At 43.1% G+C, this 70,067-nt stretch overlaps 7 protein-coding genes across 17 annotated transcripts in view; 4 read left to right on the plus strand and 3 right to left on the minus strand.

Moving 5' to 3' along the window:
* Positions 1–9,836: 9,836 nt before the first annotated feature.
* crybgx (crystallin beta gamma X) lies at positions 9,837–13,229 on the minus strand. 2 transcript variants are annotated; one of them, XM_042061133.1, is made up of 6 exons: positions 12,939–13,229; positions 12,372–12,420; positions 12,011–12,132; positions 11,472–11,607; positions 10,678–10,817; positions 9,837–10,098 (listed from the first exon to the last, which is right to left on the minus strand). In XM_042061133.1, exons 1-6 carry the CDS (start codon positions 12,980–12,982, stop codon positions 9,966–9,968), a joined length of 624 nt encoding a protein of 207 aa, XP_041917067.1. In that variant the 5' UTR covers positions 12,983–13,229; the 3' UTR covers positions 9,837–9,965. The 2 variants fall into 2 exon arrangements, with proteins under 2 accessions (XP_041917067.1, XP_041917066.1); XM_042061132.1 differs by having other exon boundaries at positions 12,372–13,229.
* A 1,981-nt stretch (positions 13,230–15,210) lies between these two features.
* On the plus strand, positions 15,211–19,962 carry lctla (lactase-like a). The gene is made up of 13 exons (XM_042062639.1): positions 15,211–15,340; positions 15,520–15,680; positions 15,788–15,875; positions 15,991–16,100; positions 16,276–16,404; positions 16,731–16,826; positions 17,052–17,106; positions 17,253–17,414; positions 17,859–18,133; positions 18,546–18,672; positions 18,786–18,985; positions 19,148–19,211; positions 19,386–19,962. The coding sequence occupies exons 1-13, from the start codon at positions 15,211–15,213 to the stop codon at positions 19,499–19,501; spliced, it is 1,713 nt and encodes a 570-aa protein (XP_041918573.1). The 3' UTR covers positions 19,502–19,962.
* A 337-nt stretch (positions 19,963–20,299) lies between these two features.
* On the plus strand, positions 20,300–27,086 carry tipin (timeless interacting protein). Of its 4 annotated transcripts, XM_042061130.1 has the most exons (9): positions 20,335–20,411; positions 21,401–21,547; positions 21,976–22,063; positions 22,165–22,240; positions 22,524–22,646; positions 25,337–25,400; positions 25,735–25,947; positions 26,178–26,502; positions 26,549–27,086. In XM_042061130.1, the coding sequence occupies exons 2-8, from the start codon at positions 21,415–21,417 to the stop codon at positions 26,495–26,497; spliced, it is 1,017 nt and encodes a 338-aa protein (XP_041917064.1). In that variant the 5' UTR covers positions 20,335–20,411; positions 21,401–21,414; the 3' UTR covers positions 26,498–26,502; positions 26,549–27,086. The 4 variants fall into 4 exon arrangements, with proteins under 4 accessions (XP_041917063.1, XP_041917064.1, XP_041917061.1 ...); XM_042061129.1 differs by having other exon boundaries at positions 20,300–20,434; positions 26,178–27,086; XM_042061127.1 differs by having other exon boundaries at positions 26,178–27,086.
* Positions 27,087–28,789: 1,703 nt separating this feature from the next.
* dis3l (DIS3 like exosome 3'-5' exoribonuclease) lies at positions 28,790–37,907 on the minus strand. 2 transcript variants are annotated; one of them, XM_042061124.1, is made up of 17 exons: positions 37,704–37,907; positions 37,093–37,243; positions 36,609–36,737; positions 36,277–36,412; positions 35,811–35,978; positions 35,327–35,405; positions 35,052–35,231; positions 34,362–34,531; positions 33,890–34,051; positions 33,365–33,615; positions 32,988–33,080; positions 32,292–32,819; positions 31,691–31,845; positions 31,290–31,468; positions 30,859–31,004; positions 30,166–30,337; positions 28,790–29,502 (listed from the first exon to the last, which is right to left on the minus strand). In XM_042061124.1, the coding sequence occupies exons 1-17, from the start codon at positions 37,834–37,836 to the stop codon at positions 29,146–29,148; spliced, it is 3,189 nt and encodes a 1,062-aa protein (XP_041917058.1). In that variant the 5' UTR covers positions 37,837–37,907; the 3' UTR covers positions 28,790–29,145. The 2 variants fall into 2 exon arrangements, with proteins under 2 accessions (XP_041917058.1, XP_041917059.1); XM_042061125.1 differs by lacking the exon at positions 37,704–37,907 and adding an exon at positions 37,335–37,637.
* Positions 37,908–40,266: 2,359 nt separating this feature from the next.
* muc15 (mucin 15, cell surface associated) lies at positions 40,267–45,522 on the minus strand. 4 transcript variants are annotated; one of them, XM_042061470.1, is made up of 5 exons: positions 45,116–45,522; positions 44,657–44,824; positions 43,334–44,299; positions 40,951–41,121; positions 40,267–40,555 (listed from the first exon to the last, which is right to left on the minus strand). In XM_042061470.1, exons 2-5 carry the CDS (start codon positions 44,679–44,681, stop codon positions 40,434–40,436), a joined length of 1,284 nt encoding a protein of 427 aa, XP_041917404.1. In that variant the 5' UTR covers positions 44,682–44,824; positions 45,116–45,522; the 3' UTR covers positions 40,267–40,433. The 4 variants fall into 4 exon arrangements, with proteins under 4 accessions (XP_041917404.1, XP_041917405.1, XP_041917407.1 ...); XM_042061471.1 differs by having other exon boundaries at positions 43,334–44,296; positions 45,116–45,497; XM_042061473.1 differs by lacking the exon at positions 44,657–44,824 and having other exon boundaries at positions 43,334–44,296; positions 45,116–45,496.
* Positions 45,523–63,340: 17,818 nt separating this feature from the next.
* Positions 63,341–65,549, plus strand: fibinb (fin bud initiation factor b). The gene is made up of 2 exons (XM_042061474.1): positions 63,341–64,557; positions 64,882–65,549. Exon 1 carries the CDS (start codon positions 63,886–63,888, stop codon positions 64,507–64,509), a length of 624 nt encoding a protein of 207 aa, XP_041917408.1. The 5' UTR covers positions 63,341–63,885; the 3' UTR covers positions 64,510–64,557; positions 64,882–65,549.
* Positions 65,550–66,434: 885 nt separating this feature from the next.
* Positions 66,435–70,067, plus strand: part of bbox1 (butyrobetaine (gamma), 2-oxoglutarate dioxygenase (gamma-butyrobetaine hydroxylase) 1) — an 18,311-nt gene continuing 14,678 nt past the window's right edge. For 2 of the 3 annotated variants that reach the window (XM_042061469.1, XM_042061467.1), the window contains exons 1-3: positions 66,446–66,522; positions 68,224–68,685; positions 69,213–69,327. In XM_042061469.1, the coding sequence (XP_041917403.1) occupies positions 68,290–68,685; positions 69,213–69,327 (511 nt within the window). In that variant the 5' untranslated portion in view covers positions 66,446–66,522; positions 68,224–68,289. Of the gene's footprint in view, positions 66,523–68,223; positions 68,686–69,212; positions 69,328–70,067 lie in introns of all 3 variants that reach the window. The other variant, XM_042061468.1, reaches the window with a different exon arrangement.

The raw sequence follows: 70,067 nt of genomic DNA on the forward strand, positions 1-70,067 counted from the left end.
CCACTATATGAAATCTGGGGGTAAGGAAGAATGCAATTCCAAGTTACTCCCTCCAAGAAAAAAAAGGAACTTTCCAAGGTCACTGATTCTTTGTGACACACGCCATGTGTTTTTTCCACCCAGGAGATGGTATTCCTTGCGGTGTAAATGCAAATGGCCAGAAGTCGGGGCACACAGTGCCGTGCTCTGGCCTGCGTTTCTGGAGGAAAGGTGAGCATGCATCATGTGTACAGCGTCGCGTCAGAGCCTCTGGCAGCCTGTAATTATGCTGGGATCCACTCTGGAGATGGGCCAGCCCACACTATGCTGTGCTCTTCCACCAAAACCCCACCTCGCTCAGTCACTCAGCCCTGCTCGGCCCCACTCTACCACGCTCCCTCTGCGTGCAGCGTCCTTCCATTCCACTCACTGCCATGAACACACAGCTCTCACACACACCTGTACACCTTCACATACAGTGCCGCCGCTCCCACCACGCGCATCACACACTGTGCGTAGGGCACCAAAGGACAGAGGGGGTACCTAGATTTAGTCAATAAATAATAGCTTCACTGCAAACTGCGTTTCACTGTGTACAATGTCTAAATGCACCATTTTGCGCGGCAGCAGAGAGACAAAGAGTGTGGCTGATTCCAGCTGACAAGATGTTATTGTGTCTCTCCTTTTAATATAAGAACATTTTAAAAGGAAATCATGAAGACAACAAAGACGAGACTACAGGAGCTTGCGACTTGCAAGGTTATCTGATTCCCACTACTGACTAAACTCAGGTTGGTGAGAGAGCCCTTTAACATAGGCTGCACTCAATATGATTTGGAACATGGACAAGAATATAACAAATAGCCTACTTCTAACAGCACATCGACTCTCTGCGACCACGACCCAGCCAGAGATTGATGGACTGAACTGAATAATATTTCTCAGCTGGTTAGATGCAAATTGGATTAATTTACTGTAACATGGATTTTTTTCTTTTGTTTTCTTTTTTATGTTTTACTTTTTATTATTTGTTAATTTGTTTGTTGTCTGTCTTGTATGTGTTGGTGTCACGGGTACGCTGGCGATTACGCCGCTCCATCCGGCATCTTTTGTCTTGTGTGTCATTTATGTGGTTGCCAAGGCACCACAAATGGCTGCCTTGGTGTCTTTGTGGCTTTGTTTTGTTTTTGTTTGTTTGTAAACTCAGTGTTTTACTCAGTGTTTTACTTATGGTTGTCTGTCTCGTCCTAACATGTTGTCTATTTATTGTGTTATTGTATTTTATGTATTTTAATTACTGTATGTGATGCACATTGAGACCAAAGCAAATTCTTTGTATATGAAAACCTATGCTATAGTTATGGTTATTGTATTTATAGTCTAGGCAATCTGTGAGAAAAAATCACCCAACCCAAAACTAATTGCAACAGAAATTATTTTTGTTGTATTCAGTTCATGAAACCTTCCCATATCACATACCAAAAGTCCATGAAAATCCAAGTGATGGAACATTGTCAAAATTGGAATTATTTGTGCATACAGTAGATCAACGGCCAAAAACTGAACTTTCATAGTACAGGGGATGATAATTAGGCCAAATTCTTTCATAAACACATGAAACTTGGTGAACTTGTACAGTTTGGAGCCTTGGACATTTTCAGATATGGACCCTTTCAAGAGAGTTCCATTATCAGCATCATAGTTGGCCCCACAAGACTTCCTTTTTAACATTCCATATGTTATCTTAATGCAGAGGAAGTAGATTGGGGCCCAAATAAAACGTTCAAGAATTGTTTTTGTTTTTATTGATGAAAGGGTCTATACAACCATTATAAAAAACCCTAATGGTCACCGTGGCAACCATTAAATGTTCCACTATAACTGAATTAAGCATATTTTGCATCATATTTCCTGAACCAAACATGGTATCTCAGAACAAGTGATGTCTACTCCCAGGGAGTGGCAGTATTTATGATACATGTATTACATAATTTCAAATACAAAATAGTATTTTGTCATTTGTATTTGATTGGGTTGAAACAAATGGCTTCGTATTTTGTATCAAAATACTTTATAGATGTGTATTTTTGTAGTTAATTGGCAAATATTTTTGGTAAAACCAATAATTTTGGTAATGTGATGACATAAAAAAAAACAATGAATGTAGCCTCTGACTGGCGCTGACTCAGTAATTTGCCCAGAATATTGACAAAGGAAGATGATCCAGTGTAAGATGAGTAGCCACACACACAATACCCCACTAACCCCCCCCCCCCCCCCCCCCCCCCCCCCCACACACACACACACCAACCTCAAATATCAGAGACTTAATTCTCTATATGTCAGTGTACCATGAGTTTGAAGCCGTTATTTTAAGGTAATAGAACTGCATTGGGTTGCTTTGGGCCCACATTCTGTGCCTCTCAGTAGGTTTGGTGATTAGTTTGTACCACTTGACAAGTTCAATTGTGATTTCTTGAGGTTTCTTTACTTTGAGCCAGCGAGCTACCACTGTTCATTGACCCTCAGTCCTGAATGTGCGTGTCTTGCTTGTGCAACTGTCAGACATGTAGCAAACCAACAGTACCTATGTTTTACCGGGTGATGATCTCTCTTCTTGTCATTGCGCACTTGCCAATGTTGTACCAATGCTGTTGCCTCTATTGCCATGATATTCCTACATCACTGCAGACTCACCAAACTCTGCTTGTGCTGTACTTTTGACTTACTACCTGCAGTAAGTGGGTGTGAATGACAACCTCTAACTTCATTAGAATATGCGGATGTTACAGGCTCAACCTGCTAATAATTCTCTCTGTCACTTCACACTAATTTACTGTAGGGGACCACTCTGCTATAGGTCATAATGTCAGCATGCGTACAAGATAGACTCACTCCACTACTCTACTAGAGGCGAATGCGTTTTGCTAAAGGTTCTCGGTGAACTATGTGGCCAGTGAACTCGGCTGAAAGAGAATGTGTGGTCATGTATATAACCTAGTTTCTCTGAAGGAGAACATGAGTAATTAACCCTTTCTGCCTCATTGACTCCTGAATCTGGTCGGCCAGTCACTTCAGAATGCTGATAGAGGAACAATATTTCACAGACACTGCCTTATATTGTGCAAAAAAATAGGCCTTTTATTTTATTTTAGGTGTTTTAGTTATTATTTAAATGTGTTAATTTAAGATAATCACAATCAACTAAAAAAACTTTTTTTTTGACAAAGCAACTCACTTAGGGCACCGAAATGGCCAGCAGCACTATTCACATACACATACTCATGAATGAACAAACAAATACACACACACACACACACACACACACATACACCTGCACGCACACACACACACACACACACACACACACACACACACACACACACACACACACACACATACACACACACACACACACACACACACACATACACACACACACACACACATACACCTGCACGCACACACACACACACACACACGCGTGCACCGTCCTCTTTGGTTAGTTTAGCTTCTCCTCCAGGCCACTAGGGGGTGCTGCTTGGCTGCTTGGGAGGCTGTCGTAGGTCCCTCTATTCAAGAACTGTGTATTGCAGTGTCACCTGGTGACCCAGTAATATGGAGTGGATGTGAAAACACACCTTAATCTTCTTGGGTTGAGAACGTAACCATGTCAGAAGCAGAGATTAGCCAGTTGCCAGTCTTTCATGTCTCTTGCTGCCTTGTGCTCTTTTGTTGCCCAGATGGATAGACCGTGTGGTCCTCAGGTCACTCCTCAGACTAGGCTACTCAGACGTAGAGTTGGATTGTTCCCAAGCTGAATAGCACTGTCTGTTCATGTGTTTCCAAGTAAGTATTGTAAGTCTTCTGCACTCAAGACTTGATGTGTTCAGCCTCTTCACTGGATTTTGATGGTAATAATTAGGACTGCTTGATGATGGCTTCAGTTACTTTAACTCCAATACCTCCAGAAAGCACCTCTACAACTGCTATTCATGTTTCCTCAAATTTCTTGGGAGGATTGCCAGCATACATAACATATTATCCATATTACAAATAAGGTAGATGGACACAGATAGAGACTAATTTGCTAACACTAATTGTAATAGCTGGTCTGGTTTAAGAACCATACCAATGATGGGGGGAGGGTGCCTGCATGCAATAATCTGAATTAAGAGATTAAATGCAAATTGGCCTACTGAAAACATACTTTTGTTTATCTGATCTTATGAATGCTGATTCAACCAAAAGCAGTTTACAGTAAAGCTGTGGTTACATGCATAATCATTATTTACAAACACATATGGTACTCGATATGACAAACAAGGCAAGCAACAGGCCATGGCTTTATCATAATGACCATTAACTGCATTCAGCTGGCTAAACATTCTTTGCATTATTTCAGCCTTGACCTACACATGATGTCTGGTGCAGCTCAAAAGCTTCTTTGATTTACTGTAACTTTATCAGGTTTAGCCCTAATTCCCTCACTATATTCGTTGTCTACAGGAAACAAATGCCACTCAGATGCATGACAAGAAGAAAGGGTGCAATTATGCCCTTATAATTCATTGGAAAGTGGCTGCGTGGTATTGCTGCAGCAAGTGTGAGAACTGCCTTGGCCTGTGTTTGTCTGAGATAACATCAGGGGCTTTTGTGGCTGTTGTGGGGTCCACTCAGGGAGTGCTGGGGCCCACCAAAAGGGCTGATGTTCAAGGCCTCAGCTTTCTGGAGCTCTACCTCTCTCTCCCTCTGCTATAGCTCTGCTTCAGCACAGCTACTCTGGAGACAGCAAAGGAAACTTGATTAAATGCAGTTTTCAATGGAAAGGACATATAGTCAAGATGTTTATAATCCCATTTTATCAGTGGTGTAGTCTAGTTAGCTGGAGTGGATATACTGTGATGTATTAGTTAGCTGTAGTGGGTATATTGTGATCAATGTTAATACATATCCTTGCCTATCCTATTTTAAGTGGGTATACTGAGATGGTGATGCTTTTTAAGTGGGTATACTGCATAGTCCTGCGTATCACGTAGACTACACCACTGCATCTTATATAAAATTAAAAACTAAATTTTAAAAATTAAATTTTAAAAACAATTGATCTATGAAGTGATTATGCCTTTCGTAGTTGATGTATGTTATACGTGTTAACGTTTTCACCAGCGAGCCTGCTTCCTCTGCTACATTGCTGTGTGATATGAGATCATATCATCAAGTTAAGTGTTCCATAATGTGAGCAATTATTTGTCCGGGGCAGTCATTTTTCGGACGAGGTAGCCATTGAGAAGGTGATGTGGATGCAATGAGCCAGACAAGGATATTGTTTGGAGCACCGCCCTGCCAAAATCAACTCTAATCATTTATTAAGGGCCCCAAAGGAGCAGGGCAGCGGCTCCGGCCTGTAAGTGAAGGTGACAACGTGTGGATGAGACCCCATTACAAGTCAGAGGAAATTGGAGATAAACAGATTTAACGCACCAAAGAAAGAGGAGAAGAAACAAAAACGCGATCCCAGTTGGAGGCTGGCGGGGGAGGTGGAGAGGGGCAGGAAATAAACTTGTGCTTAAGCTGATTACCCGAGCCCAGACCCCGGCCCTTTCAGCAGCCCGGCGCGGCCCAGGCGCTCCCAAGCCTCCGTGTTAATTAGACATTTGCGCAGGGGGTGGAAGAGGGAGCCTTGTCAGACGTGCGGGAGTGTTAGTGATGGCTCGCTGGAATGGGGAAACGTGCACGCTTTTTAATTGGTCCCCGCGCTGTGTGTTTTGCTGGTCGTTTAGAGCACTGTTGATAATTGTGGGACGCAGGTGGCCGCAGTGGCAGCTCCGCGAGGGCCCAGCGCGGACTGCCTGTCTGTTCGTGTCAGGACCCGGAACACTGAGCAGACAGCTTCCAGGCCCCTCGGTCAGGCCTGACAAACCCGCTGGATTCCCATGGTGTCACCCAGCAATCCGCCATGTCCACACACTCCTCCAGTTTAACACACTCACAGCAACACACTCCTCACTTCTCCAGTTTAACACACGTATAGCCACACACTCCTCCAGTTTAACACACGTACAGCCACACATTTTAACACAATCACATCCAGCGATCTGCCACATCCATACACTTCTCCAGTGTAAACCAGTTTAACACTCACATCCATACACTCCACCAGTTTAACACTCACATCCATACACTCCACCAGTTTAACACACTCATCCACAGTCTCCTCCATTTAAAACATATTTTAACACAATCACATCCACAATCACTGCCACATCCACACACTCCTCCAGTGTAAACCAGTTTAACACTCACATCCACACACACTCACCCATACACTCCTCCAGTTTAACACATCCACACATCCACACACTCTTCCAGTTCAACACACTCACATCCAGCGATCTGCCACATCCACACACTCCTCTAGTTTAACACACTCACATCCACACACTCCTCCAGTTTGAACTCATTTTAACACACTCACATCCAGTGATTGGCGTAGTTTAGGGTAGTACCCCTCGGCACTGTTAAAAATATATGTATATGTATGTGTCACACATGTATTATGTATTGCGTATTTGTATATTCACTCAAAACATTGTTTCTGCTGCTCTGTGGCAGGTAGAAAACAAGAGACTGAGATTAGTACTCTGTTTGTGTGTGTGTGTCATTTTTGATTGCTTGTTGATAGCCTCTGAAAATGTCTAATGGCTGTGTTAAGAGACCTCTAGAGCACCAGTGAGATATTCTGGATACTCTCAGCAGTGTGTGTGTGTGTAAACCATAGCCAGCTTTTTTATAGACTACAATGTCTAGAAGCACTCGAGGAACAGCACTATGTAATTTCAGCTGCTCCTCTTGGGTGTCCGAGGCAAAACGTGAGCGTTGGCATACTGTGGCACTCCTCACCAACATGACACCCGCGTCTGAGTGCTTACCTTCATCACGCCAAAAGTATTTCTCAGTTTGCATTGAACAAGATATCAAACACGATATCTGTGCCATCTGTTAGCTGATGACTGTGTGTGTGTGTGTGTGTGTGTGTGTGTGTGTGTGTGTGTGTGTGTGTGTGTGTGTGTGTGTGTGTGCATAGGCTGATCAAAGGCGAAGGGAGCAATTTAACACTCCTCACACACAGCTGTCTTACCCGCAGAGTAGCAATCGAGGAGCCCAGAGAGTGAGAGCAGACAGACTGATGGACAGGAAATAAATGTCCCAGTCGCCATGTTCAAACTTTCTCTTGTCCGGTGAGACCAACTTAGCCACACAATGCTAGAGCCCCCTGGCCCAAAATATCACCAGAGGAGAGCAGTGGAGGATGGCTGTTTGCAAACACGCTTGTCCAAAGATGGAGGAGAAGAAGTACAGTAGTTAGTACTCAGGAAGTTCGTTCTCGCATGCTCTTGCAACTTCAGTGTTCAGTGGCTACATATCAGGCACCACATCAATAAATACTGTGCATTCCTGCCAGTGATGATAGTTGACTGAAATTTAGCAGATAGTAATGATAAGTTCACTGAATATTTGTATTTATTTATTTTTTACATAGCAGCAGGTAGCAGGTTATGAACAATTTCTATAAAACATCTACATCAGTCTGTTGGACTCAGAAGTAGCCTGCCAACAGATCTTATCTGTCTCGCCAATTATATGACAGGCACTCAAAGGCACACCAGTTTCACAACATTCCCTTGTTAATCCTAAGCACCAAGACAACCTCAGCACGGCCGTTCCATATCAGCTGGCAGCACAGAGAGGATGTCGGCCTGGTCCAGTCTCTGTATCGTCCACTCCAGACGAGATAAAATGACTGTGGAGGAAGAGTTGGAGGAGGAGGACATGTAGCTGCCGCTGTCTGATATTAGCTGACTGCTTGACAGGAGCTGCGGTGTGATGGGGAGAGCTGCCAGTGTGTGTGGAGCCGGTGTGAGTGCTGTAAACAGTCTGAAGCTGAGGAGCCATCTGGATGAGCCGAGGATGATTAATCACATAGACTGAAAAAGCACCCGAGTAGACAGACAGACACAGAGAGAGAGAGAGGTAGGGAAAGGGGAAGAGAAAAAGAGAGGGGGAGGGAGAGAGGAAAAGAGAGAGAGAGAGAGCCTGGGAGAGACTCTGAAGCTCATTCATTACCCTGCAGGGGAGCAGGAATGCAGTGTATGGGTGGTCAATTAGTTTACCAGTTCGACTGCAACCAACTGGCTCTCCGGGGCAAAGACATGGGATCCTCTCCACAGCCACTGTGACCACATCATGCCAACAGTGGGACCAGCGCTGGCATGTGGGCGCCTACTTCAAGACCTTCAAGTCTTCTCTCCGTACTCGTTACAGAACTGGGCAGATGAAGTGGGGGTTTAAATGTCTATTAGAACTGGTTAAATAATACATTTCTGAGGGAATGTAATGTAATTGCTCAACATTATCTGAATTTGTCATGGTGATAGTTGTCACACATCTCGTGTTCTTTTCAAATTTGATTAATGATGTTGGCCACTAGGTGGCACTATTGCCCACAAATACCTGAGTGTCAAGCTTGTGAGTGGCTGTGGCAGAGTTGACATGAACATTCATTCTGATGGGCCTCTCCAAACACTCTGGTCAGTGCAATCCTCTGCTAAATAGTGTGATGTGTTTGCAGCAGTACAGTGTATACTCTGCTTTATTCCCAACCTTTAATTGAGTTACAACTTCCTGACATCACATCTCCAAAGGTCAGGCCCTCACATTCCCTCACCCCACTTCTGCACACTCCCCTGCTCCCAGGGCCTCCCATACATACTTCAAACCCCACATTCCACCAGCCGCACACCATCAACCCCCCCCCCACACACACACACACACACACCACCACCACCACACCTTCCTCACCCCCATGGCACCGCAGACAGGAACAGAGATATCAGCTGCCAGGCCAGCGCCCCAGCGCTTAGCACCATCCCGCCACCCGGCCCTGCCTGACAGCCCCTAATGCGGGGGAGCCATCATCACGCCGACAGGGGGGCAGCAACTGCTGTTCTCACAGGGGGCAGAAATACGCAGGGCGTGGAGGAGCGTACATGTGTCTGTGGGGAGGTCCCCGCACTAAGACCCCTGAGAAGCAAACACATCAGGCCCTCTCATGTGGGCGAGAGGAGCGCCACAGCTGTGCCGAGGGGGGGATTAAGATCATAGGTAGCCTCCAGTCCAGCTCTCGCCCTCACTCCCTCTCTCTCGCTCTGTCTGAACGCAGAGGCCAAACCTGCTAAGCCTCACGCCATGTCTCTCAACCCCCGGGGCTCCACGGAGCTCCCATGTTCAAAAGAGCTGCATTCTCAGAGCTAGGAACACTTAGGATCTGCTGTTATACTGCCAAAGACAACGGCCTGATGATTAATGAACTTATTACTGTAACACCCACTTTAACTTACAGAAGAACAGAGTACATTTATGGAAAAACATTCAGGAAACTTATTTTTTTTTCACTCAGTTCTTGCAAAGTTATCCAAAGAGCTAAAAAGAAAAGTGTATCTCAAGAAGAGAGGAGAACATTGAAACTATTTTCTCATAAAATTGTTTTTTTTTCCTTCTGCATTCCTGCTTTTATTTCTTTCCTTTCAGCCACTCTACTTTTCACAGAACTCTGTGATGTCTACGATGTTAGTACATCTGTATGTTATAAAACCTTATACCCTTGAACGTTTAGTTAATTTAATGCCTTCTGAACTGAATGAAATACTGTGAACTCTTTCATTAAGGTTAGTATGTTGGAAAACGCAGACACAACACAACTGGGTGGGTCAAAGGAAGTTTACCAATGACGCCATCCAAAGCCACAATAAACCAAATCACACGAACCGCCATTGTTTTTTTTTTTCATTTGTTTATTATTAAAATAGCTTCTCTTGTGGGTCTGTGATTGTTGTGCTCGAGAATGTACTTGTCATTTATAAAAAGTGTTTTGCATGGGGGAAGTTTGAGTTGGGGGAGGGGGAGTTGTTGGCTTGACAGGGGGCTCAGCTGAATCGAATACGACGCATGGAACCGACAGTGCTGTTCTGAGCCCCCCAGTCAGAGAAGTTATTGTAGTCTTTCTTCTCCAGGACGTAGTGGGGTCCTCTGAAGTTGGGTTCCTGGTACACCACCCAACTGCAGCCAGCGCCAGCCAAAGCACATGAAAGTGACCAAACAATAAACAGAAGAGGAAAAAACAATTATGAGAAAACAAGAGTCAGTGACACAACAGAGTAAATCAGGACTGAACTTATAATTTCCCCAAAGTCTGTACAATTTACACGGGAAGCTGGCCAGAATAAGCAGGCTAGCGTCAGACACGAGTGAGTGTTCTGAAGTGAATATGAGTGAGTGTTCTGAAGTGAATATACGGGTAAAATGTTCTGATATACGAGTGGAGGGTTCTGAAGTGAATATACGAGTAAAATGTTCTGAAGTGAATATTTAAGTAAAATGTTTTGAAGTGAATATATGAGTGAAAGGTTCTGAAGTGAATATATGAGTGAAAGGTTCTGAAGTGAATATATGAGTAAAATCTTCTGAAGTGAATATACGAGTGAAAGGTTCATATATATACGAGTGGAGGGTTCTGAAGTGAATATATGAGTGAAAGGTTCTGAAGTGAATATATGAGTGGAAGGTTCTGAAGTGAATATATGACTGAAAGGTTCTGAAGTGAGGTGAATATCTAAGTGAGAGGAGGAGTGGACTTACGCGCCACCCAGCACGCGGATAGAGGCGGCCCTGTTGAGGCTGTGGCGGGTCATGAGGTTGGGGATGTCGTCCTGAAGCTCAGTCCTCTTGCCTGAGAAACCAGCCCTCTCGTACAGCTGGGCACGGGCCGGGGTAGAGTCCTGAGGGTCACACACACACACAGAGAAATACACACACACACACACAGAAACACACACACACACACACACACACAAATACATGTACAGGCACACAGAGACAAACATAGGCACACACACACACACATACACATACACAAACATACACATATACATATGCACACACACACAGACACACACACATACATGTACACGCACACAGAGACACACATAGGCACACACACACACACACATACAAATATGCGCACACACACACGCACAAAAACACACAAACGTATGCACACACACATGCACACACACACACACACACACACACACACACACACACACACACACACACACACACACACACACACAAATACAGAGATTAGAGAAATTATACATTATGTGTTTGTCATTATCTAATGTCTTAATGTCTAGCTAATGTCTTATTTGCATATTTTAATTTTCAATCTAAAAAATATCTTCTTAATCCGAACAATTCTGTGTAGAATTACTAGTTACTACTTTACTACTATTACTCATTACTAGTGTGAAAATGCCGGTAATTCATTTTTGTCTGATTACATACTTTCAACATGACATAATGAGAATGATTTCTTTTTCGTTTTAACGCGAGTGTCATCTCCTGGTCGTGCAAAGCACCTGCCCGCTCACCTGTTTGACGGCACGCACGGAGCCAACGCGGTCAGCCTGAGCGCACCACTTCTCAGTGCAGTTGTACTCGCCCCGCTCGGACATGTCCCACAGGTACTGGCGGCCACGGAAGTTCTCATGCTCGTAGCCAATCCAGCTACGCACAGCCAACATCAGCCAGAGACCACAGAGGAGAGAGCGGCAGAACAGCATTGAACTCAGGATTTGAATATGCGATTTTTACTGTCTTGCACTCAATACTTCCTGCACTGGATACCTTTCTTTTTTAAGTTTTAGGTTTTAATTGTTACTGTAGCCTTTATTAACATTAATGTTATTATTACCATTATTACCAACTCTATTTTCAGTGGAGTTGTACCCGTTTTACATTTCATTACAAATTGTCTACTGTTCATAACATATTGTGAATGTGGCAAATAAAGGCACTTTAACTTGGAATTGAAGGCAGAGGTTCACTTCTGGTTGGTTGCAGAGGTGTGTGTGTGTGTGTGTGTGTGTGTGTGTGTGTGTGTGTGTGTGTGTGTGGGGGGCTGACTTACGCTCCACTCTCCACTTGCACGGAGTTGCATCTTTCTGGGAAGTTCTTCTCGCTCAGCCTCTGGCAGTCGGCACTCAGGTCCAGACGTCTGCCAGCGAAGTTACGCTGCTCGAAAAGGGTCACCTGCCACACGGAGAGAGAGGGGGGGGGGGGGGTGGGGGCATACCTTAGCGAACCTTTAGGATACACTCCACATCTTCTGTTAACTTGCCATCATCAAACACAAGCCGTACAATAGGTCTCCAATATTATTACTGTACTGTTGATACTCAATGGCCAGAATTGATGTCACTGAGGCAGAGAGCATGTGAGGATGACGATGACAATTATCCACTAAATGATGAAGATAAAGAGGAACTCACCCTCCCACTGGACCCGTAAAATGCACGTTGGAGCACAGACCCCAGCTTGCTGTGGACGGACACACACACACACACAATAACAATAACAATTTTAACTTCACCAAGGAAAGATTGTTTTCTTTTCATGATAATATGATAACAACACTGTTGACCATGAATACACATTTTGATCAAGGAAAACTCATGGATGTAGTTTTCACATGGGCTGATTTGTTTCTGAGTTTTTGAGTGGTGCTCACTGGTGAAGAGCTCAGCCAGACTGCACATATTTTATTGCTCTTAAGTGCAGACAGAGGGCAATGCTGTGTGGAGGTGAGATTGTTCATAGTATATACTCCATTTCCCCCCATCATCTCGACTCAGTCACAAATCATTCAGTAGGATTTGATTTTTGGAGACATTTGGGTTTTCTCAGCGAGAGAGACAAAGTGCACACCAGCACGAGGACCCAGTGCCGTTGACGGGGGGTTAGAGGTCAGAGTTTTTTTTTTTGACACACCGGCCGGCTCGTCCTCCGGACCCCCACACACAGTCAGCCGTGTCCTCGCAACACCACTCTGAACATACCTGGTTTGTTGGACTAGTCCTGGGACCTTAGTAAAGATGTTCATGTCAGCTCAGCGAGGCCTCTTTAATGCCCTTTAAATACAGCGGCCAGGTCACCCACAGGGGATACTAGAACTCTCAGGCCTTCTGCCCCTCTCTCTGTCCACTGCCTGCATTGATATGCTAAACACAGGCACACACATGCAGTATTTTTGTTCACGCCTGACCACTGTTGACAAATACACACACACACACACATACAGTACATATGCACACACACACATACAGTACATATGCACACACACAGACACACACACACACTGACTCTCACTCACACACATACACACACTGACTGACAGACACACAGACACACATTCTCTCTCTCTCTCTCACACACACACACACACACACACACACACACACACACACACACACACACACACACACAAACACACAAAAAGAAAACACATGGACTAGGTGGAAAAAAACAGGCAATGCAGTGCAAACACTTTTTCCTCAACAATTCAGTGTTTTTGTGAGACCCAGAGGCACAAAGCGCCGGCCCTGCCGATAATACGCACATTCATCAGGGCGTGGCCCCGCAGCTCAAGAGGGCGCCTCTCGGAGAACAAGAGGCAACAATGAGGAGCAGGACTCTCCAGAGGCCACTGCAACACACAGCCTTCTGGGATATGGAGCTCCATCCGAGGGATCATCCAAGGGCAACATAAGGCCCCGTCTTCTGACTGGAATCAGTCTACTGAGCAGGCCCAGATCTGGGGTGTCTATTCTCTAAAGTCTATTCTCAGATTGAGACCTCAGCAGTGCTTGAAAATGTCACTATTTCACTATGTAGTGTAATACGTAGTGAATAACCCCCATATATTCACTATGTAGTGAAATACTGGAGTTTTTAAACACAGCTCAGATTTATTATTTTAATTTCATAGGATTACTCAATAATTGAATTATGAAGCAAAATAAATTAATTGTAATATTCTCAAAATCTCTAATAGTCTCAAAATCTTTCATTGCAAGTAAAGGGTTTGAGTCTGATTGATTCAGAAAGAGGGTTATTCTTATGTAAATAAAGAAAGTGTTTTATGATTGAGGTGTACTGTACCATATGTTCTGCCTATATGCTTATAACACATCACAGTGAAGAATGCTTATCAATACAAATCCACATATATATTTTTTTTCAAAATGTCTTTAAAAACAATCCACCATTAGCAGTGCTTTTAAATGCATCATATTTTACTCAGTTTTAGGTGAAAGTCTATACCTTTCAGGAGAAGAACATTCTCTGATGGTTATTGCAACAGTAACACACAAAGGTTTACAAGCACAAACCACTGCATACAGTGACCAGGAAGGCCTCCCCCCCTTTGTGTAACCCCTCCCTCCATAACATTAACTTTGCTTACAGGGTAAAATCCTCGTTTCTAAAAAACTTGTTTGTCCCAGCATATTGCTCTCACACTCCATTGACCTTCAATGGGGGGCATTTGGGGGGTGGGGGGTATTGCACACGGTACCCCCATGAATAGAGAGCAATCCACTGGACGCTTCGGCGCTTTTTTGTGACAACACTCGAGTTAACCACTGAAGAGATTTGGCAGAGGATGCGTTAAGTCCAGAACCTTGGGTACCTTCTGGCACTTTGTGGTGGTTTCCAGCGTGGGACAAATGCGAGTGCTCTCACAGGTATGTGTGTGGATGTGGTGGGGTGGGGACTCCATGTCAGGCACACTCATAGTCAGACTCTCAGAGGCACGAGACAGGGAGGAAAAGCTGCCACTGTCAGGGAACTAGACTGCATCGGGGATATCTATCTGATCATCTGGCGTCGTCGATCACCATCATTTTCAGCAGTCTTTTAAATCTTTAGGATGTCTTTCATACTAGCAGCACTGGACAGACTCACGTACTTCCTGTCCCTCATTGCCTTCTGCGTCAATGTGTCACGTAGTTGGCTGAAATGAAAATGCTTTTACAAATATGGATCTGAAGAATGTGCCTCCAGCACTTGCGTTACCGACTGACGACATACGAATTTGACTTTTCTTCTTGTTCTGATATGACATGCCTCTTTCTTCGATCTGTTTCTGCACAACATGTTTTGCATGCTGACAACTTTTAGTAAGTATTGCTTTAATGGCAGAACGGGGGACTCATCTCCTGGAGACCGAAGGTCGCTTTTGTCCACTGCACAGGAGTTAACAGTGACTTTCTCCCCCCACAGGTGTGACTGGAGAGAGCACCTGTATCAGCATCAGCATCAGAGAGAAGCATGGCACCAGGCTACGCACTCACGGTTTGCCATGTGCTCGGGCTTCTGCTGCTGACTGTGACTGCAACTGAGGACTTTGACTGGACGAAGACCGAGAAGGGGGCCTTCTACTATGGAACTTTTCCGACTGGTACAAGCAATGTGTCACGGCTCAAAGCATTTGCCATAGTAAAACATCACTTCTGCTATTGAAGCCTTAGACTTCAAAAGCATCATAGAGATCAAATGCATTTGTTTGCTTGGGAATGAAAATCAAATCGTTAAAAAAAAAGGGTTCTCTGCTTCGTTCTGCACCACCATGCTGAACAGGGTTCTCTTGGGGTGCCGGTGGATCGGCCTACCAAACAGAGGGAGCCTGGGACAGAGACGGCAAAGGCATGAGCATCTGGGATGCATTTGCCCATAAGAAAGGCAAAATCTTCTTCAACGACACGGGAGACTCCTCCTGCGAGGGCTATTATAAAGTCAAGGTGAGTCATGACTTCACATTCGAAAAATAACCTCAGCTAAAACTGAGTGCGGAAACTTAGTCCTTGATCCAGCTGTATTTTTAAGTTTTCCGATGTCCCTTTTCCAGGATGACATTGCCTTAATAAAAGACATGAAGTTAAACCACTACCGCTTCTCAATCTCCTGGCCTCGGATTCTACCAAACGGGCTGAAATGTGAGCAGTAAGACACACTGAACAAAAGTCTTATGTTGCTGATATAGAACTTGCTGGAAAATAACAGCTATTTTTGAGCTCTGTTTTAATTCAACCCATTGATTTGTGTCTGCAGCACATCATATAAATGAAAAAGGAATCCAGTATTATGATGACCTAATCAATCAACTGCTGGAAAATAAAATCACCCCTATCGTTACTCTCTACCACTGGGATCTACCACAGGTAGGTGAGATATTTCACTGACTGCAGCTATTTCAGTAGAGTAGACCATGTGTTTTTCCTGGAATGGGCAGGCAGGACTAATACAAGTGAATTCATTAAACTGTAATTAACCTGTCATTGGTATTCAGTAATTATAAACCAATCAAATGAGCCATCCTATTTTCTGTCTCAATAGGTTTTGGAGGATAAATACGGGGGTTGGCAAAATGCCAGCATGGTTGGCTACTTCAATGATTTTGCCAATTTATGCTTTGGGAGATTTGGTAATCGAGTGAAATACTGGATTACGTTCAACAATCCATGGGTAAGTCACCGAGACATATATCAACTTTTAGTACTCTTTACTAGCAGCAGCACTAAGGAACAATTTTCATTTTACATTTTGATGTATGATGTTTATGAATAACTACTTTAAATTCAAACTTAGGGCAGGTTAGGATGATTTTTGTGTAGCTGTAGTTTTAGTCCAAAACTCCATAATGCTTCATCAACATTCCATCTTTCACATTTTCAGTTAAAAAAACAAAATGCAGGACAGATTGTGACATGGCATGAATTTGAGACATGATATGACATTTCTTTTATGAGTTTGATAGGACTATGATGGTATGGGCTGAATTGTCTTTGCAGTCTGCAGCTGTGGAGGGCTATGAGACAGGGGAGCATGCACCTGGAAAGAAGCTAAGAGGCACGGGAGCATACATCGCCGCCCACAACATGATAAAGGTGCTGCATAGCGAATGTACAGATGTGCTGTCAGAATGACAATCTAACACTGAATTTACTGCTAGTTGTAATCACCCAATGACTTTAAAATGTGAAACATTAAAATAAATAATACAATTACAGTAATTTAACAATGTATCTATAAGAGAGAAAAAACACATTACAAATTTTAAAAACATTTCTAAACATTTCATCTTACGTACTGTCTGTTTGGGTCTCTCTCAGGCACATGCAAAGGTTTGGCACACTTATGACACCCAGTGGCGAAGCAAGCAAAAAGGTAATTATAAGAACCCCACTCAAGAACAGTGATGCAGAGGTTACAAATGCAAAAAAGCATTGAGCCAGTGTAACGAATGGGCATACCTTTATCCTGTGCAGAGAAGAGAACATCCAAAAGCATAATGGGATGTGTGTATTTCACAGGGCTGGTGGGGATCTCTCTGCTAGCTGACTGGGGAGAGCCGGTTGACATCACCAATCAGAAGGATACTGAGGCTGCTGAGAGATACGTGCAGTTCAGCCTGGGGTGGTTTGCCACACCAATCTTTAATGGAGACTACCCTCAGGTGATGAAAGACTACATAGGTGAGCAGCAGAAGAGCCTCACACATGGCAGCATCGATCCTGCACTGTCTACTTTCTATGTTTTTGTTTATTTATCTGTCTGTACTGCTAGAGGTAGACCATTGGCCTGGAAACCAAACTCTTTCTATGTGCTTACTCACCTGACCACATTAACTTGATTCTAATTCTGCTTTGGATTCTGATACAATTTCACTGCCCACAAGTCCAGTGTAGAGTAATGCTTCTGCTGAGGCTGACTGGAAGTGACTATAACCCTTGGCTCTGATTGCATGTGCCATGTTTATAGTTCTTAGCAAACGCTTTTGTCCAAAGCGACATACAATGAACACTACATCAATATACATTATATTAACAGTAAAATTAACAATTTAAAGTAAAGTCATGTAGCCTAAATAAAACAAAATGAATATTATGTTTATGTTTATGAATGTGCCACGTGTTTAGGAAGGAAGAGTGCCCAGCAGGGGCTTGGGGTATCTCGTCTGCCCACCTTCACGTCCCAGGAGAAGAGTCACATCCGGGGCACCTGTGACTTCCTGGGCATCGGGCACTTCACCACGCGCTACATCACCCAGAAGAACTTCCCCTCCAGCCGCGGGAGCAGCGTCTTCACTGACCGCGACCTGGCTGAGCTGGTGGACCCCAGGTGGCCTGACCCCGGCTCTGAGTGGCTTTACGCCGTGCCCTGGGGATTCCGGCGACTGCTAAACTTTGTCAAGGTATGATTTTCCTCACAAGTGCTTCCTGTAAAGATATTACATGAGATTAGTTTAGACTAGACAGATACTTGATGGATCCTGAGGAAAATCTAGGTATCCAATATGGCACAGATAGAACAAGAGAACATAAACACAGAACAAACTGAATGTGCAGTCTTTCAATGATAGCCTACCCACCAGAATTTTACAGTGAACTGTCACTATAATATAGTACACAAGTGGAGATAATGTAGTGATATGCTAGTATGTGTCAATGAATGGAGGTAGTGCAAATAGTGAAAGAGCTCAACTGATTGACCATCCCATGTACAATACAATGTCTTGTTGACAGAACAACTCTTCTTGTCAGCTTGTTTGAGGTTTGATGAGGATTGTTTGTTCTCATTGGACTTGTGCTTATTTTTTTCTTCAGACCCAATATGGAAACCCAATGATATATGTGACAGAGAATGGAGTGTCAGAGAAGACGACGTGTACAGATTTATGTGACGAATGGAGAATGCAATACTTTAGGGAGTACATCAACGAAATGCTGAAGGGTGAGGCTCTTAAAGGAACCCCTACAAAAAAAACAGAGCAGACATGTCAACTGAAGCACAGACCCAGACATTAAAATCCTCTTGAAAATGCTGCTTTTTGTTTTATTTTATAGCAATAAAAGATGGCGTTGATGTCAAAGGATACACTGCTTGGTCTCTGCTGGACAAGTTTGAATGGGATGAGGGATTCTCTGAGAGATTCGGCTTGTACTATGTGGACTTTAGGAGCAAAGACAAGCTCCGCTATCCCAAGGCCTCTGTTCAATACTACAAACGAATCATCAGCTCCAATGGTTTCCCCAATCAGAGAGAGGTAAGGGGAAAGAGATTATATGTATTATCAAAAGATCTCAGTACATAACAGCCAAGAATATTCATCATCATGTATTTTACCAGTACACCCTCTAGAGTTGTTTTTGATTGATGATAACCTCATTATAATCTTACGCCTTTCATATTTTTGTCATGACAACAGGTTGAGAGTTGGAAGAGGAAGGCAACAGAAACATGCTCCTCGAGCAACCAGCTTCTTGCTGCTGGTAGGTAAAACAGCAGACTGGTAATTGTCTCTGGCCAACTTCAATTTTAGAAAATATAGTTTTAACCTGATTCACTGATTACGATTCAACCTGATTTCTTGGTCCTGAAATTATTGAAAATCATCATTGGCTGCAGCCCTAATCTTATCCTTGTATCCCATCGGTCTGTTTCAGATCCATTGACGAGCCACATGGAGATGGTCACAGAGATTGTGGTTCCCACCGTGTGCACTTTGTGCATCCTCCTCAGCGCCATATTCCTCATGTTCCTGCTCCGAGGCCGACTTTAGACTCGACTCCATTACCATCCATGTCCTTTATAGACAACTGTACATTAGATGTACCTATTTTTTATTGTCTTTAACCAATGCTTGGGTCACATAGGGGTCCATTCATGACAGGTGGTCTCTATAGGATTTTGAGGAAGTCAAGCATGCAAAGAATGTTGAATTTTAAGTGTCACTTTTCAGAAAGATGACGGCTCAGACATTTCAGTGTGTAGATTTACTTCTAGAATGACATCAATCCACCCATCACTGACACCCTGATGTAGTTCAAATTTACCTATATTTGAAAGCAGGTTTGGTGTTTGATGTGGAGAGAGGTTAGGCTGGGTCATAGGCAATTTGCTGCATGCACTGTATAGATTGAAAACTTATAAAACTTCGACAAATTGTTGCAATGTGTAGGTCTACATTTTCTAACTTGGAAATAATACTGGAAACAGCCTTTCACTTACTATGTCAGTGCATACCACCATCCATGTCTTGATAGAAATAATCAAATCATTAAATATTTTTAAAAATGAAACTGAGTAGCCTCTGTTGTTGTGCATCGTATCACTCACCTGCCATGCCATGAGGGTTATTTTAGCATACATTTTTTTGAAGTATTTACTATGTACAATTTGTAACATAAATGTTGCCATTTGATGCATTGTAGGCTACCAGAATAAGCCTTAAGAGCAAATAGCCAGAGAATGGCTCTGAAATAGCCTACTATGTAGCTTGGGCTTACTGAATCTCACCACCAATACTTGAATGTGTATGAAACATGCCAATCCAAAATACTATGCAGTAGTACATCCAGCCCAGTAGAGAGCTGTAGCGGGCATTTTAGTTGTGCTATGAACTGTACTACTCAAATTCACTAAAAAAAGGAAGAGCCGGGAAAAGCAATCATTATTCTACTAAGTCAAAGGCAGGCACTAACAGATTAAAAAGGTATGTAACAAACTGCCTTTAATACAGCTTGCCTTATTCAGAATCAGCAGGTCATGATTGCTTTTGTTGCGATATAACTGCCTTTCTTATAGCAAGGTGTACTGTGGTGTAAAGTAGGCTTAGTAACGTAAAGCCACAATCCCGCCATTGGACGCAGCCTGGCATGTTAACGTTAGCTGGTTAGCCAGCTTGCTAGCTAGTTACCTGGTCAGCCAGCTACCTGGTTCACCCTGGTAATACTTTTGTATAACATGATGAAATGACAATGCTAACCTGAAATGCTGTTCTTGCATTATTGTCTGCTTAATGACAACATCTGGCTACTTTGGTTTACTCCTGAAAATAGCTACTTACTCGGAGCTAGCAATTGTTGCATGTGATATTTGTTAAACGTTTGCTCTATAGTTTTAGTTTACGTTATAGCTTGTGTGTAGTTAGCTAGCGTTGTATGTGGCTAGTGGTTACCAGAGACATACGGCTCTGGTGGTGAGCAGTTATCTCAAAAGAACAGTAGGAGCAATCTAGCTCAATGGTGACTAGCAAGCTGGATATGCTTCTGTCAACATGAGCAGTACCTCTTACCAGCTGGTAGTCAGCGACAGTTCCTCAGGGATACCAGTGTTGCAGAGCAGATAAAAGTTATCCATCAATGGCTAACGTTAGCTTCTTCAGTCGTTAAATGTTAATACCTATACCACATAACGTCACTGTATCTCTACAGTTGTTGTGTCCATAGCTTGCATTTGATTTGGCCTGCCCTGAAGTGTTGAACACTTGAAATAATCCACCAACAAGTCCATGCTATCTATATGTTTTTTTATTCACAACGTTACCTTCCCTTCCTGTGACGTCCTCAGACGCACTCTGAAGCGCTTCTAAAATATTTTGAGATCTGCGCTCAGATGGCGTTCTCAACCCTGCATGTTATTGCTACATCTAATTACACTGATATCATGTTCTTTGCAGGGATTCAGTAAGCCATGTTCGACCCACTGGAGAACGGCGTGTTTGATATCCCAGACTATGATAACATAGACGACGAGGCATTCCCGCCTTTGCCTCCCCCAGTGTCTCCAGGACAGGAGGACAATGAGGGGGATCCATTTGCAAATGGTAAGACCTATGAACACAAGCAGTCTGAATTTGGGAAAGCTAACATTTCACTGATGGTGTGAGAAATCTGTCTTTATTGCCACATTGATAACACAATATCAACAATGACAAGCCAGTTGGAACCTGCCAGCTCTCTCTCTCTGCACTCAAGATGAGTTCCCAATTAAGTAACATTCAAGTTAGATCTGCTGCATAATCATCCTTGCATGTAACACGGAGTTGGTGCATTTTGGCATCGTAAACATTCTCGAAGAAGAGTGAAAAGCAGTTTGCAGTTAAGCTACTGCTATTTATTGTTGGCTACATTTTGGTACCCCCTCTGACCCTTGGTGCCCTTGTGCGTGATGCACGTTGTGGGAGCTGCGGTACTGTGGAGCCATTGTCTTTTACCTATATTTGCCCTGATGCACTCCTTGACTCTTGTTAAGGTGAGGAGGATGGAGAGGCCTCAAAGCTGCCAGATGTTCCTAAAAGGCGGGGAGTTAAGAGGCCTCAGCCCAAGCTGGACTCTCAGAGGTTTGTCCATCTGTTTTGTAGTTATGTCACATGATCTTAAAATCACAATGCCTTTGATATCCCAAAGATTGAGATGAAATAAAATTAATTTCTTTCAACAGACTCACATCAGAAAGGGGACTCCCAGCACTTCGAAACCTGTTTGATAATGTTACATTTAAAGGCAAAGGCCATGAGGTGGGTCCTTACATTACTCTCTCTTGTGGTGCCCCCTCCTGTTGTTTGGTGGAATTTTCTTTGGAAAGACTATCACTTCTGCACATTCTGTATGTTCATATAAGCATATAGCATATAGCTCCCTGACCAGGTCAAGTTTAGTTAAGTCAATCTGTCCTTTTCTTAGTGACTGTATTGAGTACATGTAAACTGCTCACAGACATCAGATGTGGTATCGCCTCGCATCTGATTTTGGCTAACTGGGCAGCTCAGTTTGCTCATGTGTCTCTTGTGTCCACCTAAGGCGGATGATCTCAGGGTCCTAATGCAGAGAATGGAGAACTGGGCACACAGGCTGTACCCCAAACTCCAGTTCGAGGACTTCATCGACAAGCTGGAATCTCTGGGTGCCAAGAAGGAAGTGCAGGTGAGCTGAGTGACAAGACTGCAAAGGAGCCTAGAGGCACTATGGCTGGCATTTAGTTTGTCATTTTTACTTAGGATGCTATTGGTTTGTGATTAATGAAACCTTGAGGCCTTGTGTCGATTGAGGCTAGCTGGGCACATGCCCATCCAGATTTTTAATATCTCAACTTTTTAAAATGCCCCCCTAATTTATTTAAAAAAGTCAATCTTTCATATATTCTAGATTCATTATACTAGTGCAGTGTCCGTTCAAACATGCCATTCCTGAAGAAAACCTGTAGCCCAATTACATGCCCACAGGTATGCCTGCTTTAAAAATAGGATGATAGGGAAATATCATTCCAGCTAAGCATTCCAGCATTTCAGCTATTCAATAATGAATACTGAATATTATAACATATTAGCCTATAATTAATGTGGCCTCTAATACATGTGTAATTAGGCATGGCTGCATGTGACATTTCTACAGATCAGAATGACATAAGCCTAACAACTGTTTTGAGTTAAGGCTAAATGTGTATTAAGCTTGCTGAATAACTTCCTAATACTGAAGACAAACCATTTTGTGGAATGATGCATCATTGTTTGAAATTTGCAACGATGTGACTCAAAAACAGTCTTTAGCATAAGTGACGTCGCTCAGTCTGCCACTTGTTGTTGTCTAGCTATGTGGCATTAGCCTATCGCTTGTTTCAATTTGGGACCTTGCAGTCGGAATTGTCGTTTGTTTAGTCAAAGTCTCAAGTCCAAAGTAGCCTGGGCTATTCGAAGCGTCAGTTTATTGCACATACTTTTATTTTAAGTGGTCACTACATACCCGTGTTTGGCGTGTTGTTGGAAAATCCGCGTAATCATTTTATGCAAGCAAACTGCATACAGGGAGTCTTTATTGTTGAGGTCAGACATGATAATCATCTTGCATCTTAACCCACAAGCGGTTTCCGAGTAATCCGTTTTTTAAATTGCGACTGACTTATCAAAGTGAGACCTGTCAGTACACGATCCATGGGGTGGATCTCCCCTGAAACTGGTCCCCTTGGATACAGTGCAGTGCAGCGATAAACGTCCTACGTAAATAAGCATTATTTTTGAAATATGCATTCAAAAATCAAGAGTGCACACCTTTGTGCCACGCGCGAGCCACATACGAAATCTTAGGTCAGTCTGACAAACGGTCAGCAAGATATGCGTGCCACAGACGCTTCTTGCTTTATAGATAGATAAAGTGAATTATTTAAATAAGCCATTTTTTGTTTTAATTTTGATGATTACAACTTACAGCTAAACCAAAAATCAGTATCTCAAAATATTACAATAAAAAGGTTATAATACCGAAACGTCAACCTTTTTGAATTTAAAAAAAAAAATTACTGCATCAATGTGGTGTGGTATGGAGGCAATGAGCCTGTGGCACTGCTGAGGTGTTATGGAAGCCCAGGTTGCTTTGATAGCAGCCTTAAAGGAGAATTCCGGTGTGATCTTGACCTAAAGTGTGTTGAAACATGATACCAAGTGTGATAGCCGATGCTACCAACAGTTTTTCGATGGGGGTGCCTCAGGCATCGGCCTAGCCATGCAAATAAATCACTTTTATAAAAGGGCCTTGACATTTAAGTCACGATAAGTCGAGCGACGAGTATTAATGAACAGGTATGATAAGGGATCAGATTCCAAAAATAATTACTTATCGTGACTAAATTCAAGATGGTGGCGAATGGTAAACTTCCTCAAGGTACTGTCTGTATAAATCGTCTTGTAAATAAACTACCAGTGCTTTTTCAAAGTTAAAAATGTCTCGTTTTAAATGTCACTTTAGATCAATATCACACCGGAATTCTCCTTTAAGGTAATCTGTAGTGTTGGGTCTGGTGTCTCTCATCTTCCTTTTGACAGTACCCCATAGATTCTTGTTACTTGCACACCTTTTCCTACCACACTTTTCCCTTTCAGTCAACGTTCCATGAATATGCTTTGATATAGCACTCTGTGGCTTACCCTATTTGTGGAGGATGTCAGTGAGTGTCTTCTGGACAACTATCAAACCAACAGTCTTTCCTATGATTGTGGTTGTGTTTACTGAACCAGACTAAAGGAAACTGACATTTCTGTATTATAACATCTTTATTCTAGTATTTTGAGAAACATATTTTTGATTTTCATGAGCTGTAAGCCATAATCAATGTAAAAACAAAAAATGGCTTGAGATATTTCACTCTATATGTAATGAATCTAGAATATATGAAAGATTATTTTTTTTTCAATAAATTAGGGCAGAAAATGAACTTTTCCACGATATTGAAATGTTTTGAGACCCACCGGTATGTTTAGTAAGTATCAGCATGCAGAGTGGTCTTTGTTTTCTCTACCACTGTGGCTCGGACAGCACACATGCATGCCTAGAGAACTCTGTTGCTCACCAAGGCCTGAGGATTTAACCGCGTGTTGCTGAAGTGGTTAGTAGAACACCAATCCTTTTTTCAAACTTTTGAAAATTAGATGCATACACTTGTGGTGAGAATTACAAATGACGTGGAAGCAAAACCGTGCGGAGATGTGTTAAGAAAGGGAAACGTTCCCAGGTTTATTACAGGATGAGGATTTGTGCCCCCCTCCCCTCTTGCCCACCCATAATTTTGTCTTGCACAACGCCCCTGAATGAAACCATAACTTCACAACCCTCTCACCCTACAGACCTGTCTCAAACGAATACGGTTGGACATGCCCCTCACACATGAGGACTTCATCGGTAATGAAGGTGAGTCCATCAGATGACCAAGAGTGAAATATCTTGAAATACTCCTTCCGAGAGCCAGCTTTGTCCTTGATATTGTAGAAATGTCTGATGATGTGATCTAATGAATATATATTTGGTATTTTGCCACCAAGAGGTTTTGTATGACAAATAATATTAAGGCATTGAACTCAAACTCCTCCAATCCTTTCTCATCGAAGATTCAGTTCAATGTAATATAAGTTCTTCAAAAAGGCAGATGGAATTGAACAGTTTCAAGGTGTTTCCTGGGGAATGTGAGGTCATATTTAGTTCTGACATTTCTACATAAAAAAAAACCCTTATTGCCGTGGTTTAGACGAGCCTCAGAACGGTGTCCCAGACGAGCCTCAAGACCGTGTTCCAGATGACCTGTTTGGAGAAGGGAACTTCCCTGAGGACCCCTTCATACATTCCACGCCTGCCCCCACCCCGGTGTCCCTGTCAGAGGAGCAACGGAGACGCATCGAACTGAACAAGCAGCTGGCCCTGGAGAGGAGACTGGCCCGAATGCAGCAGCAGCAGCAACAAGGTGAGTGCAGTACCCACTGCCGGGTACAGAGTGCCAGAGTGCACATGGCACTGTCAGCACAGTGAACAATCCTCCAGTGAAACATGCCAAACATAGTCTCAGTTATAATTTTCAATCTTAATATTTATGTTTAGAGCTTCAACAAAGGTGTTCATTTCTGATATAGAAAGTATTAGCATATGATCTTTATTGACATGAACATAACTGATAACTGCTCTGTGTTTCCTCAGATGCTTCCCAGGCAGATGCGAGTGGTGCGGTGGAGGAGCCCTCGCCGAGCACGTCCATGTCCACGTCCACTCCAGTGAGCCAGGAGGATGTACAGGAACAGGACAAGGAGCCAAAGCAGCAGGACGAAGAGACGGGTAGCTCGGAGCACAGCGCTGCCGCTGACACGGCCAGACAAGACGAAGCTCCGCCACAGGACTCACCATTATCCGCCGACACGTCCAAAGACAAAGCTCCACCACAGGACTCGCCATTATTTGATGATGAGCAGGACTCTCCGGCCCCAGAACTGACCAATGGCGTTGTGGACAGTAGTGATTGACCACACCCCCTGTACCCTTGCCTTTCACCCCCCTGTACCCTTGCCTTTCACCCCCCTGTACCCTTGCCTTTCACCACAAGAATCATGATCAGACTCTGCATAGGCCACCAATCAGGCAGGTCTGCTTTTCTACAAAGAAAATTCAGTTAACCTCGTCCATGTGCATCAATGCAAAAGCCAAATAACTTACAGCTGGTGTCAACGAATACCCAATCATCCCATCCAAGCCAAGATGAACAAGTTGTCAACATACTCCATATTGAACTCCAGAGCTTTGTTTCGCCAACTGATTTCTCAATCACCTTGAAGAGCCTTATATGACGAAGCTTGAGCGCAGGCTGCGTTTGTTTCTTTCCTGCCTCCACACGCGTGAGTGGCAGTACTGTAGGCCACGTCGAGCGTTGCTGATTTAGTCTGATCGGCCAGGAGACATGAAAGGCAGATAGGAAGACCCAAATGTGTCTCACCTGTCCCAACGCACTTCTCATTTCATTTTCTTTTTTTCAATCCAGTTTGGTCTTTGTTTTTATCCTGTTTTGTTCTTTGTAATTATTTCTTGTTCTTTTAATAAAGTTTGTTCTTTGTGTAAGCACCGCTGTGTAATTGTTAGGGGTCCAAGCAAAACTTACTGTACACCAAATTATTTTTGTTGTACTTGCTTTTCTTTCTTAGTTTTGTATGAGCAACCAATAGTACTGATACCATGTAGTCAGTTTCCCCATACATGAACTAAGCATAGTCTTTAGTCATAGACTAAAAGCTTTTTAGTTTTGGACTAAGAGTTATGGACTATTTGATAAATCTTAAACTAGGTAAGTGGTAGATTGAGCATAAAGCCAGAGGTGTTCAAATGTGGCAAGCCGAGGCAAACGTTTTCATTTTGTTCACAGTGTAGATCAAACAATTGACCATTTTTAAACAAAAGTGTTCAATGTTAAGAGTTCAAAGAAAATCAGTCTGTCAGGAATATTTGCCTCTGTCAAATTTGAACACACTTCAGACTTTAAACTCAACATACCACTAATAAACTGGACCCTCCAGGACCAGTTGTGTCTGGGAAACTGGCCGGTTATGATTGGTTATGAGGGCTCCAAATACACACCACATTCTGTGAGCACAGTGCCACCCTGTCCCCAGTTGGGGGCGCTGTAGGAAGTCAATAATGAAATATCTACTGATCGTACAATTTCATGATCTTCCAACATTTTATTTTCATTAGAGCGCCAGGAAGCTCGTCTGGTGTACCTAGCCTGGGAATACCCAAACAAACTTTCGGCAAATTTGGGATTTGCTCTGTAGGTCAGTCTGACCAAGAGACCATTGAAGATAGATAGATACTTTATTGATCCCCAGGTGAAATTCAAGGTCTGAAGCCCATTTCCACCATCCCTAAAACAAGGGCACGCAAAAACAATCACTAATCCGGCATGGTTGTGTATTTCTTTGGAATTGAGTCAACAACTGCATTTAAAACCTTAATTTACAAGATTGCTACACTTTTGATTTGGTATGAGTTTAATGTGCCAATTCAAGTTTAATTTCACTACTAGTTACCCCCCTGCTGGAAGTCGTAAATCAATGAACCTTTTCCAGGCCCACTGTAAATTGAGAAGGGTCTGGTGTCAATGAGGCTATGGAGTACCCATTATTTGAAGACTTCACCGGCCTGCTTCTGCCAAGCCAACATTCACTGCCCTGATTATGAAGTAGAACGTTCCCACAGGATTTAAACAGGGCTTACGTGTTGATCTAGATTATATTGCATACAAGCAAACCTGCCATCAAGTAACCTTCCTGCCTATTGCTTGTTCAGGCAAAGACACTAAAACCCTGTTAATCTAGGCTGACGAGCCAGACCCACATTAAAATGTAGGGTCTGGGCACTCACCGTTCGCAGTGCTCAGTCCGAGGGGCGGGATAATCAGTTGTCTTTCAAATTCCCTCTGCACGCAATAGGACAGCGGCAGCGCTATGAGTCCCATGCGTTTCCAACCAGCGGAGCTGGCTAGTTCAAACGTTTGCCAACTTAATAAAAGCTTAACTCGTGTCACACTGTTCGCCAGCAGCAACATCCATCTTATTTGTTTTCAAGTAGCAGGGAATTCAAGCCAAACCGTTGCAACTCTGCCATCAATCATTATGTATTTCATTGGCCTGATTAAGTTTCGATTTCTGGAGCTCACAAGCCAACGGAGAGTTGCTAGACTAGCCGCTGCCGCTAGGGGCGCGTCTAGATTTCTAGGCTACTGTTAATCAGCATTTGTGCCTAAATTGAGTGAAACAAGGCTTGCGTTAACAAATATCTATATTATTTAATAGTAAATCAGAACACTCCATTATTGTAGTACAACCAGTGCAACCCACATAAACTCCTAAAAACAGCATCACGCTTTAAAAGTGTCCCCATGAGAGCTTGCCCAGCTCTGTAAGGTGCACACAGAGTCCATGCTAATGTGAATTAAAGCAGCAGGTGACCACATTCTGTAGTTCAGAAGTGGCGTGACGGTGGTTTCTTGAGATCACAGAGGCTAAAAAGGTTCATCTGTATAGTCCCATTTCCCCAAGGCCTTACAGATCTACAGGGGAAGGCCCTGTGGTATTATGCTGTACCATGAAGCGGGAGACAGCCAGGTGTTGTTCTGAGGACCCTAGGCAGAGATAGAACATGTCTGGGCCTCTACACTTGGAGGCTCACAAGTCTGGAGGTCCAACAGGGCCAACTCTGCGATCTCCTGCAGGAGGGAGTACAGGTTGGGCTGCTTGCTCTGCCTGAACTCCCTCTCATCCTTGGGCAGCTTGGCCTTCCTGCCCTTCTTCTCTTCGGCCTGCTGCGAGGCCTCCTCCGCCAGACGCACCACCTCCTGCACCAGCTCGGAGCGTCCCCGGCCTTTGGGCTGCGTCCCCGTTTCCGTCGGGGCCACCGGGGCCTGGTGGGGCCGGCTGCTGACCACCTCCAAACAGAGGTTGAGTGGGTGGCAGCGGGCCGGCTGCACAGAGATGCGCACCTGGGTGGAGCAGGACGAGATGAGGGCACAAAAATGAATTCCGATTTAGGGCAATTCCATGGAAAATTAAATTTTTTGTAACATCCATAACGCCAATAAAATATGATGGTATGGCATGATGTGAATGATTACATGAAATTTGAGCATTTGCTAATTTTGGCTGAATAATGTACATGAGAAAAAATGCACAACAAATGAATGTTATTATTCACATCATACAAATGCCAAGGCATTTCACTGGCATTATGAATGTGACAAAAAGTCAATTTTCCGTGGCATTGCCCTTTATTTTCGTATATATACCTATAATTCACTACATTAATTAAAATGTATTCAAATTACAATTTATTTCAAACTTAGTGTCATTAACACACTGACAGAGTTTCCAGTATACTGTATGGATTAAAGCTTGTCCAATGTCTCCACGCCATGGAGGTTTTCACTGAAGGTTCCTTTTAGATAGATAGATAGATAGATAGATAGATAGATACTTTATTGATCCCCAGGGGAAATTCAAGAAATTCATTTTAGCCTAGGACTAAGCTTAATCTATTTATGGGGAGAGTTGATTGGCAGTTCAGTTTAGACATGCTTTTTATTTAGTGACTTTTAACCAACTGGGTATCAACATGAATATTTCTGGAGAAGACATGTCAGACTCACAGTGATGTGGTCAAACACACGGAAGGTGTGTGTGCCCATGCTTGTGCTGGTGCTAATTCGGTCCAGGTGTCTGTCCAACGTCCCCGCCTGCCAGACACAACGTCCGTCACTCTCCACAGCCACCACCTGGTTTTCTCGACTCTTCAGGTACACGGCACCCTTAAGACCAAACCTGAAATAAACATGCACAAGGTCACCTGTCATTGTCCCTCACCATGCATTCCATGATGTAGTTTCACCCATAGAATCACTTTTTTTTTTACCTAATTTTTCACTCACTTTTTTCACCTCACAACAGTGGTCCCTGGGTCACAATCAGTTGGAAAACCAACTGACTATCTTAAATCTGTGTGTAAAGGTCCATTCATACCAATAACGATAACGATAACTATAAACAAATATCGTTCTCGTTAATATGACTGACACCGTTCACACATAAACTATAACGATAACGACATGAAGAACGATATCGTTGGGGATCACTTTCAGAGCAATTTTGAGAACGATAAAAAGCTAATAGCCAATCAGAACCCATCAAATTTTAGCCGTCACATTCATTAACACAAGGAAAGACTTTGTTTATCGTGTTTACTTTGTTCAGTGTGGACGCTTTTATCGTTATGGTTATGGTTATCGTTCTTGGTGTGAATGACCCTTAACACAGGTTTTACTGCAGCTTTGACGGGGCTTTACCTTGGAACAAACACCAGCATGCCGTTGGCCCTGATGGCATAGATAACAGCGTCAGCGACACAGAGCTCATCAGTGAGAGGGTCCTTATCTTTAAAGTAGAGGCACTGGAAGAGCTCGGTGGACTGCTTCTGTGCATGCTGCGCAGCCTGGACAACAAACACAGGCCCCACCAAAATGTCAAAACGGCTCTAGCTAATGCAAACTACTGTACAAGTGCCAAGCCAACCAACCTCATGACCTTATCTTCTATTCTGTTCAGAGATGGCGCTACACTTGTTTGAAAAACGTAACTTCAGATAACTTATTATTTATAATCCAGCTTCTTTGATGGTATTAAACCTCTTATCTTGTAAATTATGATAACTATATCTAGTGTTACATATTGTCCAGTTTGAAGTGGCCGTCAGGGAGGTGGGAACAGCTCCACTTACTCTGTTCTTGTTGTTGACCTGGTGCGCTAGCTCCTCCAGCTCCTTGTTGGAGGCCAGAGCTTTGCTGGGTGCTGCGTCCTTCTCGGCGACAATGGCGGCCATCAGGAGCCGATGCACAATGATGTCGGCATAGCGACGGATGGGAGACGTGAAGTGCGTGTAGCGGTCCAGAGCGAGACCTGTTGCCATAGAGACAAGATAGATAAGATACTGAGTGGATCTCGAGCAGGGAGAGAACATCCGTATGGATATGGAAAACACAGGATAATAAAACATAAACAAAAGCAAACCAGACATCACCTCAAACAATGCGTATGAAAATGAGATAGAATACAAGCTGGCTGGCTTCCATGTTTTGAAGACAAACAGAGGAAGTTGTTTACAGCAAATGATCCATTTACCGTAGTGGTAGTACTGCTCTTCTGAGCACGCTCCCGTGGAGAAGTACAAAGCGTTGGACATAGCCTGAGTGGCCATCATCCTCAGCATTCGGTTCACCACAGGGTCACCCTGGTCCACGGCCTGGTCCAGAGAGTCAGCCAGAGCCTTATTAGACCTGCGGGGAAGCAACAGGGACACCTTAAACCACTGGGATAGGACTTGGGTGACACCCTGATGAGGGATGGGCAATGCAGACTTAAAACCATATCACAGTATCTCATGGTGATGACAAAGTAAAAATAGTACTATTCAACACACAGTTTTGAGAAACACAAATTAAAAACATATTAAAAAATTTAAAACGTATTAAATTAAAAAGTTAAAACTTCATCAAATGGTACACCATTCCAATTTAGTAGGTTAAAAATAGAATTTGAATATTATTTACAAATGACTGAAATTCCACAAATTATTAATATAATTTTATACCAAGTAAATCCTATACCCTATCACTACTGTATATCATGGACAATAGAGTGTGGCACTATGGTTTTATCATTGATGATACAATGTGGTACTTCTGTAACTGGGACACATATTTTGTATTTGGGAGAAGTGTACCGTGTATCGATGGTGAAGCCACGGGTGCGGGCGCTGTCGATGAGCTGGTTGAAGAACTCCTGGCGCGGGGGCGGGTGGTGACGCAGCAGGGCCTGGTGCGGGAAGCTCTCCTGGATCTTGCGCGCCACCCAGTGGTTGGCGTAGATCATGCACTCGGCCACGGTCTCGTGCACCTCCAGCGGCTGCTTGGGCACTAGGGCCGTGATGTTCTTGCTGCTGTCCAGCTGGGCGCGCACCTCCACCCCCTCCAGCTCCAGCGCACCGCTCTGGTCGCGCTGCGCCCGCAGGTGCCGCGCCACGCGGGTCAGCAGACGCAGAGCCTCCAGCAGCTCCGCCCGCCGCCGGCTCCGTACGTCCGCGTCGTCCAGCCGCTCCAGCTCAGGGACCTCGGCCGGCTCGCCATTCAGCAGGCTCTGCGCCAGCTCGTAGTGCAGTTGGTAGGAGGACCGGATGAGCGTGCGGCCGTACCACACCTTACACATGGACAGAGACTCTGCGTCCAGCTGCCACATCACGCTCATCGCATACCTATAGCGGGGGACGCAACACAACCTCAGCTTCTTAACAGAGTGAAACTAACCCCAACACCCCATACAAAAGCATCATCTTCTTGATTTTTAAAGAAGTTCAAGCTGACACTACAGGAAGAATGCACTGATTGATTGATTGATTGATTGATTGGTAGGTTCTTCCCACCTGTCCACTCCTCCCAGCAGGGAGCACAGGTCCGCACTCAGTACGGCCGGCAGCATGTCGTATCTGCGGTCTGCCAGGTAGTACGTGGTGGCTCTGAGAAGACAGGAGATTGGGAAGTTGAAAGGTCGTTGGGAGATTGACCAAGGGTACTTTTGACAAGGCGACTTTTTCCAGAATGATTTTTTTTTTTTTATCTAAGTGCATATTTATTGGGGACTTTGATCTTTGCCCTTGATATTTTTTGCACACTGTTAACTTTTTAGTATAATATGTATTTAAAGTATAGTATATACAGTATTACCATGAGCAAAGCTTACAGACTTTTCAGATTTTCACCCAATCTCCGACCCCCCCGACCCCCCCCGCCCCCTCCTCACCTGGCCCGGGCCTCGAGGTCTGTCAGTGAGCCCTCCTGGACGAAGTGTGTGACGTCTGCGATGTGGACGCCAAGCTCCAGGCGTGTGCCCCCGGGCAGCAGGCGGATGGACAGCGTGTCGTCCACGTCCTCGCAGCCCAGCGGGTCGATGCTGAACACCAGGTGAGTGTCCCGCAGGTCCAACCGAGAGCTGACCTCCTCTGGCGCCACGCTCCACGGCTGCTCCGCAGAGTTCACAGGCATCTCCCGCAGCTGAAGTGAGGCACAGGCCACAGACTCTTATCACAAACGTACTGTATGGGTGTCCAAACAGAGCTTTGTGCCACATACGCCTCTTGCAGCAGCCCAAATCAAAGTAAAAAAGTGTGTCAAACGGCAGCGACATAACAGAGGATAACTGGTTTCAATGATGCATGGTCCAGTTTTACTTTGACAAGACTTTGTCTTGCCAGTTTTACTTTGACTTGCCTGTAAACAAGCAATCTCCCTCAATGTCCTGATGAGAGTTTTGCCACAGCAGGCTCACCTGTGCCTCGGAGAATGGAGGTACATGGATGCAGTTCTCCACCAAGATGGTCTGGACCTCCGACTCCAGCTCACCAGACTTTCCCAGAACCCTGACAGTGTGGCCGTTGGGGTAGAGCGAGGTGCTCTCCCACGAGTCCAGACGCACGATCACTCTGTGGTCCTGAGGAGCAGAAGCACAGTTTCAGCATATTTACCAACACTAACTCATGCCTCAACACCCAGTCTGTGTTACATATAGAGTGAAGAGTGAAGAGTGGACAGGAAGTGAGAGGGAAAGAGAGAAGGGGAGTGGGTTCAGGAGACGACCTCTGGTCAGACTCCAACCTGGGTCTCCATGGCGATGTGCGCGCTACCCCTATGCTGCGGCTCCTTGTTTTATGATTACACGAAGATTTAATCAGTCCAGGCCATTCGTTGTGTGTGTGTGTGTGTGTGTGTGTGCGTGTGTGTGTGTGTTGAGCAGTAGTCACCTGCAGGGCCTCAGCCTGCTGGGTGCTGATGCGGATCTTGGGTATGCGGTAGTCCCAGGGTGTGACCAGGATGCGCTGGGAGTTGCGGCTCTGAGACTGCACCTCCTCCCAGGGGGGAAAGGTCACAACGTAGTCCCGCCAGTTCCTCTGAAGAATCCCCACCACCTTGCCTAAGGAGACGAGGAGCAAACTATACTATTCATATCTACACTAACATCTCTCCTATACTATGAGGAGAGATACCTCTGTCCATGATGTGCTTGAATTTTGTAACATAACCAACACCTGACAGAGATCCAATGAACCAAAAATGAAAGCTCTTTGGAAAAGTTGCACTTTGGATAATAAATCAATCATCCAGGGGGTATTCCAAGTACATGGTTTAGTGACAAACCTGGGTAAGTTAACTCACAGTAAGTGGTAAACCACCAAAATAGAAGAGCTCTATGGCTTCATTATCCTAACAAAACAATGCCATAGGGCTCTTGTTGTATGAGATTTACCACTTACTCGGAGTTAACTTACCCACGTTTTGTCACTAAACCACATACTTAAAATACCCCCCAGGTCTGGTTGAAGTTTTCATTAAAAAAAAAAAGTTTTTGAATATCATCAATATTCCTTATATTCTCCCAACCTGCATGTGACCTCAGTAAGGTGTGGCAGGTGTAGCGGGTACAGCAGACTCACCTGATGGCATCGGTTGGCTCTGAGGCTCCTCCCCAGCCTTGTCCTCCGCCACACCCTCATGCAGCGCAGTTGTGCGCCCTCGCCACTCTCTGGCGGGCAGCAACTCCACGGCAACCATGTCTCCGTGCACCGCCCGGTTACGATTCTTCCCTCCGCAGATCAGGATGTCGCTGTTCAGCTCTGATCAGTCAACAACGGGGCAGTGAATTATGTGTGAATTAAGTTACAGCAACAGTTCCCAAAACAATGAGACTGGTGTTGTATGACCTACTCACCTGAGCTTTTGTTCGAGGAGCCCTCAAAGCGAACAAAGGCCTCATGCTGCGCCCTGTGCTTGTTCACATTAAGGGTACCCTGATCTCTCACACACACACACACACACACACACACACACACACACACACACACACACACACACACACACACACACACACACACACACACACACACACACACACAAACAAATCCTGTGAGTTTTTCTCTAATAGAAAATTCCTTTCATTACTTAATTTTAGCAGCACAAAATCTACATGCTTTGCACAAAGCTTTTAGCTACATTCAAATTTAGCTTTAGGCTTCAAATTTAAATGCAATCACTTGTATTATAAACATTAAATCAAACTTTAGTCCTTTTCATTCAGGCCATCTTTAATTTTGTTAATTTTGTTTAATCCTGTGAATGTGGATTTGGAGGAGGTGTTTTACCACTGTTTACTTTTCTATAGAGTAATGGTCACCACTGACTGCATGACTGCCCACCTGGATGAATCGGCCAGATTTGATGCCAGCCTCCAGCACCTCGGCAGGCAGGTGTTCTGTGTACTCGCGCTCCGTGCTCTCACTCTCGCGCTCCTGCCGGGCCTGACAGATGGAGATGTACAGCTCCTGAGCGGCCTGCAGCTCCGGCCAGAAACTCTGCAGGTACTCCTGCCAACAACACAGAACACGGGTCAGGATGAGCAGGGAAAGACACACAGCACATTATACAATACACATGGATGTGTGACACCTGATATAGACCAAATGCTAGAAGGATCAGATGCTAGATGCTACGGCAAGGCAAGGCAATTTTAAGGCATGGAGGACAAGTCAAATATTTGAATAACTTTCTGAAAAATCGATAAAATAACTTCAAGAAGTTAAAAAATAGTTAGGATGTCTCGGGCATGTCAGACACAAAGAAAGGCTCCATGCTCTGAGTGGATTTGGTCCACCAGCCCGGTACCTGAGTTGAAATGACGTACACCCCGCTGGTGCGGCTACCATACTCAGCCACGGCCTCCTGGTCCTCTGTGATCATGACCACTGGTCTGAGGCCTGCCAGATGGTCATGGTACCACACCGCGGCATGATAAATACACCTACCAAAGGTAATAGATCAAATTTACAGACACATCACAGACAGAGTTAACTCAACATAAAAGACTCCATAGCTGGCGCTTACTTTTAGTAAATATCAGCTGCCTGTTATGGGAAAGTCAGTCTAAATGTGGGTTGTTCCCATAGCGTGTCTGTGTGTATGTGTGTGTGAGAGAGAGAAAGAGAGATGTCTCTAACCTTGTCTGCCATTTCTCTTGGCTTTCTCCTTTCTCCCGGGGGCAGTAAGAGTACTGCTGGAACTCATTGGCGAAATGAATACAGTGATGCCGTGGGTCCTTCAGCAAGCTGCGCAGCCGGTTGTACAGCCTTCACAAGACACAAGTCAAAGTCACTGAGGATCATCAATTACAAACTGAACCTCTGTCAATTGGAAGATTTGTTCACATGGCTTTCAAACTGGTAGAGCACATGTGTTTCTTTAGAGTGCAAAGTTTAGACTGTAGGCCTATATGTTCCCCACACTAAGCAAGAAGAAGTGTGTCAAAATTGGAGCTATAAAATATAAATATTGAGGAAGTTATTTCTCTATCCACCCAACGCATCCCAGATCACAACTGACACTTAGTAAGTTATGATCTGGATGGGACCATGAGATCTGCTGAAAGATGTTGTGTGTAAGATTCAGTATCTTAGTATCTCTATTCTAGCCTGGGGGCTGTACCTGCGTCGACTGTGCTGCGCAGCCTGACAGGCAGTCTGCATGAACACAATCCCCTGAAGCTCTCGAAACTCCAGCACTTCCAAGAAGTCACGCACCACGCCAGCATCTGGGACGACATAGTGCGTCACGTCTCCAGACAGGATTTTGCCTTCTATAGGGATGGAAAGAACAGTGACAGATACAAACGTTGTAAGTGGGGACAGAAGTGTTGCCTCGTGTCTAATTTGTCCATATAATGTTACCTTATTTGTTATCTGGAAAAGTGCCTTGTTGTGTGGATATCAATATTTCTATGAAACGTCACAATTTAAGATTATAATGTAACAAGTTTGTATCCAATCAAGCCAGATGCCAGTGAGACCACAGGCTTAGTTAAGCTATGGGCGCCAAACTCACTCCCTTGGCTAAATACACATTTAGCAGCAACTAATTGTGCATCATTTAGGTTGTAACGCCAGCATATACATTGTTATGCGGTGCACTATGCCATCTAAATATCCTAGTGTTGTACGAAGACACCACTGAGTGAGTTAGAAGAACCAATCTCGGTGGTTGTGGCTAACTAGGTAGCCAGTCAGCTAACATTTAAATATACAGCTAATGTATTTTACCGTTTTGACATGCAGCTTGACAAAGTGCGCTAAAACAAGGCACATGCTCTCTCAGATAATGTTCACGCACGACACGCACTTTCCCCCCGCGGGAACTTTTTAAGTGTAAAACCTTTTCTGTCTTGATCATCATAACAAAAAGGTAACAACAACATAACTTTTGCGGAAGCCGATCAGAAACGCGTTGTACGGTGTCTCTGATGGACAAAACAGTTGGAAAACAGCGAAATGTAATACTGATAAGTCTGTGGTTAAATTGACTACTGTGGGCTATATTTAAAGCTAGGCCTATGTCAACTAAAAGTTTATTTTCTGGTGGTCAGAACACACACACTCAGCCCTCTACAACTTAAACCAAAAGCCTCATTCTAAGTTTTCAAAGTCAAATATATCTGGCTACTCAAGGTGAAATATAGCAGTGTTTCTCAAACTTTTTCAGACCAAGGACCACTTAACCAATGAAAAAAAAACCTCACGGACCACCTAGCTAAAAAAAAAAAGAAGAGTAGACGTACTTCAACAGTATATTACACAATAGGCCTCACCTTGCTTATTGTGTCAGAGGATTCATATGATTTAAACTGGCGTAGCATACATAGGCATGTTGCAGAACTGTTTGAATTTACATACAAGTTGGTTCAATATTGCGAACAACTCATCTATATTATATTTTACCACGTCTGCTTGCGGACCACTTGGGATGGCTTGCGGACCACACTTTGAGAAACACTGAAATATAGGCTATCTACTAAGGTCAAATAGCCTATAGGCCATTAGGAACTGACTGATGAGGCGGTAGTCCTTCCTACTTTAAAGGTGTGTGGTTGAACACCAGGGGTGGACAGTAACTAAATACATTTACTTGATTACTGTAGGATACTTAAGTATGACTTTTGAGTATCTGTAGGCCTACTTTACTTGAGTATTAATATTTTTGTGACTTATTATACTAGCCTGACGAGCCAGAGACTTACTCCACTACATTTGAAATATAGACAAATAGCCTAGGCTACTGTACTTTTGACTCCACTACATTTGAAGTATGAGCATGAAGTATTCGTTAGGCTACTTTTGAGGCTTTGAATGCAATAATGTGATTGACCATCTTGAAGTAAATTTTTTTCAACAGTCCAATTTGAAATTGGCTGAGGTATGGCGACAATAGATTCTTCATCAGTACATCCTCCATGTGGGAGAACTACACAACTGTTTGCAATATATATTTCATCAGAACATCCTCCATGTAGCCTGGAGAACTACACAAACCTGTTTGCAATAGATTCTTCATCCGAACATCCTCAATGTAGCTTGGAAGAACTACACAAACCTGTTTGCAATAGATTCTTCATCAGAACACCATCCATAGCTTGGCAGACCTGTTTGCAGTTGAGACGTGGTTTGGTGTTAACCAGGTTATCCTCCATAATCATTGTGAAATTGAAATGAAATTAGACAATCACCTGACATTCACCACATAGCTAGATCTTTAGCGTACATCTACTCAAAATTGAGTAGTTAATCTTTGTATTGGGCAGTTAAAATGTTTTTAGATTTGTGAATAGAGAATGAATAATGATTTAAATTATATTATTGCATCCATTTGAACAGTTGCAAAGTTATGACAATAGGTAAAATGTTTTTGTTGGATGTATGACTGAACAAATGATGGATACCCTATTACTGTATGACCAAATAAACATTACACATTACAATACATTAAAAATGATAAATAGGCCTACTCGTACTTCTGAAGTATTTTTAAAAGCAGGTACTTCTGTAATTCAACTTAAGTAAAAATCTGACTTAGCAACTTTCACTTGTTTTGGAGTAATATTTGACAAGGTGTATCTATACTTTCACTTAAGTAAAGGAATTGTGTACTTCGTCCACCTCTGTTGAACACTGGACTTTATGTTGCGAGGATGAGCAGTGCACTCATTTTTTAAAGGTGTGTGATTGTACATGGCTTATTACTTTTTGGATTTGCGAGTAGTTTTACTACTTCAAAAGTGGCCTGACAGAATTGAATAAACCTTATGAGAAAATTGTTGCCAAAGCAGTGGCTAAGGGACACATAGGCCTACTGACATGTTATACTTAGATCATAACTTTTCTTTAGTAGCTTCTTTTTTTCCTACATAGGCCTACTGTACTTAGGTGTTACTTGTGTGTGTAAGGTATTGCATGTAATTGTCAGCATGTTTTCCATTTAGCCTATTTATACACTGTCCACAAGATACATTTGTGTTTAAGTTAAGGGTGACCAACATTTCATGTCTCTGAAAAGTGAAAAGCTGATGAAGGTGAAGTGGTAGACAGTCATCATTCATTTTATTTCAATAATAAGTTTTAAACTTTAAACTTTAAAATTATTTATATATAATCACTTCATATTTTTAAATACTAAATATATATTAAAAATAGAAAATTTCAATTACTATACACCTAGGATTTCTCTTTATATAGTAGTCTACCCTTCACATATCCTTCTGTAAAAGAAACATACACTAAAGTAAGCTAAATAAGGATGAAAATCAACGGAACAGGTTCATTATACAGCAGCTCATTATAGAAAAGTATAGAATATTTAATGTGAGGCTATTTGGCAATTTTATCTACATAATTTGTACAGTAATCTTCATATGCTGTTTCAGATGGAATTTCATCTGGTGGTGGAGGTGCAAACAACAAAAGTCAGAGTTCGAGCGAGATGGCACAGGACAGAAGACATCAGCGTGGACGGCCAGATGGGAAGTTAGACATTTGAATGTCATCTCCTTGGAGGGAAGGATTATAGTATCCAAACCCATCATATTTCAAGTCCAGTGGCTCACCGTTGTCCAATCTGAGAACTACAAAAAAGAAGAGAAAAATAGAAAAATATTCAGTAAATATAACTCGAGTCTCACATCATCTTACTGTTGTTTGTGTCATAATCAACTTAAATTTACTGAAAGTATCTGCAATATTAGGGGTGGGGCAAAATATAAAAATTCTTAAAAGTTATCAATACACTATGCTGTACATCAAATTCATTATTTTTGCCTATTTAGGGGGGATTTTTCTTCAGTTACACATCACACAGATACTGTGATGAATTGTATGATTTTCTATGTAGGTATTGAGTATCACAGAATCACTGTTGATACTGTATTATCGTTAATCCAAGTCCAAGTATCACAAAGGTATCGATTTGTGGGTTACTCTGTGTTACTCCATGTCCTAATCAGCACTAACTTGCTCTTACCTGGATCTGCAGGTGCTTCCTCAACCAGTTTACTGTGTGAGAAGTTCAGACGCTCTTTTCTTTTCAGTAAGACGTACATGACCAGACCCACGATTCCCACAGTCACTGCGAGGCCCAGGATCACACCCCATGCTCTTCCATTGTTTGTGCTCTGAGTTCCTGAGTCCACACCTTTGAGGGTAAACACCATTATGAATAAGAATGCAGTGGCTATTAAAAATATTTTTCAATCATTACATTACATTACATTACATTTACATTACATTACATTTGGCTGACGCTTTTTAACCAAAGCGACTAACAACATGGTAAACAGTAAGTTTTAGAACAATTCTCACAATTTTAGGACAGTTTAAAAAAAACATTAGAGTACAGTAAGAATAAGTGCGTCGGTGAGTGCTGTTTTTAACATTTACTTGTCAGTTTAAAACGGCTGGTGAGTGCTAGGATCAGTAAGACTTGTTGTAAGTGTTGCTATGAGAGTAGATGTTCTCTAAAGAGCTGGGTCTTCAGGAGTTTTTTGAAAGTGGAAAAGGATGTCCCTGCCCTTGTAGGAACTGGCAGTGTGTTCCACCAACGAGGAACAACAGATGAGAAAAGTTTGGATTGGTTTGAGCGCACCGGTGGTAGAGCTAGACGTCGTTCGTCAGAGGAGCGCAGCGGTCTGGAGGTAGTGTAAGTCTGTATGAGGGCATTCAAGTAGGTGTGAGCAGAACCGGAGACTACTTTGTAGGCAAGCGTTAGAGACTTGAATTTGATGCGGGCCGCCATAGGTAGCCAGTGTAGCTGTGTAGCAGTGTAGCTGGATGAGCGGGGTGATTCTCATTAAACTGCAGTGTCCGGGTCCTAGTCTCCGAAAACAGACGTTTTTTATTAGCATTAAAATGGAATCAAGTTCAGTTGTTCTGTCTTCTCTCACATCATGATACTTGTGTTAATGTCATAGAATCTTTATTCTGTTACACTGTGATTATCATTACTGATATGCTGTGGTATTTTGGTAATTAGAGTTAATTAATTCAAAATATATGAAGCAAGAATTATTCTGGATCATGCTACCATAACATTAAAATAAAGTTATATTAAATTGTTTTACAATAATACTTAATAAATAAATAAAAGTTCACATTATATTTAGTCACTAAAATTAAAAAAATCAATCAAATGAGGTAGATAATATTTTGATGTCAGTTTGACAGGCTTCGTGAGATTCACTCAACAGTGTGGTTCTATAACAGATACTATAACAGTACATTACCTATTTTCCTAAAAGTAGAAAAGGATTTCATCGTTTTGTATGGATGAGTAGTTTTTAGCACAGTGAATACAACTTTCTATGCCATCCTTATACTATATCTTTTGATGAGAGGTTCTGTAGCATCAGTCTAACTGTGCGTCAACCAGACCACCATTTTAGGTATTCAAAAAACTGCTGTAATATCCCATTCTGCTATAGTCCTCAGGCACTGTTGTTAGCAACTAGCCTGATCCCTGTTCAGCACTCTTGCCTGGGTCTGTTGCTGACCTCAGGAAATTGCCCCTCCCAGCTCCAGGGATGGGAACACAGGCCCCATTGTCCAGTGAGAGGTGTATGTAAAAGAAGCCTTTGCCCACAACAGGGGCAGTTACTGTTTGTAATTGTATTCCATCCAGTGGAGCTGAAAAGACTGGATCTCTATGTAAAGTGAAACTCCTATGTAGGTTAACTCATACGCTGAATGAAGGAAAGTCATGTTTCATTTGACTTCTGAGAGGATGATGGTGACGTGGCTTTTCTTAACCATCATGGAACAATGGAACCACGGGTCACAATGAGGAAAGGGGTTAGGCCAGGAGGCCTCATCCTCCAGTGAGACAACACACCCAAAATGGCTGCTTTATTAAGTATAAGTATAAGTATAAGTATATATACTCTTTTGATCCCGTGAGGGAAATTTGGTCTCTGCATTTATCCCAATCCGTGAATTAGTGAAACACACACAGCACACAGTGTACACACAGTGAGGTGAAGCACACACTAATCCCGGCGCAGTACACACTAATCCCGGCGCAGTGAGCTGCCTGCATCAACAGCGGCGCTCGGGGAGCAGTGAGGGGTTAGGTGCCTTGCTCAAGGGCACTTCAGCCGTGCCTACTGGTCGGGGTTAAAACCGGGGCTAAAACCCTCCGGTTACAGGTCCGAAGTGCTAACCAGTAGGCCACGGTTGCCCAACATTATTGTTACATACATCATACACTATTCTTGTTCATTAGAGAGCATTATGACTGAATGTACTGCTAATGGTGTTAAATATTGGCATCGTTTGGTTTGATCTTAGAGCTAAAGTAGTGGTAGGGTCTACTCCGCTCAGAATGAGGAGTAGCCTGAGAGCAGCTCTCTCACCTTGCTCAGCATTGGCCGCGGCTGCAGCTTTAGCCAAAGCTGTGTCATTTCCACTTGGAGGAGCTGTGTCGTCTGGAATGACTTCTGGTGTAGGTTCAGGAATACTCTCTGTCGTAGTTGCGGGAATATATTCTGCCGTAGGTTCGGGAATTTTCTCTGCTGTAGACGCTGGAATATTTTCTGCTGTTGGCTCAGGCGTGTTTTCTGCTGGATTTTCAGTAGCAGGATTTAGGCCGCCCATGGTGACATTTACCCCAGGGGGGTTAGTGGGTCCTGGGTTGAGAGGATTGGTGACATTTGAGCTGTTGGTCCCTGATGATGCATTGATGACGTCTGTGCTGTTAGTGTCTGTACCAGTGATGTCTGTGCTGTTAGCGTCAGTACCAGTGCTGACTGTGCTGTTTGTCTCTGGCAATGAATCGCCTTCTCTCCACATACTGGCATTAAATCCCATTACTGGTTCTGGTGTGGCATTGGCATCACTTATCTCATTACTCACTGACGATGAATTGCCATCTCTGAACATACTGGGATTAAATCCCATTTCTGGTTCTGGTGTGGTACTGGGCAAATCCACAGATGCGTCCTCCTCCACGGTGACATCAAGAGAGTCATCTGACCGGAGCATTGGTGAAAGGGTCACGATGATGTCTGAGGAGGCTGAGGGCTCCTCTCCTTCGCTCCCACTCAGGGTTGGGACGGAGACGTTCGTCTGGGAGTCCTCCACGCCACTGTACATCATAGATCCAAGGGCCAAGCCACCTTCAGCAGGGCGATCATTCTCTGCCTCTCCCACGTCATTCAAACCAACTACGGGGACCTGAGTAATGTATTCATCCAAATAGTCGTCATTAAGTCCACCTTCAAACTCTGAGGGATCCTGAAGTGAAACCCCACAGAAGCTCTGAAGAATCAGACACAGAGCCAAAACCAAGTCCAGCCTTTGTGTCATGTCTGTTTTCTCTGCTGGAAGATATTAAAAATACACCATAAGAGCATTTCCTTCATATAACTGACTTCCAATATGGGCATGACTCAATGTTAGTATGATGCATGAGAGTGAGTATTTTCTTGTCCTTTAGATATGGAGAGCATTTGTGACTACATTAAAGAAACAAGAACAAAAAAGTCTAAACTGTCAACATAAAAATGCACAATAATGTATACTATTGGTTTTAATGGATATCCATACACTGTACTATTTCCCCACACACATCAAAGAAATATGACTAGTTATCTCTTCATTTCTGATGTGTTAGAGCTGCTCAGACTCGTTGATGTCATCATCAAGACAGACAAGATTTGGAATTAGCAATGACACACCTAGGGTGTGTGATTCCACAGACATTTCAGTTATGCATTCTCTCTAAGCTGTCCTTCTGGTTGAACAGGACAAAACTAAAACAAAGGACCAATGGGAAGAGAGAATCGCGGCCAAGGTGAAGATAGACGTGTTTTCATTCTCTTTGGTCCAGTGAGTCCAGAGTTATGCTTTTAGTTTGGAAACAAAACAGAAGCTCTTATGGCCACTGATCCAATAATAAAGCCTCTACTCAAGTACATATTTAAACACAACAAAAGATGCCTGAAGTCATTCTTCAACACTATATAACTATATTAACTCACTATATTGATGTCTCCTGTTTTACCATCACGTGTAATTAGAGAATATTCAATGACATGTTTTGTACATATCTTATATGAGTATTACATAGTCACAGAAACAGACAAATAAAATATACCCATGCAGTAAACAGAATGAATTGAACATGAACAACATACCTTTGTGCTCTTAATGTACAACCGGTGTGGTGCTGGAAAGAGGAACTGGTGATGCCGAAAGCTGTTCCAATTTAAGAGACGGCGAACAGGACACCAGGTAAGCGGAAGAGGAGGGCGCTGGTCAGCTTTGTGCAGTGCATCTGGGAACCGGCCTTACCTGAAAGTGCACCTGTTGGCCCTGCCCCCTGAAACACCGTTCAGGAACAACTGCGACACAGTGGCAGAATGGACAAAAATATTCCCTCTCTCTCACAAGCCCAAATTTCAGGAATCCTCAAATAAGACAGAGTTTAGCACGTCCGAGATCGTTCGTAACGTGCTGGATAGCAAAAGCCCCTGACGGCAGGACCTCTGGGGATTCCACCTCTGTTGTCCTGGTAACGTGGGGTGGCAGTGGAGGGTGCGTGGTGAAACCGATCCACTTTCCTCTAGCTGGTATCTCAGGGCAACATCAAGAAACAAAAGACATAGGGTTATTTTTACATGGATGACAGCTCTTTGCGTCACTAGGGAGCCTCTTGTTATTGTTTCACTTTAAGCATGACTGTGCAAAGTAGGGTTTCAAGAGTTTGGTCAACTTTGGTTAAGAAGTGTCTGCTAAATGTAATGTAATGTAATGTAAAAAGAGCCAAGTCATTCAAACACTTAACATGTTCCTTGAAAACACAGCGGAAACTTAATCAAGCATGAAGAATCCAGAAAGCCTGGACATTAATTCCTTATGTCTGTTACAAAATGAAATAAAATTTAAATTAATTGATTATTTTAGAATATTATTCTGATAATGTAGATTAACTGTAACCCTACGATTAATTGATCACATTAATTGATCTTATCACATTAGTTTGATAGCTGAACCCTTGCCTTTTCAACACTTTTCCTTTGGTGATTTTATCATTTACTAACCCCATTTTATAGCACTTGGCCTAAGGCCTTTACCCTGCAGCAGCTGTTTCTCTTGCCTCTCCCCTTCTCCCCCACACATTCCAAGCCCCTTGCATCCCTCTCCATTTCCACTTTCTCTCAATCTCACTTTCTCTCAATCTCTCCCCTCTACCATGAAGACCCCATGTACCGATGGAAACTGGTTGTGACAGTAGGCTATGGCTAAACCCTTCCACCAACCCAACCCCTAAAACCTAACCCTAGATTAGTGACATGAATGTCAAGCATTCATCAGACCGAAACAACTGGATGATATAATATGAATACAGTACAATAAGGGGTGTGTTTTAACTTAACGTGAATACGTCATTGCATAACTCTACAGTTCTCATGGACCTGATCTCACATTGACCCCAAGGAAGAGTATAAGGCTGTTCATGGATTTGTCTGACGGTTTAATCGATAAGACTATCCTGATGATAAAGGACACTAAACAGACTGATATTCATTAAGCTAATATATATATATATATATATATATATATATATATATATATATATATATATATATATATATATAATATCCTCTTCTACCTTTCATTTTAGACACAAGTACTTTTGTTTTACAAGTATGCAATACAAATTGGTGTGGTTGGATGACTATAGGCAGGATTGCTCATTTTTGTTTAAAAAGTCTGTGTAAAATCGCATTTGATAACCCTTGAAGACCCATAAAACATGTTGACAGACGGACAAAATTGGGAATATAATGTACAGATTTGTATATATCAATCTTTGAACCACATCCAATTCTACTGTATGAACCTTCACACATGAAGGTACTACCATTTTTAGCCATGAGGGGGCCCTCTGACATCTGTCATTGAAGATGCTTTAGAGTGGTTGAGTCCCTGCCCCTACAGCAAATATATGTTACACTTTTTAAGACTCATAAACAATGACCACAAAATATGTTTATATCTTCAAGTTAATCTACTTTCTAGTGTTCTTCTGCTATGCCTGTTCTGTGCCCATAGTTTCAAACAGATAATTGTCTACATTTGACCATTTGTACAAATCCCTACAATCAATTCCAACTTGATTATCACAATTGCAATGAACATTTCCAGCTGTGTCTGTCAAGCTCTGATTGTCTCTGTAAGTAATGCCAAGGGCAAGGATGATGTAACGTAACCATTAATATGGGCATTGCTCTGGCCTTCACTGGAAACTTTCCTTTTAAATACAAGCCAACGTCACATGCATGTTATGCGCTCATTCAAGCCTTGTAAAGTCTGTGGTCTCTTTGGGCTTGCTGCTTTGCTCGCTCCATGCATCTAAGAGTTTACATGCCCACCGAGACACTTTGTGTTTTCCAGCTAATTTTGCTGTAATGAATGAAGTTAAATGGAGCTGTAAACTGCTTCTGGAGGATGAAGAAATAGTGCCCGTGGGCTGGACCGTAAAGCTGCAGGACAAAACTGTTCTGATCTCATCAACACAAAGCCCAGCAGTTGCACAGGACGGACCAAAGTGAAGAGGAACTGTAGAAGATTTTCCTATAATCTTCAACTTCCTAAGCCTTATTCTCCACATCATTCTAATGGGAAGGTCAATGATTTTGAATAAGCCACATATTAAAGCAGTTCATTTTCCCCAGTAGTTTGCTGCGTAAATTAGACATTTGCAGACCTACAGAAGAGCCTATGGACATGTGTGACTGAGAAGGCAGGCAGCAGCTGATCTAGGTAACCTACTGTAGAGGAATGGCAGGCAACTATGATAATTATGTACTTAAGTTACTTAAACAACTGGCCAAAAGCACTCTGCTGGCATGTTACTTGGTTTAAGTGAGTCCATTTTGTATGCCGTACAGAAAAAAAAAGAACAATGTTATATGACACTCCTTGGAACATCGTTTCAGCATGAAGACATTTCCTACGCCGTGGCCCAGTCATCATCTTAGACTTTGTCAGCCTTGTCACATTCATCAGTCTACTTGTGATGTGTTGTGTTCATGGTTTTCCACCCAAAATTCCAAATCATAAGCGCTTTATTGGCTTTATTGGCTTATTGGCACAATTCACAGCACGAGGGACTAGAGTTGCAGAGACAGTCTAACCAGGCCGACACCATAAAGACGCAACTTCAGGAGACCCATGTGGTTATGCAGGACTTCTAGGGTGTCTGTAATGCTTACTGATGCCTAAAATATGTCCTGCTTAAGACAGCTATTAAGTTTTGTTGGTTAATGTTAAGAGTCATAGTCATATGTCAAGTTAATTTGTGGCCTTAATGTTGGAACTGAATTTCATCTCAGAACAAAGTGTGTCATATTTATTTCTCCTAATATCAATTTTATATTAAAACCTTAGGTGTTGTTATCACACAAATTGAATTTAATTGAATTGACTTGAAAACTGAAATTCTCACATCTAAAAAAATTTCACGTCTTTTAAGACAATCTTTGTTGTATATGATGGAACACTGACAGTATAGCTACATTGACATTAGAGAAGTTTTGCAGTTCACCTGGGTATCATGGGTGAAACCAAACACCCTGCGAAGAAGTTATGCAAGAGATGATTCACAGAGCCTGAGCCAGATCAGAGGATCTATGGACCAGTCTGTGGTCAGACATGTGCTGGCTAACCCAGAGAATTGAACCTCCAAGGTCTCTCCTCTCCCATTTTCCTACGGCCATTTTTCCGGCGCTGCTGTAATCATCTTAACAGCTGTTCCTGCGTTATCCAAATACTACGCAAACTGTGGATGTTATTAAATGTTATGGTTTGACTTTTAGAGGGGCCTTATTAAAGCATGGATTTTCAGTTGCTGTCTGTCAAGTTCAGGATGTTGCTGTGCTCACTGAATATACGAATCAACCTTCAGTTGAACTGTCTGTGCATGTTGTAACATAACACTGAGCATCTTTTGTCATTTTGCCCCCTTTGAATTTTAAAGTTCTATCTGACATTTTTGTCAAAATCGAGTTATTGCCCTATTTCTGTTCTATGACAACTTCATAAGGTGATGTGGGGTGTTTCTTGAAGTTGTATGCATTTTTGGACATCAGCTATATCAATATAACACTATGGAATTCTAAAACTTTGAAGCTCAATATTTCAGAACTACTCAGAATGCAGAAAGAACCTTATAATTCCATGGGGACGATTTTACAGTTTGCAGATAGTTTCACCTTGTGGTGGAATTAAAAATGAACACTTTTAGTTAATGGATTGGGAGTTTGAAGTCGTTATTTTAAGGTATAAGAGCTACATTGTGTTGCTTTGAGAGGAATATTTTTTCTTGGGTGTATGAGAGCGGACATCTACACATTTCTGTGGCTGTTTCGGAATGAGAAACACACAGGTGGACTGACCAGTAGACACAACACAGGCCTGTCAACGGCTCAGAGCTTACAGGGTGACCACAGCCTACAGCATAGCAACGCCTCAGAGCCTATTATGAGATGGCCACAGCCTACAGCACAGCAACGCCTCAGAGCCTATTATGGGATGGCCACAGCCTACAGCACAGCAACGGCTCAGAGAGAGAAAGAGATGGAGGGATGGAAAGAGAGAGTGAAGGAAAGAAAGACAAAGGAAGATACACACTTACAAAAACAATCTTTCTCTCTCTCTCTCTCCCTCTCTCTCTCTCACACACACACACACACACACAGATTCCTACTTCAGACATGACGCATGGTTGTCTCTCCCAGGCTGCCTTTATCTGTGCTGATGGATGCTACAGGGACAGCCAGGCCAGGATAAAATCTAGAGCACACAAGAAGACAGCTCTCTGGACGCAGCTAGCTGAGGGAGAAGAAGATTGATCACAAAGATGCTTCTCAATAACCAAACTGACACACCACAAGCCCCTTGATCAGATTCCGTGCCTCTGCGAGCAGCCTCTCTTCCAGTGGTGGAGAAAACTGGGTCACTTGGACAAGTGTTGTTGGCCGTTTACCGTCATCCCACAGACATCTAAGGCCCCGCTCCAACTCTTTGGGCTGCCTTTGGGGAGCTCACATGGATGTACTGAGGGCCAGGATATGCTGCTGCAATCCAATAGTCAAGGAAATCCGTCATGCATATACAAACTCAACTACACACACAGAGAGAGAGAGAGAGAGAGAAAGAGAGAGAAAGAAAGAGACACACACAATCATACACATACATACAACAACCCCCCTCCCCCACACACACACACACGCACACTTTCTCGTACAGTTTCCATGGGGAGAGTGCATGCTCGTGCAACGGCTGAACATTTGTAAGATGTAACCTCTCCCAGCCCAGCGGATGTGATCATTCGTGATCTACTTCTGTGCTGAGCTCAGTTATTTTAGCTTCACAGAACTTTACTTTTGGGTGGGGTCCTCTTCACCAAATGAGGTGTTAATAACTTACTACATCTGTCATAAGTATGTGAGTTTTTTAGGCTTTCTGTGCTCCATGTTCCCATTACATGTGGTGATTTCTGTTCTTTTTTAGCGTGACTCATATTAAAGATTTAGGCTGTGACTCACACCCTTCACTGCTTTTTCTGGGCAGGGGAAACCGCTGCACCGTTAGAGCCTTAGCCTAATCCAGCCTGGCTCTCTCCGCTTTGAAGAACTAACAAAACGACAGCACGCAACAACAACTCACCACCACAAGTAAAATAAGAAGCATCTGACATCATCTTTATTTGTGTTTGCATCAACATTAAGGCCTATTTTCGAAGTCCACTGGATCATAGGGAGATCTGAGGATTACACAGGGCTTGTAATGAGAGTGGGAACATTTATATGCCAGCGATGACAGACACAATGGGTGCAAACTCAGATGTGTGTAAAATAAATAGATGTTATAAATATAAGAGGTTGAAATAAAGCAGAATGCTATGTAATGTTACTGGGTAACAAATGATCAACAAATAAACAGAGCCGTCTCCAGTAGTGCTCAATCAATTCACGACTCCTCTGCCAATGTGGCAACTGGCATCATGACAGCAGTTGTTCTGGGCTAACTCGCGGTTCTCTGGTTTTGTCTTCGTCTAGCGTTGGAATGTAAGCTCTGCAGACAGGCAGGTGACTCCACCACGTCTCATCACCCACAGACTGACTCATGTGGCCCAGAGGCACAGTTCTCATCCACACACTCGTCTACAACAGGAGGCTAAAGTCCTGGCCCACATTCAAAGCAGAGCTGGCCACGGTTCAGTGTGTACCTCGGTTTTGAAGTCACAGTTTGGTTAATTTTCAGATATGTTTGGTTAATTTGCAGACATGGGACTGCATGAAGGTTATCACTGGCCTGAAGAAGAGGGGGGGGACCTGGACAGGGCGACCAGTTGAACCACTTCTACAACAGATTTGACTGCCCTGCTCCAGCTCCAATGGCGGTGGTCTGTCCACCATCCCCCAGCCCCCACCCTCACACCCCCTCAATACCGGTTAATTGACTACACTGACATATGGTCCACCACTTAATATTTGTGTGGGAACTCGAATTTGAAATATGGTCTGCAAGCAAAAAAGCATACTGTTGATTACTGTACTATTAAAGACTGCATTTGGTACAACTATATTGAAACTAGCATCCTGTACCTAAACGGTTCGGTACAAATGTGTGTACCTTCACACCCCTAGTGTACAGGGTTAGATACATTTACAGTACATGTATCGGTAAAAGAGCTTCCAAGGGGATGAGCATTGCAACACTGACCCAGCTGACAGTGAGAACACACAGACTGTCCATTCAGCCCTCAAACTCTCAAAATGACCTGCTCTCCTATAACATCTTAATAGCAAACTGCATTTCTAGCCTGGAGAAAGCCGAGGACAAATTTGTTTACTTATCCAACACTCCATGCTGCTTAAACAAGTAAAGTGTGTTTTACACCATGTAGTCTGTCTGCCCATGCCTTAGCCCTTAGGAAATATAGGGCAGTGTGGTGTCAGGCTCTTTTAACAGCACTGAGCCCACGATGAATAGATGTTTCATCAGTGTAGCTCCCACAGCCGTGGCGAGCCATCATGTAAATGAGCAGACGTTCATTGGCCTGGCGGCTCCGTGTTTGCGCCAGTGCAGCCGTGGCCTGTAGGGGCTGCAGTGCGGAGACACAATGAGGGCATTTACGGGGCTGCCGACGCTGGAGAGATAGCTCTGCCCCTTGTGGCCGGCGCCCTGGCAGATGGCAACGCGGTTTAATGCCACCACAGCTATTCTCCGTGCTCAGCGTGCCAACCATTACGCCAGCGGCTCCGCTCCACCTCTGTCTGCGCCTGCGCCTGTGCCCACGCCAGACTCGGCACTAAGATGCTTAGGGCATATGGAAAGCATGCACACTCTCTCTGAGGCTAAAACGGGAGGGACTCATTTTCCTGCTTACACCTGAGTCGTTCAGGACGTGCCAAGATACACCAATCCTAAGAAAACAGAGAGCGAGGAGGCTCACCAGAGGGTTTGCGAAAAAGGAAAGAAGAAAAAAAAACATCAATATGGTTGCCTCAGTGGTCCACAGAATGAATGTTTCTTTTCTTCTTTCATGCAGAATTCCTGAAATTATACCTCGGCATAGATTTAGCAAGTGTTCTTGCCACTGTGACATCACATTTCCTGGGGAAAGTAGTCATGCTTACTGTAAAGCGAGGTGGCACAAGGCCAAGAGAAATTAAAAATGGGTGACTTCGTTCTATGGCGCTGAAAAGAAGACGAATGCTTCATTCAAGTCAGTCACGGGCTCTTTCAAGCTCTTTCAGCACTGACATCATTCCCTTGTCTCCTTTTGCCCCCCCCCCCTCTCTCATCTCACTGAAGTAGCCTGTGATTGAATCCAGAGATGTTTGACATCCATCATGAAGGCCTTCTACACTTCAGCGGTTGAGAGTGTTCTAACTGGTAGCATCATCACCTGGTATGGGAACTCCACAGTTAGAGATTGTAGTACTCTGCAGAGAGTAGTGCGCTCAGCTGAACGTACTATAAGAACTCAACTCCCTGCTCTACAAGATATCTATTCCAGAAGAGTACTCCTAAGAGCCCAAAAGATTCTGAAGGACTCTTCTCATCCTAACAATGGATTATTCCTACCGCTGAAATCAAGAAGACGCCTATGTAGTCACAAAACCAGAACTGAGAGACTCAGGAGAAGTTTTTATCCCCAGGCCATCCGAACTCTGAACTCACACTATACTGACTAAACACACATTCACTCCTCAGCACTCTCAAACATTTCCCAACTCTGAATTCACACTATACTGACTTTGCACTCATTCACTCCTCAGCACTCATGACCCCCCCCCCACACACACACACACACACACCTACATGACTTTTAGCACTTTTACATCCCTCTCCCTATGCTACAGACCTTATATTTATTTTCTTATTTTATCACACGTCAAAACACACACACACACACACACACACACACACACACATCTGACTTTCTCCAACTTTTGCACATCTCCATAGAACTTTTTATTTATTATTTTTGATTTCTCCTCCATCTATCTACCCATGTCCTTGATTGCCTAGCCTTTCTGCCCACCCCCCACCCCACCCCCATCCCCAACACACACACACAAAACACACACACTTACATCATCACTGTCATCACCTCACATACATACAGCACACTGCTTGCTACAGTAAGTCTCCTCTATATACTTGCTGCACACTGCCCCCCCCCCCCCCCCCTACATACACAGCACATTCTCTTCAGGATCTTCTCCAACACACATCCTCTACATACTTACAGCACACTGCCCCCACCTACCCACACACACACTACACACACACACACACACACAGTCACTGCTCCACTCCCCTCCCGCCCACACACACATCTTCACTGTCATCACTCACATACATCATACATACAGTACTCTGCTTGCAATAGTAAGTCCCTTCACCATACTTGTAGTACACTGCCCCCCCCTCTCCCCTACCTACACAGCACATTATTTAATCAAGAAGCTTCTCCAACACACATCCCCAACATACTTACAGCACACTGCCCCCCCCCCCCCCCAATACACAGCACATTGTCTCATGAGGAAGCTTCTCCAACACACATATTGCACACTGCCCTCTCCCCACATACACAGCACACTATCCCATCTCCCCTGTCATCCCCCCAACACACACACTAAGACCCCTGGCAGTTGGGTTAGTCCCTTGAGCCATGGATCTGCCCAAGGTTTCTTCCTTGGTAAGGGAGTTTTTCCTTGCCCCTGTTGCTCTTGGGTGCTCCTTGTTGGTGCCACCCCCCCAATCCCAATCCTCCCCCACCTTTCTTATGCAGCCCTTGTCACTTAATCTACTAAACCCCTCTTCTACTGCACTTTTTACCCCCCCTCCCCCCATAAATGCACAAATAGGCTGACACCAGACATAATTTCACTGCATTTCTTACTTCCAGTAACTATATGCATGTGACAATAAACTTCCTTGTATCCTTGTATCCTTGTTTTGGTCACATCCTCTTCCCTGACCTTCAGCAGAATGCCACACAGTTGGTGCAGTTTCTGTTGGCTCATCTGACAGATCCTCATATAGCCTGATGTTACCGCATGTTTCAACCACTTTGGTTTTGACTTCCTTTAAGTCCCATGATGCTCTTGGCCACCAGATGATTTTCTTTGTTTCATGTCCTTGATCCTCCAGGTTGTCTGAACTCCCTTTGAAGCCTTTAGATTGATCTTCCTGGTGATGAAACTCACCCAGACGGGGTATCAGGCTTAACCTTTGAGCTGCCTCTGAAATATTTGGCTGATCTGGCAGGGGTCATCTGTTTAAGGGATCCTCTCAGCTCACTGCTCCTCAGATGACCTGCTGCACTAGCCAGGGAATGTGTCTGATTCCCGGGCTCACAGAAGCAGAAGAGTTTACTGAAACTTCAGCAAATCAAATATACACACAGAGAGAAACTGTGATGTTTGCACCAAAGGTTTGGATAGATCATTAGCTAAGACGTGCGTGTGCATGCACACACACACTCACACAAACACATGTGTAGACACATCCATACACATACACAAGTGTTGTGTGTGCACACACACACACAACACAGGGGAGATTTTTTTTTAACACTTGTTTATGAATTGGCCTGTTCCTAAAATGTTTCAGCATGTATGGAAACGATTACTCTGCACAGCAGGTTTACACAGCTCTGGTGTACATCCAGGCATAAACCTAGCACCCGCAGGACACAAACATAGGAAACAGGTCTGAAAGGTGCACAGTTTGGAACCTGTGGTTGAGTTCGGAAAAACTGTAAATAATATTCTTCCACAAACACTTTCATTCTGGCCCAGATTATTAAATGAAGAGGAACCCAGTAGTGCGACACACACTCACACTGTCTGGGAAAAATAGATGTTCTTTAAATATTTTTCACAAACCTGTTATTATTTCAGCCCTCATGTCATCTGCAGGGGTGAGATCATCTTTATTCATGTTTACACAGGCGAGGACTCCTGTCTTGTTATCTCGTATGGAGAGCTCATCAACTTCCCGGCTGTCAGAATGTAACATGATCAGAACCAAATCATCTGTTGGGACACTGTCGGTTTTTAATAGTATCTTTTTTCCACACCTAAGAAGCAGGAAAATAGAAAAAAGACAGCAGCTTAATATTATTGTGTAGAAGTATTGCATTGCATTATATATTGCAATGCACATCATGGCCTTTTTAAGAACTGGCTAGGAACAACAGATGAAAATGACCCCATACAGCCAACTCTGGATTGCTTCAATTACTTTTGTAAGTATACACGGGTTTCCCGTTTACCAACAAAACTAGATGCGCGCGCAGCCGTGGGGCAGAGGACGCTTGGTGGCCGTCCACAACATTATAAACTTAAATACCTAAATACTATTTAACCTAAACCTAAATAGTTGGCTGCTGTAAGCTACAAGGATTTTTTTGTATACCCCTGTTGTCTCAATGATAACTAGATGTACCGCAGAGCGGTACAAAATATGACCGCCGCCCAGTCCAGCACATGTTTTCCACAAAAATAAGTCACACTGAAAGGCATCTGGTATCTGCTAGACAACAAGTACCAAAACATGATTAGTTATCATAGATTTCACATGTAATATACATTTTATACAACCCCACCCCCATCTTGCCTGTTCATAATTCTGAGAAATTCTTGAATTGTGTGCATGTGTGCGTGTACATGTTTATGTTTATGTGTGTGTGCGTGCATGTGCATGTGCATTTGCCTGTTTATGTGCCTGTGTGTGTGCATGTGCATGCATGCGTATATATGTCTACTGCGTGAGTATGTGTCATACGTAGGATTACTGTGAATGTATGTGTGTGCGTGTGTATCTGTTTATGCACATGTGTGCATATGCAATGGGTTTACATGACCCCTGGAGGCAAACATACGCAAAAAATTGGTCATCCTAGGCCCTACGGTTCTCAAGATATTTACAGAAAACTGTGTCTGCCCTACCCTCCTTTAGGGGGGTCCAGTCCAGCGGGGGGGCTACAGATCAAAACGAAAAGCGATGGTTCCATGTGGGGTTACATGCCCACCAAGTTTCGTGTACCCCGGTCTTTCAGTGTCCCAGGAATCCATGTTGGTGTACGGTCACTAAATGTACACATAAATTATTTTATTGTAAGGCCCCCCATGAACAAAAGTCCACAAAACTTGGCATGCATTCGGAGGGTGTCATAATGATCCTACACTTTCAATTTCGTGCAGTTTTGACCATGTCAGCCAGAGATATTGTGATGAAAACACCTAATGTTTTGCCTTTTAATTTTTAACTAGGTGGCGCTATACATGAAATAAGTGGTAATGGGATAGGTTGACATGCCCCCTTAAGACCAACATACAAAAAAAAGGTGGACCTCCTAGGCCCTACGGTTCTCGAGATATTCACAGAAAACTGTCTCCGGCCACCTACAGGCCAGTTGGTGTATAGTAACATAAATTAATTTATTGTGTGGCCCCCCATGAACGGAATTCCACGAAACTTTGCGTGCATTCAGAGGGTGTCATAATGATCCTACACTTCCAATTTTGTGCAGTTTTGACTATGTTAGGTCACAGATACCTGCGATTACAACACCTCATTTTTACTTTTTTGTTTTTAACTAGGTGGCGCTATACATGAAATGAGTGGTTATGGAATGGGTTGACATGGCCCTTTGAGATCAACATCCAAAAAAAAAATGGTCCTCCTAAACCCTACGGTTCTCGAGATATTCTCAGAAAACTGTGTCTGCCCTACCCTCCTTTCGGGGGGTCCAGTCCAGCGGGGGGGCTACAGATCAAAACGAAAACAGGAGGTTCCATGCTATCCATGTGGGGTTACATGCCCACCAAGTTTTGTGTACCCCGGTCTTACAGTGTCCCGGGAATCCTTGACGGAAATTTGGACATGCGGAAAAAATAAAATAAAATAAAAAAAAATAAATCTGACTAAACCAAAAACAATCTGACTAACCCTTCGCTGCACAGCGGTCATAATAACATCTCATTTCAGACTATATTTCAAAGTTTGCCGTTCATTTGCATTATTAATATAACATCGTATTTTGTCATTTTTGGCGAAGACATGCATTCCGTTAGGGATATTGAACATATTTAACATTCTCTAACCATCGTGATTTCGAATTGGTGCAGTTTGCAGCACAAAAACTCATTTTATTCTTTTCATGGAGAGCATTGCTCTATGCTGTTCTATGGTGCTTTCTGCCTCTTAGTTGCACACGCATATTTTCGTGACGTTGCATAGAAATCCATGTATTCAGTCTATATTACTACATTTGTTCCCTATCCAGTCCAATAGCCATTCATTTCCCTATCCAGTCCAATAGCCAGTCCATTTCATGAGGTAAAGACATGTCACTTTTGTTGCTGTAGTTTGCACTGTCATTTGTCCATCTTACTACTGTTACATGCCTGCAGGACACAGTAGGAATGGACCAGTGACAAGATTTATGGAGATGAAATTTATCACAACATCTCTGTTTGCATCCCTGTAAACTGGAGGTGAAACAACACAAAATGTTTTGACAGGCTCAATAAGTCCAACGTAAACATGCTCTAGCCATTGTAAACGATATGAAGATGTGATACAATTGAGTAAACCACAGGAAGACATTTGTACTTTTGTTCAATTCATTTGTTTAATAATTCCTCCATGCTAAAGTAATAGGCTTATTTAGACTACAAAAATAGTATCTAACACTGGAATTTGTTGTGTGTGTTGTAAATCAGGAATAAACGAATGACTTTTACTGCAGGAGAGTTTCCACTCGGCTTGGCTTGTGCTCTGCACTTTCTCACCATCGTTTTTTATTGTTTGCATTCCCAATTTCCATCTTTTTAAAGAGCCACTGGCGTGATCCAAGGTGCAGAGAGAGAGAGAGAGAGAGAGTGATTACAGGCTCTTTTGCTGTTGGTCTGTCGCGCCTGTTGCGTTTAGAGCTGGGTGACTCCACACAGGCGATAGATAATATGGGAGCTGACAGTCTGTTCTGGAGTCAGACTTTCCACTGATTTGCACTGACGTAACCCGAGAGAGAGATAGGCTACAGATTCTTCTCTACGCATCATCCAAAAGACTGCGGGGTTGGGGGGTGGTATTTCTGGATGTCTCTGCTCATTGGCACAGGGAAGGAATGCCTGGTGGTTATAAAATGCAGTTTAGAGAACTCATAAAAAAAGCCTTTCTGACATTTATTGGGAACTTTCAATAGTAATATGAACTTGAATGACCCATTCAGCAACAAGGTTTACTTAATATTAATAGTGAATGGAACAAAATGGTGGAAACAGCTGTCAACTTCTATGCTACCGGTAGACCACAAATGTGTTTTCAGGACACTACTGTCCAGACTGATTGCCTGTTCACTGCCCAAAGATTCGGGGTCAGAACACAAGAGTCTGATAACAGCTGCCAATGCTGCGATACCAGACTTTCCAGTGGCTCACATCTGCATGCACCATTAATGCTTTCTCCAGGTTTCGCTTTGCTCCCATCAAAGAATACCATTACAGAATTTTATACTCCCCCTGCACACAGAGTGTGTTGTTCATGCGTCTACACAAGAGACTGTATATGAGTGATGAACTCTGACCCCCCTCCCCCCCCTCCCCACCTCTATGGTACGGCCAATGACTTCATCGCCACCTCTTGTTCCACTGTACAATGCACAAGTCATACTCAGTTAATGAACGTCAAAGGGAGAAAACACAGGGCAGTTCAGCCGTTCTGTGGCAACACATGCAGCCAATTCGATTTTGATGATGGCAAACCTGTTTGAGGAGGGTTGCAGTTGACTAAAGAGAGAGGGGACTTGCTGATCTCATCTAGTGGGTATCTGCCCTCTGCATGTCTCTGTGCTCTTCCCCTCTGCACAACATGCATGGACATTTATTCTGCAGCTCATCTACAGAGGAGGAAAGAAAGCTCTTGCCATTTCCTTGCTGCCTGAGGATAGTGATTTGCATAACCAAGTTCTTTGAGTTCCTCTGGCGTAATGACATCCTAATTGTTCCAATGCTGCTTTGAAAGCTGTACATAAGCGTAATGGAATGATTCAAAATCCTCAGATCTTCTAAAAACAAACCTCTGTTTCTGTCAGCTTTAATGACAGGAGGGAAAACACTAGCAGGCCCACAGCAATGTCCGCGCAGGATCCCTTCCAACTCGCGAGACACCTGGGGAGCCCAAATTATGGGACAACCTGTGGTCCCAAACTTTATTACCTGACCGTTAAAATCCTGGTGGAACATCTGCGCACATAAAATGATAAGGCCTTGTACAGAAAACCTTCCAATCTACAAATGGTCTGTTTGCAGATTTGTTTTGCAGACACTTTTATCTAAGAAAACGTACAGCAATAGAATGACATTAAAGCTACAGAGCTACAGCTACAACAATAGAATACAGTATATAAACATTTAAACTACAGTGCAATGGAGACCTTAGCTATTTACCGCTGCATCTATCAATACTAGTGCCAGAGGATTGTATGATAGGAGAAGTGGTAGAAGAGGAGGTAAGGGAGGGGAGAGAGGGAAGTGGAGAGGAAGGAGGTAGAGGAGAGAAGAGTGGAATGAGGAGAGGAAGGAGGTAGAGAAGAGAAGGGAGGGCAGAGGAGAGGAAGGAGGTAGAGGAACTTTGTTCGTGCTTACAGATAATTAATACTGGTTTATATGCTATTTCAGTATAAGATTGCCAGTGGCATAAACTATGCCGGACCTTTCTGTCTGCCCAAGATGGACTTAGTCTAATGAAGCGCTCATTTATGATTATTTTGACAAAAGTGGGACTGATACTGTATGTCCTTGAATATGTGAGACCACAGTTATTTTTCCCCTTTAATAAATATGTGGTGGCATGTGTGCATGCACACTGCTCAAGTGTGTCAGTGTGTGTGTGTGTGTGTCTTTGTCTTTTTTTGTGGGTACTTTTGGCTCTGGTATGTTTCCATATGGAAAAGAAGTGAAGGATGACAATGGGCGTAAGAAAATAGAGAGAATGCTGGGATAGCTACCACAAATCAGCTGGAAAAGTCTTATAAGCAGTTTTTATAAATAGCTCCTGGTGCTCGTAGTCTCTGCACTGAGTCTGTCTCCCGACGGCTTCCCCCTTCCAGTCCAAATCTGCGACAGCAGTGTGTGTGTGCTCTCATGAATGCTAGTGTTTGGTTCCAAACCCGCTCTCCTCTTGAGCTGTTCCATTGCGTCAAAGCTGACAGGTCTATTAGGTAGTATTCACACTCACAGCACTTTTGCTTCCTAGTACTCCTCCCCTGTTTTTAAAATCTCTCTCTGGGTGAACACAAACTTTGAAATGCGGCGTTTCAACTCAAGCTATTTCACCGTGCCCAGTCCGATCTGTACAGATGCCCGCTCTGCTGCGGCTTCCAGAACTTTGTCACATTAAAGAGAGGCGTAAACTTGGGTTTATAGATCTGGGCGTCACAGCTGATACGCAGAGCGTATGCTGCTGGCTGAGGTCACTGCTGGACGATGCACGGGGAACATGTGCCCGTGATAAAAGCTAGGAAAGGCTGCCGGGGGACCATGACCTTATTAATCTGCAGCTTGCTCTCGCACAGCTCAGAGTTCCACCGCGGGCATCCACTTGTCTCCTATGACTTCATGCTTAATGTGGTCTGCAGAAAGCAGGGGACCACATCTGGGCAGACTAATTAAATTTAAAGCCCAGAGTGTTGCACAGCATTGACATGTTTATGAAAGGCTACTAGAAACTCACCTAAGTTTCTCACTCCAAATGCAATGTAGTGTGTACAACAGGCAGGGTGATCTAAGTTTTAGAATGTGAATCTGCAGAGGTGATTGGATTTAAGGACTCTTCATTTTAAGGAACAAGACAAAAAGATTTGGTCTTGTCTTGTTGTTGAAGATACAGTGCATGTGCATACGTGGTTAAGCATGTGTGCATACAACGAGTGTGACATCATGCCTAATTTAAAAGATGTGTTAGATTAAAGCCAAATTCCAGGATATGGGGTTCATTTTTGCTCTTTTACATAGGATGGCAACCTCATCAACATCTGCATATTTTACTGGTGAGCAACTTGATGCCTCTTTAAAGTGTTTTTTTTTTTTTATAATAATTTACTTGTTTTGTGGGGTTGTGGGGGTGGGTGGGGCGGGGGTGGAAGGACCCTGGCCAGCCGTGTACATCATGTTTTCGGCAGGGACTAATAAAGCACCAAGCCATCATTAAATCCGGCCCTCATCGGGAACTGGCAGTCCTGTCCCGGTTCATCTGGGGTTCATGGCATTTAGAAGTAATACCCTTATCTCTTGCCAAGAGACTAAAACACAGACGAATACAACTAAACAAATGCTCAGTTAACAGTTGAACAAGCTGAACCAGCGTACTGGTCGTACAATGTACAGTCTACTGAGAAAACAGCAGCATACAGTACAGAATGGAGATCAATGTGCCAATGGTACTACATGGGTGCAAAAATGAGCAAAACATTTTTTTAAATATTTTCCTAATTTTGTATTTCTATTTTTTGTCTTTATTTTCATCATTTTCTTCGGTGTAGTAGCCTACAACATTCAAGAACATGATTTTGAGGTTGAGTGACCGTTATTGTTATAGTAGCCTATATAATGTAGCCTATTTTGCTGTTTGGCGTCAATATATTGTACTGTTAGGTGTAAATTCAAGGTTACTTGAAGTAGTGACTATACTGTAGCTCCAGGAACTGCTCATTTTAAAACCTTTACTCACATGGTCCTGTTTTCAGATCCACAGATTGAGGGTCTGGAGAATGGAGCTGAGAGTGCAAAATGTGTCGTGGTTTTCACATGTGATGTATATTTATTTTGCCTCCCTCCCAGACATCTGAATAATTTGGTGGTTCTTAGTCTTCTCTTATTCCTCAATGAAAAAATATTTTCCAAGAGTTATGTAACTTTTATCATGTAGGAGTGCAGTATAGATGATTTATACGTACATATGCACTGAGAAGCTAAATCTCATTGCCACTGCAGTGCAGTGCCTGGAACAACCCCCCTGTCCTGACACTAAATTAAAAGGTTATGTAACAAGTTGTTCAATGCTTTAAACAAACCCCTCCAATTGAAACAGTCTGACTGAACGTCTTAGAAGGCTTTTGTTCAGATGGTTTACAATAAAGTTGGCTCTGACACAAATCTCATCCTTTAAAAAAAGAGAATGTTTTGTCAGGTCTGCCTCTGCACACTTTTTACCAACCCTCTCCACAGCAACCCTGACAGGTTTTTCTTTGGGGCCCCAGTGAAAGGCAAGCATGCCAAAGACAGAGGAGAAGAGCATGATGTCACTGCAGAGAGGCTTCTGCTCATTCTCACTATCTGGAGAGGCTGTGACCTCGCGTCATCACTCAACAGACCTGTCTGGGTAATTGTCCACGGAAACGCTTCAGTAGCCAAGATGGACGACCATCCTAGAAGGGACTTAATGCAGGCAACCCTGCGCAACAAATTCAGACAACAATTTTCTGACCGAGGGAGGAGAGGCAAATAGTTGTGCTTTCAATCGTCTGTCAGACAGGCTGAATAAAGCCGGTATGACTCAAAATCATTCAAAAGACTGATTAAAACTTAACTATTTAGTGAGTAACATGAAGGAGAAATGTTGTTATTTTGGATAGAGGGCAGATGTGGGTCATTTTTCAGTCTTAAACAGAAAAATAGTTTTTAAATCAGGCTTTTGAGCTACAGTCAAGTTTATAACTGTTTATATTTTAAAACTGTTTCCTTAACTCCAAGAAACCAGTTCCCTGTACAGCGCAGAGGTTCTAAGTGTCCAAGGACACCTAAACACACCTAATGGGTCCTGCTACTTTAATAACACAGTCCTGCCTCAAATAGTCAGGCTGCCAGAGAGCATGCTGCCTTTTAAGTGAAGGAGTGAAGGAGTGACGGGCTGTAATTTGAGAGTCGGAGAGAGGGTATCATTAGCCTAAACGTAGAGCGGTGCATGAGCACTGCAGATGTTGAAAGCAACCAAGGACACAAGCAAAGTCTTTTTAAATCAAATCATCTCTTGTCGACGCATCTCACATTTATTTTCTGAATTACGCGGGACATTTTACTAAAACGCGTAGACTACGGCTCTGCGCTCCTAATTCTCAAAGAAATCAAAGGGACAGCACCAAAGGGAAGACTGCTTTAATAGCCTATTTGTTTTGCTGGGACTTGCAACTTGGTGAATCGCTCTTGGATAGACTACCTGTCTTCAGATTTGGATAGCTTTTGAAAAGCTATAACAAATAGCAGTGGATGGATTCTCCTAGTTTCTGACTGGACAGACCTTATCAGTGAACCGGTCCTTCAGACGAGTTCTCCGAATTGTGGGAGTTTAGTGGAGCGGGTTATAGCCTACGATGGCTTCTCTCCCCTTAATACTAACTGCTTGGTTAGTTACGCTGCACCTTTGTAGCGCATTTTTTTCGGGACCCTTGTATCCGGAGATGTCTAATGGCACTTTTCATCATTACTTCGTTCCAGACGGCGATTACGAGGAAAACGACGACCCGGAGAAGTGTCAGATGCTTTTCAAAATGACAGACGACAGAAAATGCGGTCTGGATGAGAACCAGGATTCAGTCATCCGTGATGATTTCACGATTATTAAGCGTCATATAGAGGACGCTGCCAGAGTTCTGGAGGGGATTGGAAAGAGCATCTCCTACGACCTGGACGGAGAGGACAGCTATGGGAAGTATTTAAGAAGAGAGACAACGCAGATAACCGAGGCATTCACTAATTCCGAGAAATCACTGTTGGAACTTGAAGTGAAATTCAAACAGAGTCAAGAGAACGAACTCAAAGAAGAGCATCGCATCAATGACGACTTCTTGAACATGATCGTTCACACCAGGGACGTGTTGAAAGAGACTCTGGACATTTCACTTGGGCTGAAAGACAAACATGAGCTGCTGTCTCTTATCATCAGGAGTCACGGGACCAGACTAAGCCGGCTGAAAAATGAGTATATGAAAGTCTGAGCCAAGCTGAGCTCATGTATTTTGAGGGGATTGCATACCCTGACAGAGGTGCTTTTTCTTAACTTTGCTAAAGCTGTTGATATTCATTAATTGTAACATTATTTAATTGTATATCATACACTTAATAGCCTGCACAAGGTTAAGAAATTACTTTGGAATACAAATAAGGGTGAGAGTCTTTTTTTGGGGAGTATATCACAGAACTATGGCCATTCCATTGTAATAGGTCCAGGATACCTCGTGGCCCAAAAGATCAGTGATGTTGTTAGACATGTACTGATTGAATTACAATTTTGAGTGATCCAGAAACAACTAGCACTCCCATGTGATTGAACATAATATTCATCTTGTGTGATCCGTTATGTTTTTCAGAATTAATCAATTTGCATTGAGTTCAGTGTGGAACCCAAACTGTTTTGGCAGGATCATGGCTTAACAAATGCCAGAGTGGTGCAGCATGATCTAAACTAAATACCACAGATGTTTACAGCAGGAATAACAAGCAAACATCTGGCACCTCTGCCCATCAGATCAGTGCTGGAGAAGTGTAAGCAAACGGCTACAATGGGATATCTATACTGCCAAAATGACCTTTATTTAATAAGGTATTATTATTGGTGTTATTTTCTATTAATAATAACATTAGAGTATTAATTATCATAAAGGAGTTGAGGTTATGTTGTAGCCTATCTCTATCTTGTTATGAATCATGTTAATAAATCCTTCAAATGTAGGCCTGTGTGTCTCGTGAGGATATTGTGTCATACAAATGTGCTTATTGAAATGTAATACTGTGAGTGTATATTTTTATGTGGGATAAAATATATTCTTGATGTCAAATTGTGCATCATTATAGTAAAATGTATATTCTTGTGATGGTATAATGTTTTCGGGTTACTGAGAAATCGTATGACTGGGGTGACAAATCCCAAGACCAACCAAGATGACTGCGGGCAGGAATATTGGACTTCAAATACTCAAAAGGTGTTTATACATTCCTGAGAGGTTGTCCTGTTAATATAATAAAGTCTTCAAGCTTATAAGCACATGTTTCCGTGTTTTTCAGTGGTCAAACACAATATCATGGTTTTACATAAAGCACAAGCCAGCAGAATAGCCTACGTGCAGGTTAGTCTGTAAGCAGGTGTTGGCAGTTTGCGAGGTTCTAATGGAAGGGATCTATTAAGAGTTGATGTTTACGCGTCCCTGCAGACCCACTACTACTTTTAAGGTAGGTTGCTGTGAGTGGCTTTAAAGGAAGTTGTTCAGGACTGATTATGAAACAGTCAATTGTAGCACTCTGTAACGAAACATATAACAGAGATGGCACAAGGAGGCTGCGATAAGGTTGCGTTGTAAAAGATAACAGTGTTAAAACAGGCTTGGTGAGGGACATGTCTTGTGAAATCCATAAATTATTTTGTATGATGAAATGTGCCACAGCTGAAGCATTATGGTATGTATTATACAGCCTACAGCCAGACAGAGGACATACACTCTACATAATAAAAGGTTGCATTCAAGAAAAAGTAATAACTGATTTATTATACAGAGTCAAGGCAAGACTAGCCTACCTCGACTGAAATCCATTATGCCTAAGTAAAATCCAACAGACTGAGTATGACTTTTTAGTTGAGTTGTGGTTGAGTTAACTCTTAACTGTCACTTCACCAAAGAAAACAAAAGTCTCAGACTCCAATCAATGCTGTGGCCTCTAAATGTATGGTTTTTACGCAGACTGGGAAAATAGCTGTAGCCTAGGCTATATTTTTGGACAAACATTTGGTTATGTAAGTATTTGTATTGCCTATGTATCCAACACTTTTCAAGAGGTAAACTTATGCTGTAAATTGTGTTTATGATGTTAAACCCCAAACCCAAATCGTAATAGTCCAGCCATTTATAATGCAGGCAAGTAGCCTAACCTTTGCCCTACTTTCACTGTCAGCGAGACACTATTCTCACGCCTTCGCGTTAATACACTTCTCATTCAGGAAGCAGCACTAGAGCAAGGTAATGTTGTATATTTATGCGTCTCCTTCATTATGCACGCTATAATTGCAATACGGAAATGGTTTAGGATGTGTTTGGTGTTGATAATGGTGATTTGAACATTTGTTTACAAGCTCGAGGCTTGTTTGTTAGTGTGCTGTTGACAGCTAACCGGTACCTAGCTGCGTCAGTCGGAAATTATGGATGTTTTGTATTAGAAACACTAAAACAAATGTTTACGTACGTGCAGAAAGCACACATCCTACTGTAGTTATTCGCAAAACACCTAATAATCGTACTTCACACACGGCAACAAACACAGTACGCAGTAGCCTAGTCCGCTAGCTGTGTGGAAGTTTCATTGCTTTTCATTGTGTTCATGCTGCGATGCTAACTGGCCAATTACTAGCTGGGAATGAGTTAAATCTATGTAACAGTTATTACCTTAATGTAATTCGCGTATTTCCAATCAAACTTTCCTGTTCATTCAGAAACCATACTTTCAATTTCGTTTCTTACGTATTTTGTTTACCGGAGTCTTTGGACAGGACACACAATTTACCGGTGCCTTTGGACAGGACGCACGCACATCAAGTCAGCCGGTCATGGTTACAAGCTCGTGTGACCCTTTACCTAGTTTACAACGCTCGCGTGGTGTACGTTTACGTCATTATATCCATGTGAAGTCGTGTGTTGCTGGGATTTGGACTCGAGCAGGTCAAAGGTGTGTCTCACTGAAGTAGATACCAGGCTACTGGAGTGAAAAGTTACTTTTTACCTTAGTCCTATTGTTTAGATCTCAGGGTTATATATGGCTCTGTGTTGTCAGTCTGAGTCCATGCTTTTTAAACAAATCAAAAAAGGTAGGAGCCCAGTCAAGCATATAATGTAACATCTCTCACCTAAACAACTTTCCAATATGCTCTGTCTTGAATCAGAGAATGCTTGTGTTGTGCAGTCAGTGTTCTATCAAGGAGACACTGAGGCAGAATAGCAGACAAAAATACTACAGAGGTGACATTTGGGTGACTACCCTCATGCCACCTCTGATGTGGGGTGGCAGGCAGAGTGCAGGGTACAGTTACACATGGCTCAGGACCAATGTGGCATGAAGTCTCTGTCTAAAGTCCTGCAGGCATGTTGACGCAGGCACATTAGGTGTACACTCACACTTATCTGTACTGTTGCAAAATCATATGGTTTGACTGCATCCTGATGTCTTAATGTCATAAGGCTGGACAGAATGGATTTGTTTATTTTGTGGAGTTTTATGGTTATATGATCAGTGGTTAAGTTCAGTGTTTTAGCCTGTGTTATTGTGCTCTATGCGTTACTTGAATGGTTGAATACTGTTAATTTTCTGAAGTCGTTTTAATATTCTTATCGGAGATTAACAGAGTAATACAGGAAGGCTCCACCACTGAGCACAGTAGAAAAAATAAAGCTTTGTCTTCAGATAGATCCCCATCACTAACTGAGTTCTCTTTTCTGTGAAAGTGAAAATGATCATCAACTGACATTCAGTGCAATGTCAGATTTCAATAGGCAACTTTGTGAGCAATGTTGCTGAGCAACCTCATAACTGGCTCCAGGTGTTCTGATTGGATGATCATAAACATTTGCCTACTAATTGAAGTGCTGAACAACAATAATGTAGTAAATAGATAACTAGTGGGGCCAGCATGAAGCCTTACGTCATCACTCTGTCCCCATTAATGGCAGCTCCTCTGACCCTGCAGTCTCCCAAGTGCCACCTGCCAGTCCACGCGTCCGCTGCGCCTGTGAAGGATGTTATCAAGATTCGCTCGCTGTGTCTCCAGCGCCGGTTTATCCACGGCAGCCCTGCAGGCGGTGAAGAGCCATGGCAAGTGCAGACTACCGTCAGCTGCCCTCGTCCTCGCATCCACGCGAGGTCACCAGACGCTCGCTGCCGCCGCCACCGCGTCCCTTCCAGCGCCCGCGGCGCCTGTGGTGGTGCGGCACACCCGCGCCCTGGAGCGTGAACGCCTTCTGCAGGTGGAGTGGGAGGACGGCAGCTGCAGCCTCTACCCCTACACCTGGCTGAGGGACAACTGCCAGTGTCCGCACTGCACCCTCCAGTCGGCCCAGGCACGCAGCCTGCTGCTCTCCGAACTGGATGTGCACACGGGCGTGGACAGCGTTCATGTTACAGAGGACAACAAGGTAGGACAATCATTCACTATGAAGAAGGACATTAGGTTGGGCATGTTTGCTTTACTTAACAGCTGGGAAGCTGAATCTTGCTCTATTCAGCTCTTGTGATTGGTCTCCCATTAATCAAAGACTTGCACCAGAGGTGCAAGCATAAAGCCTTGCATAATCACTAAAAAGCCTTTTAAAACAAAGCCTTATAAACAGATACAGTAAGATATGGTGTGAGAGATATTCAATATATTGAATAGAGATATATACAAATAATAAGGATTAGTTTTGAGTATTTGATGCCAGAACTATGCCACAGCACCTGTAAGCTATTTGTCTGTGTGGAATGATGATGTACGTGCTGGTATGATAATAATATTATAATAATGATAATAATAAAAATTACTTGTTAGTATGATAAAGTGGATTGTAGTACAGTGTGTAAAAGTTGTTCATTTTGCATTTGAGTTTGTGTGTGTTCTATGAAGGTGTATATGTGCTGCTATTATGATGATAAAGAAGACTGATTTATGTCCTTTCCTGTACAGGTGTCTATAACATGGCCTGATCAGCACAGCAGTAAGTTTAATCCTGATTGGCTGAAGAAGCGTTGCTTCTCTTCAGAGGCAAGACAGGCTAAACAAGAGGAGCTTTTCTTTAACGGTAAGTGCAGTCTCATAAAAGCTAAAAGATTTTATTGAAAATTTCCACCCAAAGTATAAAGCTATAAAAGCTAACGATAAAAAAATAATTTAACAATAACATTACAGAGGTAAAAATGAAAGGGCTGGACTGTTGACCACAGATACTTTGTGTAGGAGAGCGAGTCTTAACTTCTCTAGAGCTCGGGAAGAGCTTTACAGGATGTATTATCTATTTACTAACCACTATTAACCCTTTTCTGCACCATGTTGTCTGTTAATAGATAGATAATAGATTATTGGAAGACTTAAGACTAAGAGGTTTTGTTGTTTCAGTCAGTGTGTGGATACATCTTTCCACGCTTTCTTTAGTGTCTCTGATTCTTAACTTAGTGTCTCGGTGGTGGAATGGTAATCAACAGAAGTAAACAGACCTGCTCAGAACGGTAGGAGAGTGGAAAAAGCAGTGACGTCGTTGTTTGTCTCTGCCTGAGGTTGATCAGGGATGACATTCACTACTTGATGCCAGGAACCTTGTTACACACAACATAACATGCCTTGCCTACTTTCCTCTCCCATATTTATTGTTTGTCATGGTTGTGTAACGGGGGCAAGTTTGGTGACATTTGTGTCGCCCCTAGCACACAAAGCCGTTCCTGAACTGTTACACCATCATTTTTCCAAGAAGAGCTCAGTCTTACCTCAGAAGCCCTCCATGGAGGTCCAGCAGGACCTAAGGGACCCTCACACACCCTTCCCTCT

Source organism: Alosa sapidissima, chromosome 14 (genome assembly GCF_018492685.1).
Source record: "Alosa sapidissima isolate fAloSap1 chromosome 14, fAloSap1.pri, whole genome shotgun sequence".
Taxonomy (NCBI): domain Eukaryota; kingdom Metazoa; phylum Chordata; class Actinopteri; order Clupeiformes; family Clupeidae; genus Alosa; species Alosa sapidissima.

Coding starts and splice junctions, on each gene's coding strand:
- lctla (XM_042062639.1), top strand. CDS start 15,211: ATGGCACCAGGCTACGCACTCACGGTTTGCCATGTGCTCGGGCTTCTG. Junction 16,405..16,730: donor TTACGTTCAACAATCCATGG/GTAAGTCACCGA, acceptor TTGTCTTTGCAG/TCTGCAGCTGTGGAGGGCTA. Junction 16,827..17,051: donor CCGCCCACAACATGATAAAG/GTGCTGCATAGC, acceptor GGTCTCTCTCAG/GCACATGCAAAGGTTTGGCA.
- muc15 (XM_042061470.1), bottom strand. CDS start 44,681: ATGTCTGTGGAATCACACACCCTAG. Junction 44,300..44,656: donor TGTGGAATCACACACCCTAG/GTGTGTCATTGC, acceptor AATATCTTCCAG/CAGAGAAAACAGACATGACA. Junction 40,556..40,950: donor GGAAGCACCTGCAGATCCAG/GTAAGAGCAAGT, acceptor TCTTTTTTGTAG/TTCTCAGATTGGACAACGGT.
- crybgx (XM_042061132.1), bottom strand. CDS start 12,638: ATGTGCAGTCTGGCTGAGCTCTTCACCAGTGAGCACCACTCAAAAACT. Junction 12,133..12,371: donor TTTACGGGTCCAGTGGGAGG/GTGAGTTCCTCT, acceptor TCCGTGTGGCAG/GTGACCCTTTTCGAGCAGCG. Junction 10,099..10,677: donor ATCCGCGTGCTGGGTGGCGC/GTAAGTCCACTC, acceptor CGCTGGCTGCAG/TTGGGTGGTGTACCAGGAAC.
- dis3l (XM_042061124.1), bottom strand. CDS start 37,836: ATGATGATCAAGACAGAAAAGGTTTTACACTTAAAAAGTTCCCGCGGG. Junction 35,406..35,810: donor AATCTGGCCGATTCATCCAG/GTGGGCAGTCAT, acceptor GTGAGAGATCAG/GGTACCCTTAATGTGAACAA. Junction 31,469..31,690: donor AGAGCAGTACTACCACTACG/GTAAATGGATCA, acceptor CTATGGCAACAG/GTCTCGCTCTGGACCGCTAC.
- fibinb (XM_042061474.1), top strand. CDS start 63,886: ATGGCTTCTCTCCCCTTAATACTAACTGCTTGGTTAGTTACGCTGCAC.
- tipin (XM_042061129.1), top strand. CDS start 21,415: ATGTTCGACCCACTGGAGAACGGCGTGTTTGATATCCCAGACTATGAT. Junction 22,064..22,164: donor CCCAAGCTGGACTCTCAGAG/GTTTGTCCATCT, acceptor TTCTTTCAACAG/ACTCACATCAGAAAGGGGAC. Junction 25,401..25,734: donor GGACTTCATCGGTAATGAAG/GTGAGTCCATCA, acceptor GCCGTGGTTTAG/ACGAGCCTCAGAACGGTGTC.